The sequence below is a fragment of the Hydra vulgaris genome, chromosome 01, assembly GCF_038396675.1.
Source record: "Hydra vulgaris chromosome 01, alternate assembly HydraT2T_AEP".
NCBI lineage: Eukaryota > Metazoa > Cnidaria > Hydrozoa > Anthoathecata > Hydridae > Hydra > Hydra vulgaris.
Window position 1 is genome coordinate 60,854,733 of NC_088920.1, and position 72,089 is coordinate 60,926,821.

Genomic DNA, 72,089 nt, shown 5'->3' on the forward strand with positions numbered 1-72,089 from the left:
TAGTTTTCTTGCTTGTGGATTTTTACGATTTCTTGGTGCGAATTCCAAGATGGCGGCTGGTGAGCCGGTTGGCGTGAAAAAGCTTTTAGAAGTTTCAACACAACCTTCTAATTCAAGTATTGAGGTGGCAATGACGGTTAAAGAGACAGAAAACCTGTTGAAAAAGATGAAAGTGGTTGCGAACGGAGATATAATTGAAGACGTGTCAATTGAATACAGCGATGATGAATTGTTAAGTGACGAAGATCAATATCACAATATTCCAAAACTAAAAAGTTTCGCATTAGTGTTAATCATTGTTAAAAAAACTGATCGTCTACCACTTCTAAGAACTCTTGTTTCAAGAGTCCAAACCAATTTTTCTATTTTGGACGTAATAGTTGAAATTGAAGTTGTCGCGATGTCGATTGTAAACGAACAACCGAAAGTCGTTGGAGATATTTCATCCTTGACTGTAGTTGAAGGAATGGCATCCCCAGTTGGAGAGGTAAGAGAAGAAAATGTAAACATTGTTGTAAACCAAGCTGATTTGACGGAAGAAGATTTTAAAGAGGTGGGAAAGTCGAGGAAAAAACGAAAGAAGCGAAGCGAGGAAAGAAGATTAACGATCGGCGATAGTTGCGAAAGCAAAAAGGGAAAAGATGACGAAAATAATGAGGTCGTAGAAAAAGCGGACGTAAAAAACTTGTATGAGAATATGGTTGATTCGGGAGATATTGAGATAGAGGAGGGAAAGATTACGTAAGAATTTTTTTTTTTACTTTCTTTAAATAATAGTTTGGTTCACGATATTTAATTTTCTAATATTTTTAGAAAAATGTTGTTTGCGTATATTTGTGTTTGGAGCTTACGCAAGAACTTCTGCGTCTTTTAATAAGTATAAACTGTCTTTAATTTTGGTTTCCTTAATTTGAAATGCGTCATTTTTTTTAATGTTTTAATAATGTCTGCTTCCATAACCTAATTAGTTTCCTTTTTTTTTTTTGCATAATTAATTTTAATGGCTATGAAAATTCTTTCTAATAACGTCAATGGCCTTAATAATGTGGCCAAGAGAAAAAATATTTTTAACTTTTTCAAAAATCTTTCCTGCGACATTTATTGTTTTCAAGAGACCCATAGCACCGATTCTTCGGCTGTAGAATGGGCTAAAGAATGGCGAAACATATCTAACGGCTGTTCCATCTGGAACAGCGGTTCAAGCCGAGAATGCGATGTGGCCATTCTTTTTACAAAAGACACTGAAATAGTAGAAATTATTAAAGATAAAAGCGGAAGAATTCTTGCCGTAACAGCAAAAATTGACAATTTGAATGTTAGATTATTTACTGTTTATGCTCCAAACACGCACAGCGTCAAAGAACGTTTTTTTAAAAAACTAAGCAAACACGCGGGAATATACGATTTTTTAATTTTGTTAGGAGATTTCAACATTAAAACCCAAGTCTTGACCGACAAGGTGGGGATTTATTAAATAAAAACCACCAAATCGGTCTCAAACAGTTAAATGCTTTTAAGAAAGTTCATAAAGTGAATGACGTATTCAGAACGTTTTTTCCCCAAAAACTATTTTTTACTTACGAAGAAGAAGACAAAAGTTTCAAAAGCAGAATTGATAGAATTTATGTTTCAGATACAAATTTGTATAAATGTGAATTCAAGTTTATTACAAATAAACTTAGCGACCATGTTGCCGTTTTTTACAAAATTACTTTAAAAGAACATTGCGTGAGGGGGCCTGGTTACTGGTATCTCAATACGAGTTTGCTAGGTGACGAAACTTTTGAAAATAAACTAAAATATGAGTTTGAAAAAAATAAAAACAAAAAATTTAAATATGCAAACAACAACCAATGGTGGGACGTTATTAAAACTAGGATTAGAGACATAGCGATTGAGATCTCGAAAGTTAAAAGGAGAGAATGCAAAATTCGCGAAGCGTTTATAGAAAATCAAATAAACCTAGAAAAAAGCAAAGTCAATAGAGACGATGAGAAAATTAAGCAAATGCAAAAAGAACAAAAAGAGCTTTTTAACAACGGCGGATTATTTGTGCGAACGAAACAAATTATTGTCGAGGAAGGAGAAACGTCTTCTAAATCGCTTTTTCAATTAGAAAAAAGTAACCAAACCAAAAAAACAATCAAAAAAATTAAAAGCGGCGAAAAAATTTACAGCGACACGGAAAACATTTAAAAACCATTAGGAGTTTTTACAAATCGCCTTATAAAAGGCAAAAATTAAATCAAGAAATGCAAGAAGTTTTTTTAAACAACATTCAAAATTAATTAACAAATGATCAAAACGCTTTTCTTAATGTAAAGTTTAGTAGCGAAGAACTTTTAAACGCTGCGAAGTCGCTCAGCAAAGGTAAGACTCCGGGAAATGATGGAATTCCCGTTGAGTTCTACATCGTATATTGGCATATATACGGTGAAGAACTCACGGCTTTATTTAACGAAAACGTTTTCAATCCGAAAAATGAATTGTCCTGGTCGCAAAGTACGACGCTTTGCTGACAATTGATCATGAAAAAGCGTTCGACACACTAGATAGACATTTTTTGATCAAAATTTTAGAAAAATATAATTTAGGTCAAAATTTTATCAATGAAATTAAACAAACAATGAAACAAAATCAATTCATAGTAATAAGCAACGGTTACATGAGGAAACCGCTAAAAGTTCGCAGAGGTGTTCGTCAAGGCGACCCCATTTTCCTTATGTTGAATTGCCTTACGGTGGAAGTACTAGCCCTCGAGTTTAAAAAGAACAGACTCGTGGACGGTATTCCCTTGCCAGGATCAAATTCGAATTTGAAAGTTTTGCAATATGCTGTCGACACCACACTTTGTGTGAGAAGTCGCGAGTCAATCGAGGAATTTTTTAAAATTTTAGAAAAATTTTAGAAAGCCTTTGGCTCAAACATTAGCAAAAACAATACCAAAGCGATGGCTCTGGGCGGATTCAACTTATTTGATTACGAGAACATCTTGTGCGTAAATAAACAAAATATTATTTGGTCGAACGCGACAGGAATCAAAATTTTTGGAATGGCTTTCCATTCTGACCGAGCATATGTGGCGAGGTTAAATTGGAAGAAACCATTAAAAAGTTTAATAAAAATTATTGAGTTTTAAATGCAGGAGCGTCTCTTTGAAATGCAAGGGTATTTTCTTCAATACTCTTGCGTTGTCAAAGGTGTGGTTTGTCGCTAACGTTTTTCCCGCAACAAAATTAGATAAAAAAAAACAAAAACAAACAAATTTTAATGTACCTTTGTCAGAGTTTAAATGCCAAACCTGTCAAAAAAGAAATTCTCAAAATCTCGGTGACATGGGAGGTTTGGGAATACTAGATGTTCAAAACCAGTGTCTATCACTGAGGTTGAAACATCTTCTGCAATTGAACGAAAAGGACAACTCGCACGAGAGTTTTTATTTGCAAATGTATTACTTATCTTACCCCTGAATAATCTTGCTAAAACGAAATACCCTCAATGGGTATACATGACGGGAAACAACAGTCCCAAATCGATTAACGACCTACCTTTTTATTATAAAGATGCAATTGAGACTTTTAAAAATGATTTAAAAATTTTGCAAATAGGTCAAAAAACAACAAAAAACATTTATGCTCACGTTTTAGGCAAATCAGAAAACAGAGCCATTAAATTAATTGAGCTTTCGTGAAACGCCAAATTTCAAAAAACTCTCCCATGTAAAAAATCTGGCAGAGGAATTTTAACTCGCATGCCCTGAGCACGAGCAAAAACACCTTATAGAAAATTTCAACTAATTCGCTGCCAACCCTAGAAAAACTAAACGGATGGCGCTCAAAAAGAGGACAAAACTTGTAACCGTGTGGAAGACACTCTATACCCTTTTCTTTTTTGCATTAAAGCGCGAGCAGTTTGGAGGAAAATAAGATTTGTATACGAAAGGTTGATTCCAGAAAAACCTTTTAATTCTGTGCACGCTCTCTTTTTAATTAACATTAAAGAGTTACAAAAAAAGATAAAAAAGCAAAAATTATAACAACTTTAACTAATATAATAACATCAGAGTTGTGGAAAAGTAGAAACTTAAAACTAAAAGAAAATGAAAACAATAACTCTGCGAGAATTGTAGAAAACATAATGAGACAAATGAAATATATATGGAAAACAAAATACAATAAATACCTTCGAGAAAACAATGTGGAAAAGTTTCAGAAGATGTTCTCTTTAAACAATGCAATTTGCGACATAAACAATCGAGACTTAACATTCACCATCTAGCCGATGGTGAATTGTAGGTCTCGAAAAACTTTAGAAAATTACGGGTGTTCAACCATAATCTCTTACAAATTACATGATCCTAGTCGTGGGTTAATTGCCACAACATATTTATTTTAAGCACGATTTCTTTTTATGTGAATTTTTTATTAGTTGTTTGCATGACCTTGTCGTCCGGTGATGACTACGGTCGTGGGTTAATCGCGACGACGTTTTTATTATAAGCCTGTATTATTATTATTATAATTTTTTTTTGACGTTTTTATTATAAGCCAGTATTTTAGTATAAGCCCGAATTAGCTAGGCAAATTTTCTTTTATAAACCCACAATTATGATTTTTATCGAATAATCATACATAGAAAAAATTTATTTTACCAACGTTTTGAAAATTTTATTGCTAACACTTTAACAATGAATAGCCCTTTCCTAAACTTACTAACGGTTTGATTGTATAGACAAACAATAACTTTTAACCCCTTTCTCTGTAATAGCTCCTTTGTTTTCAAATATGTAAAAATTATATCTTGCACAACTTTTGATATGTGAGTTTTGTATAAATTTCTGAGACATGTTGTAAAAAAGTAAAAATGATATATATAGTATGTTTCTTACGAAAAGCCATTAAAATGTAAAACGGACTAATTTGTAAATTATTTTTATGAAATAAATGTTAATATGTTGTTAATAAAAAAATAAAAAAAATTAAGGTAAGCATCTCGGCCTAATGGCTAAGATCAAGTGTAGTATCTGTTCTTGATTCTTAGTCATTTGGTGTACAATCGAGCTAGAGATCAATTTTGGTGACGACTACGTGCCTCTTAGAGTGTACTGTGGAAGATTACCCTTCCCCTCTAACGGGTTGCCTGTAAGGCGACTTTAGTTTGTTGAGGTTTTAGGTGAGTGTTTGAATGTTATACTGTGAGTTTGGAGTGTTTATGAGTGATAACCGAGCGACCGAGAGTTTAAATAATACACGTAGTGTATTTAATATTTTATAAGTTTTTTTTAAACCAATAATTAGATGAATACTATAAATGCATTTGCTGTTGAACCACCTAAAAGTTATGCACAAGCCACTAAATCTAATAATAACTCTAACTCAATTAACGAATACTCAACTTTAAAAAATACCCTTTTAAGTCCAATTAAAGATAATATTAATGAAATCGATGTTCTTTCGTCATTAGAGGATGCTGGTCTAAACAATTATCTAGATGGATTCCAGATCATCCGGAATAGAACAATTATCGAAATAGTAATGAAAACTGATAAAGCTAAATCTGTCCTTCAAGAAAATAGCCTTAATATTAAAGGTTATATTTATCATTTCTATAATTCAACCCCGTCCAGAATTATCTGCACACGGATTGCGGTTTCCGTGCTGAGCCTTTCTCTAGAAAAGAAGAGTTTTCAAGTTGGCAAAGCTCTAGAGGAACTTGGATACGGGAAACACATTCATACTCGACCCGTATTTAAAACAACTCCCAAATCAAATACATCATATTACTCAGGCATCCTGGTAGCTATGATGGATAAATTAGAAAATCCAATACCAAGAACATTGAAAATTGGAGGGTATAATGTCCGAATTAAACACAATGGACAGAATAATTCTGAATCAGAAACCCAAATCAAAAGTCAAACGAAAACTTCACAAATAATCACAAAGGAAAATCTTACTGAACAACAAACAAACCAACTCAATTTAAATGAAGCACAATTAGTAACCCCAATAGATTTAATCATAGATAATCCGGCTAAAGAACACAATAATATAACTCCAAACAAACATGTAAACGAGCAAACACAAATACCATCAGAAGCGCAAATTACTATTAATAATCCTCAATCCAATCAATACATAGAAGCAATTAATCAAATAGAACCAGATAACTATGTAATCAAAAATGAAAATAATGACTTTATAAACTATGACACATATATAAGAAACAAACATAAATACAAACCCATTGATGTAAGTGGAGTCTAACTTCCACCAGAATTCGAAACAATGTCCCACCATGACGTATATACTTACAACTTTAACTATTTTAGAAATTTTGATAAAAAGAATTGCACGGAAGAGGAGCTCAAAGTATATGTACGATATAAAAGGGCTGAATATGAAAAAAGTAGGCTGCTTGATTTGGAAACACAAACAAAAATAAAGCAAATGGAAGATATGGAATAAGAAAAACGTAAATTAAAACGAAACCAAAATAAAGCTAAAAAACGGAATTAAACAACAACAATAAAGCTAAAAGTCTGAATTAAACAACAACGATAGTGAATGGTAATAAGTTAACATACTCAACATGCTCTTAAAGCCTGAAAACGCAAAATAAACTAAACAAAAGATAAAGTATCCGTTATAATCTTTGTAAAAACTAAAGCATATAAAACAAAAAACAAAAACAAAAAAAAACAGTGCTAAGGAGTCACATCCAAGAGAGACTTTCTAAACTCTTGATAACTCAGTAAAAATAATTAAATATAAAACAAAACAAAAACAAAAAATAACATAACAAAAAAAAAAAAAAAACCATAAAACAAAAATAAAAAATTTAAAAAAAAACCTTGTCTCCTAGGGCCTTGGCCTAGGTGCAAGAGTTATAAAATAAAAAAAACAGGTAGGCATCGGACTTGTTTCACAAGCGGTTTTGAAAAAGAAAAAAAAAATGGCGTACGAAGAGAAATTAAAAACAGTTATTTTTAAAACTACATATCAAAATAACTTAAAAGATATCAAATCGAACGACGATAAAGTCCTTGAAGATGAATCTTTATTACTTTTAATAAAAATGAAAGCAGTAGCAATTGGTACAATGATTACCATGATAAACTTTGATGCAAGTGACGACGAAGATTTAGACAGCGATGTAGAAAAGAAAATAAATACAAAAATAATTACACCATCAAAGAAAAGCTATGCAAATGCTGCACAGCAAAATATTATCAGCTATAAAAAACCTCTAAACAGAACCCTTCTGAGTGCTGTTCAAACAAGAATGAATATAAACAGCGTTCTCAATGCACTTAAGAAAGAAAACATTGATGAGCATTTGAAAGGGTTACAGTTAATCCATCGAAATTCTGTACTAGAGATTGTCATTAGGACCGAGGAAACGAAACTTATACTCCTCGAAAGGGGCCCTGATATTTTGGGTTTTCAGCACGTTTTCATCAAGTCAAGTCCCTACCGTAAACCACTGGTAAACAGGCCAACTCAGACACATGTGTCGATGTTTGGCCTCCCACTAGAGGCGAAATACGAGCAAGTAGGCAGAATATTTGAGGAACGTGGGTACGAAAGGCTTGTGTTAACACGACCTGTAATGAGGAGAACTGCTAAAGGTAGGGAATTCTACAGTGGCATCCTTGTTGCAGTTCTGGAGGACATGCTGGCTCCGATTCCCAAAATGTTAAACGTCCTCGGATACTCTGTACGAACAATGTATACGGGACGAGCTGTCGAAAACGCAGGAGAGAGTACAGCAATTAAACCTGTTGCAACAACAACAACTCCTGAAGATGTTTTAGCAGTTGAACCTCCAGCAGTTGTTGAAACACCCAAGCCAAGCATAGAGGAAAAACCACCTCTCAAAAAAATAGTTAAAATAACAATAAATAAAGAAATAAAAATACAATCGATCAAGGAAGAGAAGAACCAATGAAACGACGGGCAGAAAACGACAGAAATAAAAATGGAGGAAGACGATACAACAAAAGAAATACAGAACGAAAACTACAAAAATAAGAAAAAGACACGAAAAGCAACACCGTAAGCAATAGTCTTTCGATGCACCAAGCAAAAAGAAAGCGGCGGAAAAACACGACATCGATTTTAACAGGAACAACGAGAAGCACGATGTCGAGGATATGGTGATTTTCTGGAGGCAAGTAAGTTGGTCTTTTAATTCTGAATTGGTTTTTTTTTACTCAGATTTTTGTTTAACCTTAAGCGAGTATTTTTAACCTTTTTGAATGTCCAAGTTTTAAAATGCAAAAATTTGAAGTTTGCGCCTCAGCGAACAGAAAAAAACTGAAAAGTTTTTATTAAAAAAGAATTTCTTTTGTTCTACAGCGTGCGTTTTAAAAGTTCTATTGTTCTTTTAAAATAGCAGTAAAAATTTTTACAAACAACGTAAATGGCCATGATAACGCGGCCAAACGAAAAGATACTATGAACTTTTTAAAAAATCAAAATTATGATAGTTACTGTGTCCAAGAAACCCACACTACCGACACGACGGCTATTGAATGGGCTAAAGAATGGAAAACTAAAACAAATATAACATCAATATGGAATAGCGCTAATAGCCACAAATGTGGTGTTGCTATTCTTATTTAAAAAGATATTAAAATTGAAAATATTACACAAGATGCATGGAAGAATTCTTGCTGTCAAAATAACATTGAAAAAAAATAATCTAAGAATAATAAATATCTACGCGCCCAACACACACAGTCATAAGGAGCGTTTTTTTGAGAAATTAAGTAAGCATGTAAATGTGTGTGCTTTTTTACTGCTAACAGAAGACTTTAACATGGTTGAAAACCCAAGTATAGACCGACAAGGTGGAGATATGTTGAATATAAACCACATTGTTGGCTTCAAAAATTTAAATCTGTTTAAGCAACTATATAAAGTGAATGACGCCTTCAGAACGCAATTCACGCAAAAACATGTCTTTACTTATGAAAAAAAAGGTAAGACATTCCGAAGTCGTTTAGACCGCATTTATGCCTCTAATTATAATTTTAACAACTGCAAGTGCACGTTTGTGAAAAATCTTTTAAGTGATCACGACGCAGCACTTTGCGAAATTATATTTAAAGAAACAAGCAAAAGGGGCCGGGATACTGGCACCTTAATACCAGTATTTTAAATGATGAAAAGTTTAAAAATAAACTAAAAACGGACTTTGAAAAGCAAAGAAATAAAAAGTTTAAATACGAAAATAACAATCAATGGTGGGACATTGATTGTTATTTTTATAAAATCTCAAATAAAAAATATTGCCATGGAAACAGCTAAACTTAAAAAACGTAAACTTAAAAAACAAGAAACAGTGTTAGTTTAAAAAATTGCTTTTGAAAAACAAAAAATAAACATCGATATTGCAAAAATTAAACAGCTCAAAAAAGAGCAAAAAACTCTTAAGCAACACGGGAGTTTTTGTGAGAACAAAGCAACTCAGTGATAAAGAGGCCGAAAAACCATCCAAAGCCTTGTTTTAAATAGAAATAAGTAATCAAAAAAAGAAAACTATTAAAACAATAACTGATGGAAAAAATGTGTATAAAGACACCAAAAATATACTCAAAACAATTAGAACTTTTTACAAAAAGTTATACAAAATTGAAACATTAAATATTGAAAAGCAAGAACCTATTTTTGCTAATATTAAAAACACATTATATAAAAATCAGAACAGTTTTTTAACTATAAAATTTAGTAGCCAAGAATTATTTAATGCAGCTAAAACTTTAAATATAGGGAAAACTCCGGGTTTAGATGGCTTGCCTGTCGAATTTTACCAAGAAAATTGGGATATATACGGTGAGGAACTTACCGCTCTTCTTAACTATATATTTTTCAACACAAAAAATGAATTGACATGGTCTCAAAAACAGCTTTAATCAGCCTACTGCTAAAAGATGGAGATTTAACGCTGCTACAAAACTGGCGACCAATTCTCTTTTATGCGCTGACTACAAAACTGCAACAAAAGCGCTTGCATTAAGACTTTCAAAAGTACCACAAATCTTACTCGGGCCGTCACAAACGTGTTTGGTGCCTGAGAGAAATATATTTTCGAATATCTTTGTCGTAAGAGATATAATTCATTATACAAATGAAAAAAATATAGAAAGTTGCTTAATAAAAATTGATCAGGAAAAAGATTTTGACAAAATTGAGACATCTTTTTTAATCAAAGTCCTTGAAAAATTTAACTTAGGCACTAACTTTATCAATGCAATAAAACAAAGTATGAAAAATACTTAATCCATTGTCACTAACAATTGATACATAAGTAAACCTTTTAAAATAGAGAGGGGCGTTCGTCAAGACGACCTGATATCTCTAATGCTGTACTGCATTCCAATGGAAAAGTTCGCACTTGAGTTTAAAAACAACGAGCTTGTTGAAAGCATTCCATTACCAGGTTCAAAAATACAAAATTGTTTGTTAAAAGCTCGCGAACAATAACTAAGGCGTTTAAAATATTCAATAACTTTAAATACGCGTCGGGCTCTAACATAAATGAAAACAAAACCAAAGCTCTAGGTCTTGGTGGCTTTACTTATTTAGGTAACAATAGCACAATTAAAATACTTAAACAAAAAAAATTTAAAATTAAATGGTGTAACCTAACAGGAATAAAAGTACTAGGAATAACTTTCCACACAGATTTAGCCTTTACAGGCAGAATAAATCTGCAGAAAGCTTTTAAAAACTTTCAAAAAAAAAATACAAAATTTTAAATACAGAAATTTTAAATACAAAAACATTTCTTTAAAATGCAAAGGGATTTTTGTAATCACCCTAGCTCTGTCAAAGGTTTGGTTTGTGGCAAACGGATTTCCTCTATCGAAATTAGATTTAAAAAAATCGACAAGGAAATTTCGAACTACCTATGGCAGAGCGCAAACGCAGAACCTATAAATAGAGATATTTTAAAACTTCTAATTAGTTAAGGCGGCCTAGCCATATTAGATGCGCAAAATCAGTGCCTTGCTATGAGGTTGAAATACATATTCCGTTTGAGCGAATTTGATCAACCTCATAACGTTTTCTACCTTGAAAAATATTATCTAGCGCACTCTTTGACAATTTCAGCGAAAACAAAATACCCGCAATGGCTATTTCTAACTGCAAATAATACTCCATAATCATTAAACAGCTTACTTTTCTATTACAAAGACGTAATAGAAAAAATTAGAGTCTATGCTGATATTTTCAACATTATCTAAAAAACACTAAAGAGCATTTATACCTATATGATGCATCAAAAATAAAATTTAGGCTCAAAATTAATACAATTGAGATGGGAGGCGAAATTTTAAAAGACCTTACCCTGGATCAAAATCTGGGAATAGAATTTTGACTGCTACGCTCAGGGAACCAGTCAAAATACGCACTGGCGTATTCTTACAAACATTCTTCTAACTTTAGAAAAAACAAACTCTTTGAGAACTAAACGTGGACAATTCCACGGCAACTCCAATTGCAAATCTTGTAATCGAGTGGAAGACACTCTACACCCATTTATTTTTTGCAGCAAAGCCAGAGCTGTCCGGAAACAAATTAGATTATTTTATGTAAAACTTCTCCCTGAAAAGCCGTTTAATTCGGCGCATGCAATTTTTTCTCTAAACATTGAGGACCTTCCAAAAAATGACATTGAAGCAAAAATAATTAACACTCTAACACATCTCACTACAACAGAGTTGTGGAAATGCAGAAACTATAAACTAATAGAAAACAAAAATATACATTTCAAAAGAATTGTAGAAACTATTTTATAAGAAATTAAATATATCTGGAAAATACAGTATAATAAATACTCAGGGGAAAACAACATAAGCATAAGCAATAGGCATAAGTAACAATCAGGACTTAACATACACTATTTAAAAAAATGGTGAACTGTAGGTCCTAATAACATAAAAATTTTTTTTAAAATGTCCTGTGAGGGCGAAGGTTATGTGACTTTTTTTAATTAGTGGATTTATACCCACGACATTATTTTTTTTAAAACACGATTAACGAGCATGTCCTGGGTAACCATTCGATGAGAAGGACATGCGTATATATAAGTATATCTATTAATATTTTATAATGGTTTCTTTTGTCTCTGGAGAAAAAAAGAGACACAAAAATAGTACATAATTGTAATATACTTTTTCCGCGCGTGCGCATTGTAATTGCTTATGTATGTATATATATATATATACATGAATTTATATATATATATATATATATATATATATATATATATATATATAGAACCCTTAGATGTTGTCCAAAAGTTTTTTCCATATTTTGTTGACAAAAAGTAAAAATTAAAATGCAAGACCGGAATTTTTTGTTTTAAATGATAGACTGCCTGCCCCAACCAAACCCTCAGTCGATGTAGCAGCTCTCCCTTGCGGGTCAGGCTATTTGTCAGTCGATGTAGCAGCACTCCCTTGCGAGTCAGGCTATTTGTCAGTCAATGTAGCAGCACTCCCTTGCGAGTCAGGCTATTTGTCAGTCGATGTAGCAGCACTCCCTTGCGAGTCAGGCTATAAGATAGTCGATGTAGCAACACTCCGCGCATGATTTACAGTAAAAAAAATAAAAATAAAAACATTTTATTAAAAAAAATCAAAATAAAAACATTGTTTATATTGTTAAAAACATTTAAAATGTTTTAAAAACATTCAGAATGTTTTTAAAAACATTCTGGTCAATTAAATTTGCGTTTTTGTGGGTTTTTTAAAAAACCATTAATTTGTAATTAAATTAATGGTTTTTACTTTCGTCCAACACGGAAATGTTGGACGAAAGTTAAAAGTAATTAAAAGTGACGTATATGTTGGCGTAAGAATCACTTTTTTCCTTATGCTCTTCCCAAAGCCAACAAACTATATATATATATATATATATATATATATATATATATATATATATATATATATATATATATATATATATATATATATATATATATATATATATATATATTATCTTTCTCCCTAACAACTTGGGTTTTTAAATTTGAAATAGGGAACTATAAGTATCCCTGCAAAAAGTTTATTTTTTTATTTTCTTCAACTCATTCTATGTTTTGAAAAACAAAAAGTATTATTTATATGATTTTCTTTTAACAAGACTCGTAAATTTATTAGATATTTATACTTTGTGTTTATATATATTACGAAAAAGCCCACCCAAACCATGTAAATTTATCCCTTATTGTAAAGTGAGTTTTATTGAAATAAAAAAAAAAAATTATAATAATAATAATAATGTAGGCATCGAAAAATTTTAACGAAAAATTTCGATTTTCCGGGGTTTCGGGAGAGGGTAAACTAAAGCAAACAAAAGAAACTTTCCAGTGAACTTGTACGTCTTATTGACGCGCCAGTGCAAACGACTTTTCTTTTGCATTTTCATGTAATCATAGACTAATTTTTGAGTTTTTTAACAGAGATTTACAGATTATTTTTATGGATTAGTTTTTTAAATTTACACGTTATTTTAATGTTGCAATTTGCATGCAAATGGTACCTGTATAATTGATATTTGACAAACAGTGAAATTAAAGGCTCTATCTAATAAATTACATTTACTTGCTTGTTGAATTCTTTTTAAACGAGGCTTTACTGCTGCTGCTGCTACTGGTACAAACGAAGCAATGAGAACTTGTCATTTTCTTGCATAAACACAACACTAAAATAAGGAATTTTTTCTTTTTTCAAGTCAAAAGAACCTGTTACAGTTACAGTTTACAGTTCTTACTTATAAAATATACTGTTCACTTGAATGACAATCTACTTGGGCATAAAAGAATATTTCAGCGTTTTTTCACATATGTTAACAATGGTGTTGGAGTTTTTAAACATATTCATAACTTTAAAGACTATGTAGACTTAAATGTTTAGAAAGTGGTGAGAGTTGGCTCGAGGGTTTTGCGATTGTAGAGTTGGGGATTGAGGGTTGTAGCATATAGGTGAGTTATGTTATCGAATATTGGTTGATTTGCAAGCACTTTTTCGACGGTGAGATTTGTGTAGTTATCGAATTTTCGAGTAGCATCTTTTGCTCTGTTTTGTACTTTAGAGATTTTGTTGAATAACGTGGAGGTTCACTTGATTGCCGATATATGAAATATATAGAGCAGAATATTTGCACAATGAAAAATATTGAAGCTTGAAACGATAAATAAAAATACCTCAATTCTTATGTCTTTTACGCCGAGACAATGTTTAGGGCTGTCTAATCGACAAGGAGCAAAGATGTATTTTAGTATTGAAGGTGAGTAAAGTAAGAAAAAGCCTACGGTACCAGGAGTTCCCAGGCGGTCCCCTATCCAAGTACTACCCTGGCCGGACGGTGCATAATTTCCGTGATCGGACGGGAAAGGGTGTGTTCACGGTGGCATGGTCGTTAACAAAAGCACTAGCGTTTGCAACGCTTATAAACACTCAAATGAGCTGTTCACCCGCTTTCACCAAGTCACAAAGTCACTAACAATGTAGGAGGGACCTATCAACTTCAACAAAGAGTTTGAAATTGTTGTGTGGCATCTGTAATGAAAAACGTAAAGGATTTCGTGCTGGATAAGTTGCGTTTAAAATTTTAGAGCCAAAATCACAAAAGTGGGCAGTTGAAAAACCCCCTTATTTAAAGAACGAGGACACTACGGAAAAAAACACACACTGAAACTTTTTTGTCGAATGCAGACGTGTTTTTATATTGCGATTTTTTGGTGAGCTGGTAATTAGCGAAACAGTTTTTTTCAAAACTAACCAAAATTCTTTAACTTTATCAAATGATGAAGACATACTAAAACAATGTGCTAATGTTTGTTACAAAAAATGCAAGCTGTTGCTATTGGCGATTTTTTAGACGATGTTGAAATGAATTATAGTGACAACTCGAGCGATGATTTGAGTAGAGATGAATAAGATAATGTAGCTGTTACTACCAAAAGAAGTTATGCTTTTACAATTACCAAAAATGTGAAGAAAAAAGTATAAAAAAAGACCGCTTTATCGAACATTACTTTCTAAAGTCATAACAAAATTACGAATCGTCGACGTAATAATTGAAATTGAAAATGTAAACTTGGCGGACGAAATTGAAGGTGTGTAACTAATAAACCGAAACACGATAATAGAAGTTGTAATGAAATTAGATAACACAAAAATTTATTTACTTGAAAAGTTACTGAATTTTAATGGATTACACACCATATTTACAAAATCAAATCCAAATCGAAAACCCAGCCGGAGGACTCATGTGTCTGTCTTTGGGTTACCACTGGAAGCAAAAAGCACACAAATTAGTAAGTGCTTCGAGCAAATGGGTAATGTTAGACATATCATAACCAGATCAATAATGAAGAAAACCACAACTAAGGGAAAAGAATACTATAGCGGTATTCTTGTGACGAAAGTGGAAGACTAGGTGGCCCCGATACCAATATTTACAGAAGTACTTGGTTATAGAGTGCGAACTAAACATAATGGTCAACAACCACTAAATGTATGCGGTAGTGGTGTAGTGGTAGAGCGCTCGCTTCATGAGCGAGAGGTTTCCGAGTTCGATTCCCGCCACGTCCCTGATAGTACCGCGCTCAACTCGTTTCTCCGCGCAGCGGCCTTGTTCGTCAATGTTCGTGTTTCGGAGTTAAAGAGTTGAGAGAGGGTTATAACCACAAGTAGCCTCTTCATCTGTAGTGGCCTTCTCGGCCTTGGGGAGGTGAATTATAAAATAAAAATAAAAAAAATGAAAAACTTATTAATAACAAAAATAAAAAAGATAAAATACCAAATAATGTCTTGCCTCATATACAAGAAACAAGTGAAAGTGAAATTATAGCACCAATTCTAGTTATTGAAAAAACCTATAAAATTGTCAAAACCTCGATAGAAGTTGTTGACAAAAATTTAAACGAAACAGAAAAGGATGGTAACAAACATAACGAAAGTGAATAGACACTTTTAAATCAATTTGTTGTGTCAACTGAGGGCGAAGAAGATTTTAAAGAAGCGGAAAGACCACGCAAAAAAAGAACTAAAAGACGTGACGATAAAAACATAAAAAAAAATGACATTTTGGAAAATAAACGACGGATCGAATTTGAAAAACACTGGATCAAAAGAAGAAACCCGTAATTGGTACGACGATATAGTAAAATCGGGAGATATTGTAGGTGATAGTGGAATAGTAACGTAAAAAAAATATTTTTTTCTTATTTTTTACTTTATTTTTTGTTTAAGTTATAGTTTTCCTAATATAAAAAATAACAAAAGTAAAAAAAATAATAAAGAATGAAAATTTTTATTTTTATTTCACAAGTGTTTTGAGCATAAACCAAAGCATCCGTAATTAGGTATTTTTAAAAGGATATGTTCTTAATATAATTGTTTTTTAGAGCTTTAATGTCTTCACAATTTGTCTGTGAAATATTATATGTTTCCTCTTTTTTATAGTAATTAATTTTAATTAGAAACGGCAGTGAAAATTATTTCAATTAATCTAAATGGCTTTAATAATGCGGCCAAAACTAACTATATTTTTAACGTTTTTCAAATTTAAATTGCAAAATTTATTGCATTCAAGAAACTCATAGCACTGATGAAACGGCCTGTTGAATAGGCCAAAGAATGGCAAAACAAAAATAACGGTTGTTCCGTTTATAACAGCGGTTCAAGCCGTGAATGTGACGTTACCATTCTTTTTTCAAAAAATACAAAACTTGAGGAAATTACTCAAGACAAAAGCGGAAGAATTCTTGCAGTAATTGTAACCATCAAAAAAGCAAAAATTAAAATAACTAACGTTTATGCTCCAAACACTCACAGTAAAAAAGAACATTTTTTTTAAAAAAGTTAATTAAGCATGTGAGAGATAATGTTTTTTTAATATTAATGGGTGACTTTAATTTGGTTGAAAACTCAAGCCTTGACCAACAAGGTGGTGATTTATTTAATAAAAACCACTAAGTCGGTCTTAAGAATTTAAGGGCTTTTAAAGAATTATACAAAGTGAATGACGTATTCAGAACACGGTTTCCGCAAAAACTTTTATTTTAGGATTTAAGCGTCAGAAACAAAATTAAATAACTGCGATTGCAAATTTATAAAAAATCTTTTTAGCAATCATTTTTGCGTTTTTTGCGAATTTAAACATAAAAAAAAAAAAAGAGCGAGGGCCTGGTTACTGGTTGATTTAACACTACTTTGCTTGGAGATGAATCTTTTAAAAATAAACTTCATAAAGATTTTGATAAAAATAAAAACAAAAAATTTAAATATGCAAATAACAACCAATGGTGGGATGTGATGAAAACGAGATTTAAAGATATTGCCATTGATACTTTGAATTTTATTTAAAAAGAGAGGACAAAATGGAAATTCTTGTTAGTAAAGGAAAAAGAATAAGAAAAAAACAATTCAATTAGAGATAATGAAAAAATAAAACAATTGCAAAAGAATCAAAAAACGCATTTTAACAATAGCTTTTTAACAAATTTTGTTAGAACCAAGCAAATTATTATTGAAGAAGGAGAAAAACTTTCGAAAGCTTTATTCCAAATACATAAAAGCATCCAATAAAAAAAACTATTAAAAAAATTAAAATTGGTGACAAGACCTTTATTGACACAAAAAACATGGAAAACGTTATAAAATTCTACAAATCTTTTTATAAAAAACAAAATTTAAATCTTGATAAACAAAATGATTTTTTCTTAAAAAACGTTCAAAATGTTTTAACAAATTACCAAAAAGAATTTATGAATATAAAATTTAGCAGCGAAGAACTTTCTAATGCTGCAAAGTCGCTCAATAAAGGAAAAACTCCAAAAGTAGACGGGATTCCTGTAGAGTTTTACATCAAATATTGGGATATATATGGTGAAGGACTCACTAACATTTTTAACAAAAATATTGTTAATCCAAAAAATGAACTCTCTGGGACGCAGAGGACAGCGCTTATTAGTCTTCTACCCAAGGAAGGCGATATAACTCTTATTCAAAATTGGCGACCGATATCTTCATTGTACGCAGACTACAAAATTATTACAATAGCACTCGCGTTAAGGCTTTCGAAAGTTCTGAACTTCGTACTAGGTTCTTCTCAAACGTGTTCAGTCCCGGAGAGAAACATCTTTTCGAACTTGCTTCTTGTAAGGGACGTCATTCATTATACTTACGAAAAAAACATTGAAAGCGTTTTGCTGACCATAGATCAGGAAAAGGCTTTCGACAAAATTGATAAAGATTTTTTATTTAAAACATTAGAAAAGTATAATTTAGGTGAAAATTTTATTAATGCAATAGAACAAAAAAAAAAAGAAAACCAATTTATTTTAATTAACAACGGTTACATGAGTAAACCGCTAAAAGTTAGGAGAGGGGTTCGTCAAGACGATACCATCTCACTCATGTTGTATTGCCTGGCGGTGGAAGTACTGGCCCTCGAATTAAAAAACAACCGATTCGTGGACGGTATTTCTCTGCCAGGGAAAAAATCCAACGTAAAAGTATTGCAGTATGCTGATGAAACCACTTTTTTATTATAAATCCTCCTTTTTTTTTTTTTGTTATATTATATGATTATATATGTATAAGAAAATCCCCCTAAATTGTAATATACCTAAGTTCTAAATTATTTTTCATGAAATATATGTGTATATGTTGTTGAAAAAAAAAAAAATAATAATAATAATAATAATGTAGGCAGATTTTCAAGATTTACGTGGCGAATTTCGAGATGGAGTCTGGAAAGACGAAAGCTGAAACAGATTTTTTCAACACTACAAAAGATACTACGAAACAACCAACCGTTGCTGCTACATCGGATGAAGAATCGAAAAGAATTTTGAGTAAAATGCGAGATGTAGCTAGTGGCGAAACGTTAGAAGACTTCGTAATAAATTATAGTGACGATGAACCTTCTGATAATGAAGAGGAAAACACAGAAAATAAAAACAGCACACAACTAAAAACAAAAACTTATGCTTCAGCAATATGTTCTAACTTAAATGAAAAAGTTGAGAAAAGAATTCTAAACCGAACACTTTTGTCGAAGCTACAAACCAAACCATCGATTGCCGATGTTGTTATCGAATTTGAAAACGCTAACCTAGCAAACGAATTAGAAGGAGTACACCTGATTCACTGAAATACAGTCGTAGAAATCGTAATGAAGTCCGACAATACAAAGAATTATCTCCTTAAAAAAGGACTATGTATTAATGGTTTTCACCATATATTTACAAAGTCAAGTCCCAGTAGGCAACCGAGTCAAAGGACTCACATATCGGTTTTTGGCATGCCCCTTGAGGCCAAATATACTCAAATCGGTAAGTGCTTCGAGAATTTGGGTTATGGTCGACTTATTCTTACAAAACCAGTAATGAGGCGAACATCTAATGAAGGAAAAGATTATATAGCGAAATAATAGTTGCCGTTATTAAAGATCTTGTCTCCCCTATTCCGCGTTCTATGGAAATTCTTGGGTACCATGTAAGAACGAAACACAATAGCAAGGTACCCCCCGTCAGGAACAACAATTTAATGAGGAAAATGGTAAAGAAATGCCAAACAAAGCAAATGAGAATGAAAGTAAAACAAATAAAAAGAGACCCAACCAGCACCCTTAACAGCGACAAATTCAAACGAAACAAATGAAAACACACTTTAACCTATGGTTGAGGAAAATATGGAAATAACCGACCAAAATAAATGTATACTAACGTCCCTTGAACAATTCACACCATCTGAAGCTGAAGATAAAGAAAATTGTAAAACGTGAAAGAAAGGTGTAAAAAGACGAGAAGAAACAAAGTCAAAGAAATGCGACAGCGGAGATTGTAAGCGAAGAACTGAAGACGAAAAGGAGAACACAAAAAACAGAAAGACTGAAAAAAACTGGTATGACGATATAACCGAATGGGAAGATATCGTTGGCGATGTTGGAAAGGTGACGTAAGGAATTTCTTTCTTTTTAGTATTTTGTTTTTATCTTAATCTTTATTTTATTACTGCGCCTAAGTTTCTTACAAAACTACCATAAAAACACGTTTTTTCAAAACAAATAAGAGCGCCAAAATTTTTGAATGGGAACCAATGAATTTTTTCGAATTCTTTTGTTTTTTTCTTAATTGAGCTTTCGAAACCACGTTTTGATTTTATAATCTTTTAAACAATGGCAGTAAAAATTCTAACGAATAACGTTAATGGCCATAACGACAAGACGAAAAGAAACAATATAATGATTTTTTTCCTAAGTTTAAATTATGACATTTACTGCATTCAAGAAGCCCACAGCACTGATAAAACAGCTGTTGAATGGGCAAAATAATGGCAAAATAAAACTAACGGTTGCTCTATCGGAACAACGGTTCTAGTTACGAGAGTGGCGTTGCCATCCTTTTTACAAAGCAAACAAAATGTGAAGATATTACACAAGATAAAAGCGGAAGAATTATTGCTGCCACGGTAACTATTAAGAAAACAAAAACTAGAATAATTAACATCTATGCTCCAAACATTCATAACAAAAAAGAACATTTTTTTTAAAAATTAAATAAACACGCGCGAAAATATGATTTTTTAATGTTAATGGGTGATTTTAACAATGACAACCCAAGCATTGACCGACAAGGTGGTGATCTACTAAACAAAAACCATCAGGTTGGTTCTAAAAACTTAGGCGAATTTAAAAAACTGCACAAGGTGAATGACGTCTTCCGCACCCTTTATCCTCAAAAACTTTTATTTAGCTATGAAAAAGAGGATAAAAGTTTTAGGAGTAGAATAGATAGAATCTACGCGTCGGAGAAAATTTTAAAAGGATGCACGTGCGAATTTATTAAAAATGCCCTTAGCGACCATTATGCAATTCTAAGCGAAATAAAACTTTAAATAACTAACGAGAGAGGGCCTGGATACTGGCATTTTAACACGAGTTTACTCGGTAACCAACTGCTCAGAGATAAACTAAGAGATAAAATAATCAGAGATAAAAAAAATAAATTAAAAAAACATAAATACGCAAACCATAACCAATGGTGGGACGTTATGAAAACCAGAATTAGAGATATTGCAATGGACACCGCAAAATTTAATAATAGGGAAATTAAAAAGCAAGAATTTTATTTAAAAAAAAACGAATAGAACGTGAAAACAAAAGCAAATAAAGATAATAACAAAATAAAAAAACTGCGAAAAGACCAAAAAGAACATTATAACGACAAAGGCGTTTTCATTAGATCCAAGCAAATAATAATTGAAGAGGGAGAAAAGCCGTCTAAGGCTTTGTTCCAACTAGAAAAAAACAATCAAACGAAAAAAACAATTAAAAAAATTAGAAGCGGAGAAAACACCTACGATGAGACAAAAAATATAATTAGGACTATAAAAAATTTTTATGAAATCTCTACAAAAACCAAAAGGTAAATGAAAAAGAAGCAAGATCCCTTTTTAAATAACATCAAAAATGCTTTAACACACGACCAGAACTCCTTTCTTAATATTAGGTTCAGTAATGAGGAATTAAAAAATTCGGCAAAATCCTTGAATAAAGGAAAACCCCAGGAATTGATGAAATCCCTGTCGAATTCTACCAAGAATACTGACCGAAAAGAATATTGAAAGCGTTTTGCTGATTATAGACCAAGAAAAGCTTTTGATAAAATAGATAGACAATTCTTATTTAAAATTCTGGAAAAATTTAACTTGGATGATAAATTTATTAAAGCAATCAGACAAACCATGAAAAATAACCAGTCGATAATAATAAACAACGGGTTTATGAGTAAACCTTTCGAAATTTAAAGAGGAGTTCGCCAGGGCGACCTTATATCTCTTATGTTGTACTGGTTGGCAGTGGAAGCTCTCGCTCTCGAATTTAAAAATAACGAATTTGTTGACGGTATTCCGCTGCCAGGAACAAAATTTTGTTTAAAAGTACTGCAGTACGCCGATGACACGTCTCTGTGCGTGAGAAGCCATAAGTTAATAGCAGAAGTCTTTAAAATACTTGATAAATTTGAGGAGGCTTCGGGCTCAAACATCAACAAAACAAAAGCGTTGGCATTGGGTGGTTTTAATTTTATTTCGTACGAAAACCCTGTAACTGATCCCGAGGTTAAAAAACAGAAAATAATATGGTCAAACTTAACGGGTATAAAAATACTAGGATCAACGTTCCATATTGACCTTGCTTATACAGCAAGACTAAACTAGCCAAAAAGCGATAGCTAATTTTAAGAAAAAACTTTCGAATTTAAATTAAAGAAGCGTGTCGTTGAAATGTAGGGGAGTTTTCGTGAACACTCTTGCGTTATCAAAGGCATGGTTCATAGCTAATGTTTTTCCGACCTCAAAGCATGACGAAAAATAATAAACAAGGAAATATCTGTTTATCTCTGGCAAAGCTTAAATGCTGAACCAGTTAAAAGAGAAAACCTTAAACTTCCAATAGATAAGGGAGGTTTGGGAATTTTAGACATGCAAAAACAATCACTCGCAATTCGACTAAAATACCTTTTTCAAAAGAAGGAACTTAACAATCCTCACGAGAGCTATTATTTACAAGAATATTTTTTGTCTTACCCGTTAACAAATCTTGCAAGAACAGAACATCCACAATGGCTTTATTTAACCGATAACAACAGTCCCAAATCTTTAAATACCTTCCCTTTTTTCTATAAAGACTTGGTAGGAAACAATAAAAATGATTTGAAATTATTCCAAATTGTACATAAAAATACATAATACATTTACGTACATTTACTAAATCAAGATGGAAATAGAGCCATAAAACTAGTGCAACTGTACTGGAACGCAAAGTTCCAAAAAGATCTCCCTCGGAAAGAGATCTGGTACAGAAACTTTAACTCGTATGCAAAGGGTACCAGTAAAAATACTCAATGGCGAATTTTCACTAATTCATTGCCAACCTTACAAAAAACAAACAGTTGGCGAGTGAAAAGGGGCCAATATCACGGAAACTCTAACTGTAAAACCTGCAATCGTGAGGAGGATACCCTGCATCCCTTTATTTTCTGTACAAAAGCTAGAACTGTGTGGAAAAAATTGAGACACATATATGAAAAACTAATCCCTTGCAAACCTTTTAACTCTGTCCACGCCCTATTTTTATTGAACATCGAAGACCTACCCAAAAACGATAAAAAAGCAAAACTTGTAACAACTTTAACTAACATAATTACAACACAATTGTGGAAAAGTAGAAACTTAAAACTTTAAGAAAACCAAAACATATTCGCAACAAGAATTGTAGAAAATTTATTTAGAGAGATAAAGTATATTTGGAAAATAAAATATAACAAATACCTTAGAGAAAACAATGTTGTAAAGTTTCACCTATTATTTTCTATAAACAATGCAATATGCGACAGTAAAAATCGTGACTTAACATTCACGATCTAGACGGTAGTGAAATGTAGGTCTCAATCAAGTTAAGAGTAAATGGGTCTTCAACCACATTTGATACAACGACTACATGACCCGAGCTATCCGGTGATGGCAAAGGTTGTGTGTATTTTATTTAAGGTAAAATAAAATACACGTGGGGTAATAGCCACGATGTAATATTATAAGCTCAGAACAGTTTTTGCAATATATATATATTAGGGTGGAGTGAATTTTAGTTTTTTTTACAATTCGTTTAGCCTGGGGGTGCAAAAGTTGTCTATTCATTTCAGAAATACTCTGGAAAAATATCATTGCTCTAGGAAATTATCTTGAGTTTCCTCAAATGCAACGAAAGCAAAGATAACGCTGCTCAAAAAAGCCATAACAATTTTGATCTGGACATTACATCACTCAAGCTTTTCTTATCGATTCTCCTAATAAGCGGCTATGCTCCTCTGCCTCGTCGCCCTATGTATTGGGAAACTGCGGTGATGTACACAATTCCATGGTGTCGGCCGCTATGTCACGCAATAAATTCAGTTCCATAATGAGTAATATACATTTTGCCAATAACAACGAACTTGATATGACTGACAGGTTTGCCAAAGTCCGCCCTCTTATCCAGTCCATCAATGCTGCTTGCCTGGCAAACTTTCAGCCTGAACAAATCATCAGCATCGACGAAAGTATGATCCCTTATTACGGAAAACACGGTGCAAAGCAATACATCCATGGCAAACCCATCAAGTTCGGGTATTAGATGTGGGTGGCAGCAACTCGTTTGGTATATGTAATCAATTTCTACCCATAACAAGGTGCCGGCACGACAGATAAAGATCTGGGCCTCGGTGGATCGGTGGTGGTCAATCTCACAAAAAATTTACCAAAACGTCACGGTAATTTCTTTCACATTGTGTTTGACAACCTCTTTACCAGCCCACGACTGTTGCGCTTACTAGCGGATAGAGGAATGGCCGCCACGGGCACTCTCCGTTCTAACCGAACTGAAGGTGCGCCATTGAAAAACATTAAAGCAATGGACAAGCTGCCTCGTGGCTCGCATGACGTTGCCCTGGATCAAAAGACTAATGTATGCTTGGTACGCTGGCATGACAGTAAGGTTGTGACAGTCGCATCAACTTACGCTGGTGTCGCACCACTTCGCAAAGCTAAGAGATATTCATCAGCACAAAAGAAGCGCATAGACGTTGATCAGCCTTCAGTAATACAACTGTACAATTATGGGATGGGCGGTGTGGACCACCTAGACCACAATCTAGCTTGCTATATGATTCAGCACCGATCAAAGAAATGGTATTGGCCATTATTTTGTGTTGATTTGGCCATTCAAAACGCCTTCCAGCTGTACCGTATGCAGGAGAAAATACCTGGCGCCCCGGAGCATGATCTGCTGTCATTTCGACGTCAGATTGCACAAACCTATGTGCAGACACTATCAATGAAGAAGAATTCAGTGCCGTATCTGCCACCTCGTGTAGCAGTTGATCAGCGAGTACTTACTGAAGTACGCACAGATGCTACAGATCACTGGATTGCTAAGGGTACACAGCGTCGATGTGTGGCACTCGGCTGCAAAGGCACATCAGTCTTCTACTGTGAGAAGTGCAATGTGGGACTGCATCCTGGTTGCTTTAAGGCATTCCATTGCAAATAACTGATGCCTGTTTTTGTCAATGCAATATAGTCTTTGCAACTTAACATTAATGTGACACTACAGTTATTATGTGCTATTTAAAAGTTCATGATATTTTTTGCATCCATTTCGTTGTTTCTGAACGGGCAGTTTTCACTCGCTAGGTGGCCTTGTGAAATAATTAATAACAGTTATAAAACGTCACTGTGAGTTATGCTGCATCAGTAAACATTGCCATGTGATTCCTGGTTTCAGAGTTTGACTATTCTTCTTGTCATAACCAAATATGACACGTGAGAATTACCTTTACCCTCCTGCAGCTAGCGTCAGTTTAAACTGACACCTATATTTTCACCTATATTCACTTATGTATATAAAAAATTATGAAACAGTTGATGAGTATTGTTCATTTGGACCTAAATCACACCAAATAAAGACAAGAAACACATCTTAAAAATCATAGGTTTATATGGGTTAAAAAAGATTTTAAAATCAAAAAAACTACACAAGATAAACAAGGAAAAATTCTTGCTGCCACTATAACTTTGGAAAAAAATAAACTAAGAGTAATAAACATTTACGCGCCAAACACGCATAGCTATAAGGAGCATTTTTTTAAGAAGTTAATTAAACATGCAAATAAGAATGATTTTTATTTTTAACTGGAGACTTTAATATGGTTGAAAATCCAAGTATCAATCGACAAGGTGAAGGACAAAGGTAAACCTAAACCACCTAGTCGGCTCAAAAAATCTTAATCAATTTAAACAACTATATAAAGTGAATAACGTCTTCAGAATGAAATTCACGCGTAAACAAGTTTTTACTTATAAAAAAAAAGATTAGACCGCATTTATGCCTCTAATTATAATCTCAATAATTGTAAATGCGCGTTTTTAAAAAACTTTTTAAGCGATCACAATGCGGCACTTTGCGAAGTGAGCTTTGAACATACAAACAAAAGAGGGCCAAGATATTGGCATCTTAATACCAACATTTTAGATGATGAAACTTTTAAAAATAAACTAAAATTAGACTTTGAAAAGCAAAAAAACAAAATGTTTTCAATACAAAAATAACAACCAATGGTGGGATATTGTGAAATCCCGAATAAAAAGTATTACCATGGAAACGGCTAAACTAAATAAACTCGAACTAAAAAAACAAGAGGCAATATTTTCCAAAAAAATTGATCTTGAAAAACGGAAAACAAACATTGACAATATAAAAATTACGCAGCTTAAAAAAGAACTAAATAATCTTTTTCTTTAAAAAAATAAACGATGGAAATATAATACATAGAGATACCAAAAATATACTTACAACAATTAGAGGTTTTTACAAAAAATTATATAAAATAGAAATGCTGAATAACGAAAAGCAAGAAGATTTTCTAGCAAATATAAAAAATGCTTTAAATGATAACCATAACGGCTTTCTAAACATAAAATTTAGTAGACAGGAACTCCTTAATGCAGCAAATTCATTAAATAAGGGTAAAACGCCTGGCATAAATGGCTTGCCAGTAGAACTATACCAGAAATACTGGGATGTCTATGGCGAGGAGCTCACTGCCCTGCTAAACGATATTTTCTTTAATACCGAAAATGAAATAACCTGGTCACAAAAGACGGCCTTAATTAGTCTTTTGCCAAAAGATGGAGACTTGAACTCAATGTTAAATTGGCGACAAATTTCACTTTTATGCGCTGATTACAAAATTGCAACAAAAGCGCTTGCGTTAAGACTCTCTAAAGTACTGCAACTCTTACTGGAACCCTCGCAAACGTGCTCGGTGCCAGAGAGAAACATATTTTTGAATATTTCTCTTGTAAGAGACATAATTCAATATACAAATGAAGAAAACATCGAAAGCTGCCTGATCACAATTGATCAAGAAAAAGCTTTCGACAAAATTGATAGAGATTTCTTGTTTAAAGTTCTAGAAAAATTTAATCTAGGAAAACATTTAAAAACCCATTAAAAGGGACATACCTAAGTTACCCGTAAATAAGGGGGTTTAGGCATTATAGACGCGTATAACCAATGTATAGCCATCAGAATAAAATATTTATTACAAATAAAAGAAGCCGACCCATGTCACCATGGGTGTTTCTTAAAAAATTATTACTTAGCATACTCCCTAACTATCCTAGCCAAAACCAAATACCCACAATGGTTATTTCTTACTGGAAACAGTAACCCAAAATCATTGTATGATCTCCCTCTTTACTATAAAGACGTTTTCGGTAAAATTTTGAAACCATGTTAAGATCTTCAACATCACCCACAAAACAACAATAAATATCTACACACATTCTACAAAACAAAAAGAAAATTTAAATTTAAAACTAATACAACTGAGATGGGAAGCGAAACTTCAAAAGAGAGTTCCCTGGGAGAAGATCTGGGATAGGAATTTCGATTCACATATGCTAGGGACCAATAAGAATACGTTTTGGCGGATTCTTACAAACTCCCCACCCACGTTAGAAAAAACAAATTCCTGGAAAACTAAACGTGGACAATTCCACGGAAACCCAAACTGCAAAACATGTCACCGTGTGGAAGACACACTCCAACCCTTTATCTTTTGCACCAAAGCGAGGGCGGTATGGAAATCCCTAAGTATAATCTATGAAAAAATAATTCCTCAAAAACCCTTTAATTCGGTACATGCCCTCTTTTTAATAAACGTAGAGGATCTGCCGAAAAAAGACCATAAAGCTAAAATAATAAACACCTTAACGCATCTCATAACAACGGAATTATGGAGATGTAGAAAAACTACACCGGCAAAAATAGTTGTAGAAAATATACTAAAGGAAATTAAATATATATGGACAATACAATATAATAAGTACTCCAGAGAAAACATTATTAAAAAAATTCAAGAAATATTTTCAGGTAATAATGCAATAAGCATGAACAATCATCAGGACTTAACATTCACTATACGATAATGTAGTGAATTGTAGGTCCCGACCACACAAAAAAAAATTTCGAATAAAATATGGATCTTCAACCATTATTAAATACGAGCCGTCCAGTAACAGCGAAGGTTGTGTGTATTTATTTTAAGGTCGTGGGTTAATCGCCACGATTTTATTATTTAACCCACGAATATGTGTGAATGAGTGCATGACCCTAGCCATCCAGATATGGCGAAGGTTGAGTGTTTATTTTTTAAGGTCGTGGGTTAATCGCCACGATTTTATTATTTAAACCACGATCATCTTTTCTTATATTTTTTATTTACATATATATAAATATACAACTGTATAGATTGATTTAATCCTATATTGGTAGTCCAATCAAATTTATTATTTAAAAACATTACCGTTTCTTTATTAAAAAAATAATAAAAACAAGTTAAAAATATTACCAGGGTTTTAAAATTTTAAAAAATATTTTTAAAAATATTTTAACTTTTTTATATCAAAACTGATAACTATACTCATACTTTAAAAGAACTCTTCTCCCAAACATTTTTAACTCTGTAAAATAACTTTGATAATACTGTAAATCCTATGGCGAAGGATTTAAAATGGCGCCAAATTGTTATTTTTGAGAATATATATTACGAAACCCTACTCCCTCATACTGTAAACCCAACCCTTCAACAACCTTGTAAAATTTTATTATACCCAAACTCTTTGTAAAACTAACGTTACATTTTTGACTAAATATTTTGATTTTTGTAAACATATATTACGGAGAAAACCCCCTCACTTGTAAATAACTGAAAGTTGTATATTATTTTATTGAAATATATAAAAAAAAAATTTAAAAAAAAATAAGGTAGTCGATCGGACGTGTTTTTACCAGCGGTTTTAAAGTTAAAAAAAGATGGCGTCCGAAAAAAAGCATAAACAGTTTTTTTCAAAACTAAAACTCAAAACATTTTCGATGAAATTAAATCGAATGAAGATAAAGTTCTAGAAGACGAGACATCGATTCTATTAAGGAAAATAAATGCTGTCGCAAGTGGTGCGATGATTGTTAGGATAGACTTAGATTCAAGAGATGACGTTGAGGTAGACAGCGATGACGAAATGAAAAAAATTCAGAAAGTTAATACATTACCGAAGAAAAGCTATGCTAATACTGCACAGCAGCAATCAAATAACAATAAGAAACCTTCTAACAGAACCCTTCTGAGTCCTGTTCAAACACGTATGAACATTAACGGTGTTTTAAATGCACTTGAAAAAAGAAACATCGACGAAGATTTGAAAGCAAAACTGATACTCCTCGAAAGAGGACTGGATATTTTGGGTTTCCACCATATTTTCCAAAAATTGAGTCACTACCGTAAACCTCTGGTGAATAGACTAACTCAGACACATGTGTCTGTATTTGGTCTTCCTCTAGAGGCAAAAAATGAAAAATTGGCAGAATATTCGAGGAACGTGGATATGGAAAGCATGTCCTTACGCGACCTGTAATGAGAAGAGCTCCTAAAGGTAGAGAGTTCTACAGTGGCATTCTTGTTACAGTGCTGGAGGACATGCCAACTCCGATCCCAAAATTATTAAACATCCTCGGTTATTCTGTGCGAACAATGCACACAGGGCAGGATGCTGAAAACAAAAGAGAGGAGGCAACAGTAAAACCTGTTGCGACAACATTAAATTTGGACGTTGAGAATATGGCAAAAAATGAATTGCCCACAACCAACGTAGAAATTGAAAACACCTCTTCAAAAAATACTTAAAATTTCTACCGACAAAATAAAAACGGAAATGCAGGAAGACAAAACCACTAAAGATACACAAAAGGAAAATCATAAAAACCAAAAAGACGAAATGTAACAAAAGAAAACAATACTACTTCGATACTCGTGGAAAAAAAAAAGCAGAAGAGAAAATCGATATCGATTTTAGGAGGAACGACGACGAGCTTAAGGTAGAAGAAATGGTTATTTCTGGAGGCACGTAAGTGAATTATTTAAAATTTCTTATTTAATTGTTTTATTTTATTTTTTTAACGAGTATTTTTAACTTAACCAAAAGTTCACGTTTAAAAATGCAAAATTTTAAAATTGACGCCTCAGTGAACCCGAAATAATTAAAAATTCAATTCAACAAGAATTTCTTTTATTTAAAAGCGCGTGCGTTTTTAAATAATTCTTTTGTTCAATTAGTATGACAGTAAAAATTCTTACAAACAACGTAAATGGCCTTAATAACACGGCCAAACGAAAAAATACTATAAATTTTTTTTTAAATCTAAATTATGAAATTTATTGCGTCCAAGAAACCCACAGTACCGATAAAACGGCTATTGAATGGGCTAAAGAATGAAAAAACAAAACAAATGGAACATCAATATGTAATAGAGATAACAGTCACCAATGTGGTGTAGCTATTCTTTTTAAAAAAAATATTATAATTGAAAATATTATCCAAGATAAACAAGGAAGAAATATTGCTGTCACTATAACATTGAATAAAAATAAATTAAGAAAAATATACATTTACGCGCCAAATATCCACAGTCATAAAGAGCGCTTTTTTAAGAAATTAAATAAACATGTAAATATGTGTGATTTTTAAATTTTAAGTGGAGACTTTAATATGGTTGAAAACCCAAGTATAGACCGGCAAGGTGGAGATATGTTAAACTTAAACCACCTAATTGGTTCAAAAAACTTAAGTCAATTTAAACAACTACATAAAGTGGATGACGTCTTCAGGACGCAATGCACGCATGAACAAGTCTTTACATATGAAAAAGAGGATAAAACAATCCGAAGTCGGCTAGACCGCATTTACGCCTCTAATTCTAATCATAATGATTGCAAGTGCGCGTTTGTTAAAAATCTTCTAAGTGATCACGGCGCCGCACTCTGCGAAATGAGTTTTGAACATACAAAGAAAAGACGGCCAGGATACTGGCACCTTAACACTAATATTTTAGGTGATGAAATGTTTGAAAATAAACTAAAAAACAGATTTTGAAAAGCAAAAAAAACAGAAATTTTAAATACAAAAATAACAACCAATGGTGGGATATTGTGAAATCCCGAATAAAAAGTATAGCTATGGAAACTAGTGTTCGGCAAAATCAAATATACGTCAAACCTTTAAAGATTTGAATTTGAACTGTTCTTTGAGGGGATAGATTTGAATTTGATTTGACAAATATCTGGAGGATTTGGATTTGATTTTCAAATATTCACTTTGTTCTCAATTTTTGCGTTTGAAAAAAAAACGCCAAATTTTACAGGCCCTCAAACATATATATCACTTTATTCCGGGGTCTTTGCAGTGGTTTCCGGAATGGCGGTCGCCTTTCAATAACGGAAAAAAAAAAAAAAAAAAAAAGAGTTTTTAATTAAAGTTTGTTAATATTAAAGAGAAAGTAAAGAGCATAGAGAAAGAAAAAAAGAAAAGAAATGTAAACAAAGTACAAGATTAAAAGAAAAAACGTAGAAAAAAATATATGTAAAAATCAAAAGAAAAAATTGCAAATACAATTTAACCACAATAAAAATGGAAAAAGTAAAACAATAACGAATCGAAAAACATTCATTGGAAGAAACAATCATTCGAAAAAAGAAAATAATAAAAAAATATAATAATGGCTTGCTTGAAAGCAAAGAATTTTTTTTTTTTAATTTTATTAATTTTCTGTGCGTTTTTGTATATTGTCTTGTATGTTTGTCTATTGTTTGTATTTTCCGTCGTGTATTCAAATTCAAATTTATTTTAATATTCGTTATTCTTATTTTCATTAATTATTTTTCATTATAATAGTTGCTATATGTCATTGTTTACTTTTACGTTTTATCAGTTTTAACTGTTTGTAACTGTCTAACTTTGTTTATGTAACTATTGTATTTATAAAGACAAGTGACTTATATATAATTATTATTATTGTTATCATTATTATTAATATTATTTTTATTATTTAAACCATTATTATTTTAATCATTTTCATTAGGTGTTTACTTAATATTAGTATATTTACTATTTGTAAACAACCTTGAAATGTATCTATTTCAGAAATATATATTACATTCCTAATTATGTCGGATAATCCAGAACCCGAATCTTTTTCTGTTACAAAAACCACCAAACGTTCACAATCAATTGTATGGGATCGTTTCACAGTTGATGAGCATGATAAAACCAAGGCCATATGCCAGCATTGTCCAAAGCACAAGAACAAGTATGCTTACAATAAAGGTGGGACAACAAATCTAATGAACCATTTAAATTCTCAACACAAAAGCAAATTACTTGGGGACAGAGAACCAAAGCAACGACGTTTAGATGACATGATAATGACACCAATCGTTTATTCTGATCTATTCAATGAATACTTAGTTAGCTGGATTGTCAAGAATGATCAATCATTTAATGAGGTAGAGTCCAGCCACTTTCGTAAACTACTCACTCTACTGAAACCAAATTTGTCAATCATTAGTGCGCGCCAATTAAAACGCCAGATAATGGACACTTACAACACCAAAAAACAATTGCTAAAGACCCTTTTTTTGAATCTTGACTCAAAGGTTTCATTCACCACTGACTGCAGGACATCACCCAACAACATTGCTTTTATGGGCATAACGGCTCATTACATTGACAAAGACTGGAACCTACATGCCAAAACTCTTGATTTCAAATCCTTGCCTGATTCCCATTCAGGTTCAAATTTATCTAATGCATTCTTGTCAGTTTTGATTGAATTCGGTCTTACAAGCAAAGGAATGGGCATTACCTTAGATAATGCTTCCAATAATAATTCATTTATGGATATTTTAAATTCCAAGTACGAAATTAAAACCACCTTTGAGCATATCCGGTGTTTTGCTCATGTGCTGAATTTGGGCGCGCAAGCAGGTTTGGATGTTTTGAAAGATGATCTTGTAAAACTTAGAACAGGAATTAAAAAAATCCGATCCAGTCCTCAATCATATTCTAGGTTCAAAGGTTTCCAGCAATCAAATTGCACCTTAAAACCAATACTTGATGTCCCTACAGGATGGAACTCAACAGCTAATATGCTTAAACGAGCAATGGAATTAAAAGTTGGTTTCATTGCGTATTTTTGCGATTTTGACTCAACTGCAAACAATCCAGACTGTTGTCTATCAATTTCAGCAGATGTTTGGAACAGGTTTGAAACAATTGTTTTGTATCTTGAACCATTCAAGGAATTTACCCAGCTCATTAGTGGTGATTCATATTCCACATTGTCTTTGGTGGTTCCTCTCTTTAATATTCTTTTGGATCACATTACTGAATGGATGACCACAAAAACCAGCCCTGAAGATAATCTACACCGCTCTACAGTTGCAGCGCTCGCAAAAATTTCAAAATATTATAATTTGACTAGTGACTGCTTTACTATCTGCACTGTCCTGGACCCAAGATTTGGTATTGAATATTACAAAAATGATAAGGGCGCAAACAGCGAGTCGTATACAAAGATTATGGACACAGTCAATTGTGAATATCAAATCAATTATGCCCCAAGCAATGGTACAACTGCTACAAGCATTCAAAACGTTTCAAAATATACCCCGTTCAAATCGCGTGTTTCATCAAACCCATGTAATGAGTTTGAAAACTATTGTAATGATACAAGTAAGATAGATGGCGGCAATAATAGCAACATATTACTTTGGTGGAAATCTCGATCTGACAAATATCCAAACCTATCCAGAATGGCCAGAGATTACCTGGCCATTCCTGCTACATCTGTATCATCAGAAAGGCTCTTCTCATTAGGAAAGAATCTTATTACTGACAAAAGAAATCTTCTCTCTGCAGATACCATTCAAGCTTGCCAGTGCTTGAAGTCTTGGTTGGATTAAAAAGAATAAAAGAAGCTGTAATGTGTGAGAAATAGTAACAAATGCTGCAATATGAATAAAATTTATAGATTCAGATAACTAAAATTAATAAATGAAATAAGTTAAATAACGTTCAAATATACATCAAATCTTGGAAAGATTTGAATTTGATCTAAATTCAAAATAGGAAGATTTGAATTGGGCCATTTCAAACATTTGACGCATATTTGATCAAACTATTTGAATTTGTGCCGAACACTAATGGAAACATTTAAATTAAAGAAACTCGAACAAAAAAAATAAAAGCTATTTTTAATCCAAAAATTTAAATTGAAAAGCAGAAAAAAAACAAAGACAATGAAAAAATTAATCAGCTCAAAAAAGAGCCAAACACTTTCTTTAACAACACACGAGTTTTTGTTATAACAAATCAACTCGTTGTTGAAGAGAGCGAAAAACCTATAGAAGATCTGCTTTAAATAGGAATAAGTAATCAAAAAAAGAAAACTGTTAAACAAATAAATAATAGTAATAAAATGCATAAAGACACTCAAAACATACTAAAAGCAATTAGAAACTATTACAAAAGTCTATATAAAAAAGATGTTTTAAATACGGAAATGCAAGAACCGTTTTTGGCCAACATTAAAAATGTTTTAAGCGATGACCAGAACGGCTTCCTTAACATTGAGTTTAGCAGCCAAGAATTGTATATCGCAGCAAAATCTTTAAGTAAGGAAAAGCTCCGGGCATTGATGGCTTACCTGTAGAAATTTACCAACAAAAGCGGGATATCTACGGTGAGGAGCTCACTGCCCTCCTGAATGCACAAAGATAGATACAAAAAAAGATAAGGAACTAACTTGGTCGCAAAATACGGCCCTTTTAAGCCTTCTACCAAAAGATGGGGATTTAACCCTGATGCAAAACTGGCGACCAATCTCACTTTTAAGCGCCGACTACAAAATAGCAACAAAAGCGCTCGCACCAAGATTATCAAAAGTACTACCAATCTTGCTCGGGCAGTTACAAACGTGCTCAGTACCCGATTGAAATATATTTTCGAATATATTTCTTATAAGAGATTTAATCCACTATACAAAAACTATTAAAAATATAGAAAGCTGCCCGATAAAAAAAATAGAAAGCTGCACTATGAAAAATATAGAAAACTGCCCGATAACAATCGTCCAGGAAAAAGCTTACGACAAAATTGATAGATCCTTTTTATTTAAAGTCCTTAAAAAACATAATTTAGGCAAAAAATTTATTACAGCAATTAAACAATCAATAAAACAAACTCAATCTATTGTAACAAATAACGGATACATGAGCGAACCCTTTAAAATAGAGAGAGGCGTCCGTCAGGGCGACCCTATTTCACTCATGTTATACTGTCCGGTTGTGGAAACACTGGCGCTTGAGTTTAAGAACAGCAAACTCATTGACGGCATTCCTCTGTCAGGTAAAAAATTAAACTCGAAAGTCTCGCAGTATGCAGACGACACAAGTTTCTTCGTTAGAAGTCCCCATTCGATAGCTGAAGCGTTCAATATACTAGAAAAATTCAAATACGCTTTGGCTCGAGCATTAATATAAACAAAACAAAAGCTCTAGCTTTAAGGGGAATCAACTACTGAAACTATGAAAACACGCTAAAAGTACTAAAACAAAAAAAATTTAATCTGAAATGGTCTAACGGAACAGGTGTAAAAATTCTTGGAATCACTTTCAACACAGATTTAGCCTATACTTGCAGGCTAAACCTGCAAAATGCATTTAAAAACTTCCAAAAAAAAATCCAAACCTTTAAGTACAGAAACATTTTTTTTAAATGCAAAGGAATATTTATTAAAACCCTTGCTCTGTCCAAGCTATGGTTCGTGGCAAACGCCTTTCCAATATAAAAATTCGGATGCTTCCTAAAAAACTAATTCTTATCATACTCGCTAACCAACTTAGCAAAAAGGTAATATCCACAGTGGTTATTTCTTACTGGGAACAGCACCCCGAAATCCTTAAGCGTGCTTTCCTTTTACTATAAAGATGCGATAGAAAAAGTAAGGAGTGATGTTGAAATCTTTAGCATCACTCACAAAACCTAAAACTAAAACAATTGAGATGGGAAGCAAAGTTCTAAAAGACACTTCCTGGAAACAAATCTGGGAAAAGAGCTTTGACTCCTAAGCTCAGGGAACTAGTAAGAATACACATTGACATATTTTTACAAACTCCCTCCCCTCTTTAGAAAAGACAAACTTCTGTAGAGTAAAGCATGGACAATTCCATGGAAACTCAAACTGCAAAACATGTAACCGGGTGCAAGATACTCTTCACCCCTTTATCTTCTGCAGCACGGCAAGAGCTGTGTGGAGATGAATGAGAATTATATATGAAAAGCTAATGCCTAAAACATCTTTCAACTCGGTTTAAGCCCCCTCTTTAATAAACACAGAGGAGCTGCGAAGAAAAGACCACAGCGCAAAAATAATAAATACTTTAACTTATATTATAACATTAGAAATATGAAGATGTAGGAACTCCAAACTAAAAGAAAATAAAACTATACCTGCAACAAGAGTTGTAGAAAATATACTAAAAGAAATTAAATGTATCTTGTCAATACAATATAATAAATACTCCAGAGAAAATAACATTTCATAAAATAAAATTTCATAAAATGTTTTCAATAAATAACGCTATAAGCGAAAATAAAAATCAAGACTTAACATTCACCATTTAAAAAATGGTGAATTTTAGGTCTCGATTACTTAGTTAACATCAAAAAATTTAGGTCTTCAACCATTATTAATCACGAAAAACGGCAGACCCTAGCCATTTGGTGACCCTAGCCATTTGGTGTAATTATATTATGCGGTCGTGGGTTAATTGCAACGATATTTTATTATTTAAACCACGAGTCTGAGCATGTCTAGTGTAACCACTTGGTGCGAAGGACATGCGTATGTTTTTTTCTTTTATAATTATTTATTAGGCATAAATATATATCTTTTATTTTTTATTTATGCAACTGTATAGCTTGATATATTTACATATTAGTAGTCGCGCGAGCACAATATAAGATTTGTTTTAATGTCCTTATTATTAAACCTTATGTGGAAGATTTATATATATTAGTATACTTTTTTTTTTAAAGGGGGAGGTTTTTTTTAAAGGGGAGATTTTTTTAATTTGATACTGCTTAAAAAAACATTGGTTTAAAGACCCTTTTTTTAAACTTGAATAAATCAAATATAAATGAAAAACTAATAAATAAAGAATTTATGCTAACGCAACATATATATATATATATATTTTTGTTTATTAATAACTCTACGGCATTATATTTATAAAGATGCTAAATTTTTTTTTTTTTTTTTTTTTAATATATATTTGCCGTATATTAAAATTTACAATGAAATAAATCGTGTTAGCAAATAAGAGAGCTGGAGAAAGCAGAAGACATAAACTGTCTTATCATCGAGCCCCATTTACATTGAAAAAAAATCGTCAGCTTATATATAAAAAAAGAAAAGTAGCAAAGTACATAATAAGCATTTTACACGTTAGTCACAATATAAATATAAGTGTTGAAATATAATGCAATATATCAAAAATTAACAAAAGTTAAATATAAATAAAACAGTAACAAAAGAGAAGTAGTGTCAATACCTATTTTTTAGATAATTTATATTATTTATTTTAAAAGAGATATTTTAAATCAAGGTCATTTTGCAATAAGAGACTCTTAGATTCTTTCCTGAATTGTTCCAAAGAGATGTTTTGAATATTATTTTTTTTTGTAATAAATTTTAAAAAATGTTTCCACAGAAACGGTCCACGATATTGAATTTGGTAAGAACCTAGTTTTAAATTAGTTTTTGGTACAATGAATTTGTTAATTGAAAATTTAGTAGGATACTTGTGCGAGATTTCACAAAAGTAAGACTTAAACACAATAGGAGAAAGCCCACGTTTTATTTTAAACATGAATTGTAGAACCTGGTGTATATTAAGTTTATAGATACTTAGGGCACCAAGCTTCCTTTAAAAAGGTTCGCAATGAAATGTTTTGTGTGCACCAAATACAATCCTGCATGCGTGTTTTTGCTTACTATAAAGTTTTTTTAATTTACTATAATTAGTACTACCCCATACAATATTACAGTACGAGATAAAACTATGAATAAATGAAAAGTATATTTTTTTTAAGGAAGCAGTGTTAAGATATGGTTTAGTTTTATATAATATGGAAATATTTATTGAGATTTTGTTTTCTATGTATTTTATATGTGGTTTATTTAATTTTATGTAATTAACGATTGGTTCCCTTTTAATAAATGTTTTATTGATTATAAGATTAGGTAATTTTAGAGGAACATCATCACCTTTACTAGGTTTGGAGAATAAGATAAATTTAGTTTTTTCTACATTTAACGAAAGCCTATCACCTGTAAACCACTCGTTTATTTTTAATAGTTCTTTATTAAATATATTAAAGAGAACTTTTATGTTTTTGTCGGAATTGCAGTCGTCTGCAAACAATATAACATTTAAAATATTTGATGCTAAGTACAAATCATTCATATACAATAAAAATAATAATGGTCCTAAGATTGAACCTTGGGGCACACCACAAGCTATGTGTTTTTCTTTATCAGTTTTTTTATAAATAATACATTGTGACCTGTTTGCTAGATAATCTTTAAACCAAAGTAAATTTTTATTTCTTACTCCATAGAGTTCCAGTTTTTTTATAAGTATCTTATGGTTAACAGTGTCAAAGGCTTTTGACAGATCAATAAAAACTCCTAAGGTAAAATAGTCATTATTGAATGCATTTGTTACATGATTAATCAGTTCAATTACCGCTTGGTTAGTTGAATTATCTTTTTTAAACCCAAATTGTTTACTGTACACCAAACTGTTTGACATCAAATAGTTATAAAGTCTGTTATACATAATTCTTTCCAATAATTTTGAGAAGCAAGGTAAGACGGAAATTGGTCTGTAGTTGGAAATATTAGTTTCGTCACCAGATTTAAAAATTGGAGTGATTACGGCAACTTTAAGTTTTTTTGGCACAACACCTAGTTTTAATGAAAGGTTAAAAATATGAAATAATGACGGTTCAATGATATCGTAAACTGATTTAACAACATTTACACTAATTTTGTCAATGCCGGCACTTTTATTACTTTTAAGACTATTAAAAGCATTTCTTGACTCGCTTAGATTTAAATTAGATTCTTCCATAATAGTATTCACAGTTTGATATAAGATTCAAACTCTATGGTACTTGGCGGAATTTTACTCGCCAAGTTTGGCCCTACTTCAAGAAAAAATGAGTTAAGTTTTTCAGCTATTTATTTTTATCGTAAGTCATTACCCCGTCAGTTAAAAGCTTTTGGGGGAGATTATTTTTTACACATTTATTTTTACCAATTATTTGTTTAATTATATTCCACGTTTTTTTAGTGTCGCCGTTGGTTTTTTCTAGCAACTTTGCATAATAAATTTTTTTAGAATGTTTTTTTGTTTTTTCAAATAAGTTTTTATATTTTTTGTAGTTTATTTCATTTTTATATGTTTTATGCCTTAAATATTTAACATATAGTTTTTGTTTTGTTTTTTAGACGATTTTATTAGACCCTTGGTCATCCAGGGATTTAGAAGAGACTTGCATTTTATAACTAATTTTTTAACAGGAAATGCTATGTCATACTGTTTACAGAATTGTGTTAAAAATAGTTCATATGCATTATTGACTTCATGGGATTGTAAAATAAGATTCAAATCGAGATTTTCTGATAAAAGAGTTCGAAAATACAAAAAGGAGTTTTCATTGATCTGTCGCATTAAAATTGTAGAGTTCGAGGGAGGATTAGTTTGGGTAATGTTATCAGTAATTAAGAATATTGGAAAGTGATCTGTTAAATCAGTTTTGATTATGCCCGAACCTAAACGACAATTATGAAAATTGTTAGTAACTATATTATCAAGTAATGAAGATGTAGTCTTAGTTATTCTCGTTGACTTATTTATTGTTGGTAATAGATTATATTGGGTTAAAGTATCTAAAAAATATTGAACATTTTTATTTGAAGCATAATTAAGCAAGTTTAAGTTAAAATCACAAGCCAAGTAAACATGTTTCCGTGTTAAGCTAATTTTGGTTAAAAAACTGCTTAAATAAGTTTTAAATTTTTTTAAACTACCAGATGGTTGTCTGTAAATAGAATTGATTACAATGTTTTTGGTGGTTTCGTTTATGATTTCTATGCACAGCGACTCATTAACATTAAGATCATTACGTAAAATAAAGTTTATTGATTTGTGAACAAAAATACCAACACCACCACCAGCGTAGTTAAAACGCGGTTGGTGAACTGATACGTAATTACTTAATTCAAGATTTGAATTTTTTCCATTGGTTTTAAGCCAAGTTTCCGTAATACAAATTATTTGAAATTCGTGGTGTATTTGATGCAATAAGAGTCTAAGATTTTCAAAATTTTTGTTAATACTTCGAATGTTTACATGTAATATAGAAAAGTTTTTTTTGTTCTGACAGAGATATTTAGTAGATTCAAAAATTGAATAATACTCGCTTTCTAAATTTTTTCCATTAAAATAGTTATTATCACTACCATTCTCATCACTAAAATTAAATGAAAGATTGACCTCCATTTTTATAAGTAAAATTTAAAATAATTAATAAAGCAAAGTAACATATAGAAAGTAAAACAAAATATAAATAAATAAGTAAATATAAATGTTACGAAAATAATATTTTACTTTTTGTTCGCAGCCCAATCCCGAATGATCAACTTATCGTAAGAGATGAATGCATATTTTCCGGCTGCTCGTTCAACTTTCATTTGTTCCCGTAGCGCTTTCCTAATTGTGACAGTTTCGGCACAAAAATCTTCGTTAATATAAATATTTTTACCTTTTAATTGAGATGTTTTTTTTTAAATTTCAACTTTATCTTTATAATCTAACAGTTTTAATACAATTGTTCTGGGTTTGTTTAAATCTCTCTGACCAGTTCTATGAGCTCTTTCAATCCTAATATTTGTTAACCCCAAATGTTCTTCAAAAACTTTACTGACTTTTAATTCGCTTTCAATCCACGTTTCACCTTCGTTTTCTTTTATCCCGTCTACCCTTAAATTGTTTCTGCGAGATCTATCCTCCATCTCTCTTAGTTTACTTTTTATTTTATGATAGTCGGAATTATGATTTTGCTTTTCAATGTGAGATGTTTGTTTTTTTTCCTGAGAAGTAATAGCTGTCTTAATTTTTTCTTCAAAAAGGTGTTCGTGAAAATTTAAGCTTCTTTTGATTTCTTCTACGTCTTTTTCCATTATCTTTATTTGTTTTGCATGCTGATTAACCTTCAAATCTACTTTATCTAATCTATCGTATATGATTTTCGTGTTTGCGCTTAATATGTTTAACACGTTTTTTTCATGTTGCTTCATCATTTCGTCTATTTCGTTCTTAAATTCTTTAAACATTTTTTGTATCGTTTTTTTTACTTGATCCATTGTAATAGCCATTATTAATCAATATATATAATATATATTCAACGTTTTCTTAAAAAAGGTTTTTTCTTTTTTTTTTATTTTTTTTTATTTTTTTTATTTTACACTGAAAAAACACGTCTGCTCATGAAGAAAGCATGCACAAAAAAAAAAAAAAAAAAACCTTATGTATAAATATCACGAAAAAACCCACCCAAACATGTAAATTTGTCCCCAATTGTAAATTCAGTTTTATTGAAATATATTTATTATCTTAAAAAAAAAAAATAAGGTAGGCAAGAAGAGCTTAAATTGACGAAACTTAAGATGGCGTCCGAAGAAAAATTAAAAACAGTTTTTTTCAAAACTACAAATAAAAACATTGAAAATCCCATACCTGATTAAAATGATGATGAATTAATTAAAGAAGAAACATCAATCTTAGTAAAGAAAATTGAAAAAGTTGCGAATGGGGAAGCGATTCCTGAGATATCATTAGATTATAGTGACGACGAGGATTTTGTCGAAGTTACTAGTAAAACCAAAAGTAAACCTAACAACTATGCTCAAGTAGCTAAAACCAACATTACTTACAAAAAAAGACCTTTAACTAAAACACTATTATGCAGCATTCAGTGCAACTTGGATGCTGGAGAAGTGATTGTTGTCTTTGAAAAATTAAACCTTGATGAACACTTGGAGGGTCTCTAATTTATCAATAAAATCAACACCTTGGAAATCGTGATGAAAACTGACAGAGCAAAATTAGTTCTCCTCGAAAATGGATTGGATATTTTAGGATTCCATCATATTTTTAACAAATCTAACTTCTACAGAAAACCGTTAGTTGATCAACCAGAAAGAAAACAACAAACCCACGTATCTGTATTTGGCTTTCCCATAAAAGCCAAAATGCTCAATGTCGGTCAAATCCTTCAAAACATGGGGTATGGAAAACACATCATTTCACGACTTGTAATGCAGACAACTGCCAAAGGCGTCCAATATTATAGTGGCATTCTAGTCGCCATAATGGAGGAACTACATACTCCAATACCAAAATTTCTAAATTTACTTGGATACTCTGTCCGAACCAAACTTAACGGACAGGAGGAAATCAAACTGAAGAATGACGACGAGAAAAAAAAATTGAAACGCATGAAACGATTGCTAATATAACAATGAGAATTGCTGAAGAAAAAAATTCCGCTGATGAGTTTACTGTAGATGAGACAGTACCATCATTAACAATAATAAGTAGTACACAAGTTCCACCATCACCTCCTACTGAAAATGAAAGATTCATAAACAATCTATCTAACGAAAACAAATCGAAATGCGATGAAAAAACAAAAATTTATCAGAAAGTATTCTGTGAGGAAAATGATATCGAACTCGACGATGCTAATGAGAAACAGCAGTTATCAAACAAAAGGAAACAGTTTTATTTCGAGACGACTGGCAAAAAGATGGCCGAGGAAAACGTAGATATAAAATTCATGGTAAGCAAAATGTTGGAATCGGAAGAATTGGCGATTTCAAACGACATTTAAGTTATTTCATTTTACTATCTACTTTTAATACTTTTATTTAATTTCAACGAGTATTTTTAACTTTTTTGAATATTCAAGTTTTAAAAATGCAAAAACTTTAGGCCTCAGTGAACAGAAAAAAATTGAAAAGTTTTGTTTACGCCTCAGTGAACAGAAAATAATTGAAAAGTTTTGATTAAAAAAGAATTTCTTTTGTTCTACAGCGTGCGTATTCAAAATTCTATTGTATTTTTATGACAGTAAAAATTCTTACAAACAACGTAAATGGCCTTAATAACGCGGCCATACGAAAAAATACTATGAACTTTTTACAAAATCATGATGTTTACTGTGTCCAAGAAACCCACTGTACCGACGAGACGGCTATTAAATGGGCTAAAGAATGGAAAACTAAAACAAATGGAACACCAATATGGAATAGCGCTAACAGCCACAAATGTGGTGTTGCTATTCTTTTTAAAAAAGATATTAAAATTGAAAATATTACACAAGATAAACATGAAAGAATTCTTGCTGTCAATATAACTTTATTTGTGTCTTTTGCGCATTGCTTGAGTAAGACGTGAATTTTTTTTTAAAAAAAAAAAAAATTATTAAACTCTTATATTTATTATAATGAAGATTATTGTTAAAGTGGAACTAATCATTGAATAACACTTAAATACGACATGGCACCACGCACCCTTTGTGAGATATTTGTATATCTGAACTCAGACTTAAACACATTCGAATGCAATTTTTTGAAGAATTTAGAAGAGATATGTTCACACCCGAAAGATATTATAATACAAAATTTAAACATGGTGAAAGAAAGCATAATAAGAAGTCTCCGTGAACGTTTGGTTTTTGTAGTACTGGATAGCTTTAGGAGTGAACAATTCAAAGAGATTAACATTACGTTAGACTCAGAAAACCCATTGGATAAAAATCTTCGCAAACGGTACAAAACAACCAAGTGTTTAGAAGATATAATTATTTTTTCGATAACTTCATGCGAAAATCAGTTGCACAAAGAGATTTTAAAGACCATAATCTCTTGTAAGAATATAGAACTTGCGCATGTGGACAATAAGTTTCTTACTTCATCATTAAAAGATTTATTACGAATTTCAAAATCAATCCAGATCGAAAATATAGAAATAAAAGTGGAATTAGGTTTGTTAAAAGAAAAGATAATTATGCAAAATGAACTTATTCAAGATCTAAAAGTATCAAACAATAAACTTTTTTTTCTTAAAAATCAACCAAGTCAAAACATAAATAGTAGTTCAAATCCACATCATAAAAACACGTGTTCAAAATCTATCACTGAAGCTACACAAAACGTCAATAAGTCTTGCGGTAAATTGCTTGAAAATATTCCTAAAGTATCAAATACTGAAAACGTAAAATCTGATTTTAATGCCTAATATGAAAATAAGCTTTTTAATTACCATACGCTAAATAAAAATAAAAATTCCAAATTCACCGCAAATGTTGCAAAAGATATTTTTCAACAACCTTTTGGAAAACCGATGGCAAATAAGTATACAGAAAGTCAATTACATCATGTCAAAACATATGCAAAGGTTGCGGCTCAAAAACAACAGGCTATAGATAAAACTAAACAATCAATATTTGGATTTAAAGAAAAACTTTCAAATATTGATAATAATTCAATTAGTTTTATTTTAGTTGGCAAAAATAATAAACCTACCCGCCAAACAATTATTCTACCCTTCGAAAAAAAACATAAATTATTGGAGCCTATATTTGGAAAAAAAACTCCGGGAAATGAAACTATTGCTGGTAATCGAATAATTCGTAATTTTGAAGTTTTTATAGGTGGTGTAAGCAACCAAATCAACGAAGGACAGCTTCAACGGTATATGGAAACTGAATTAGGTATCACACCTATATCAATTACATTAAACAGAGAAAATGAATTTAATAGATTATATAGAGTTTCTATAGGTATTTCAGAAAAATATAAAATTTTCAACCCTTCATTATGGGATAATAATATCATTATTAAACCGTTTCGAAAAAGACGCATATTTTGTGATGTGGAACAGCATTTTGTATCTAACTTGAACCAGAAAAAAGATTCCTAATTAAAATGGCTTTAAATAACATATTAAAGGAAGAAAATCTTCTAAAAACGTTTAGCTTGTGTACCTTTAATTGTCAGGGACTTAAAACAAATATTAAATTTACTGAGACCCTAATAATTTCTCATGACTTTACATTTTTGTGCGAACACTGGGTATCAAAACTCGAATATCCTATAATCAAAAACATCTGTAAAAACTCCCACTCATTATATTTCAGCCAGGCAAATAAACATGAACAGGGTCGACCTTTTGGTGGAAATGCCTCTTTCATACGAAAACATCAATTTCAAAACATTATATCTATTTACGAAGATGACAATATATTTGCAATAAAATTACAACATGGTTATACCGACATTATTGTAGTTGGCATTTATCTAACCTCTTCACGAAACAATCAAACATCATTATAAAAATACAAAAGTCAATTAGACATACTTAAAGGAATTATAAATAGTCATAAGGGTAATGACAAAGTAATTATACTTGGAGATTTTCAGTCATTTCCGAATGGAATATACGATCTATTAGAAAGAACTAGCTCTAAGAGAAATAATTATTCTTTGATTTTATCTGAATTTATTGAATCAAACGAATTAGAATTAGTCGATGTAACTAAAGGGTCTGGTCCTGTAATTACTTATCGACATCTTACATTACCAAACTCATCGTATATTGATCATATAGGTATTTCAAAGCATACATCTCTTCTAGTATATATATCTTATAGTATATAATATCTTCTAGTATATGTATCGTTAATCCTCCTTCTTTTCAAAATGCAAGTGATCACTTGCCGCTATCAATTTTAATTGGACTGAAAGGTCAATATTATCAAGAAAATATAAATAAAATAACAGAGGATATTAGCATTCCAAGATATCTCTGGAATAATCTAGACTTTATAAACTTATATAAGGATCACTTAAATACAAGTTATAATAATCTTAACCTTATTGGTAATTTCGAAAATGAACTTGACCAAATCTATACTACTATTACTAACAGTGGAGCATGGGCTCTAAGAGAACACTTAAAGTCGAAAAAACGATCTGATTATTCAAAATCCTGGTGGACTCCTGAGTTAACTCGAAGTAAAAAAATTCTTTCACATTATTTTCAAAAATGGAGGGAAACGGGATTCGTAAAAGACTCCACCTCTTCTATCTTTAATCGATACCTCTTTGCTCGAAAGAATTTCCGCAAAGCCGTCAAAGCAGCCCAAAACAATAAACTATATTACCAATACATAAAAATTGAAAAACTAAAAAACAATAACCCAAAAAACTTTTGGAATGATTTTAAGAGTATAACAAAGAATTCCAATCCAAAACTTTTTGCTATAAACAATAAAAAAGATAAAGAATCGATTACCGCAGAATTTGCTACTATATTTGAAAAACGATTAAACACTGAAAGGTTAAATCATAGTTCTATTTATCGTCAAGTTCCACCTTGTGAAAATCCTAATGAAATAGCTATTACTGATGAAAATATAAAAGTCGCTATTTCTTGCCTAAAATTGAATAAATGCCACGATCATTTCAATATATCTGCAGAACATTTAAAATATGCCCAGTGTGATACACTAACGCAATGGATAAGAAAATTTTTTCACTTTTCAATTAATCATGGATGGACCCCTACGTCTATGTCAACTTCAACTATTATACCGCTTGTCAAATCGTATAAAAAATCACTTACCGATCCAAATAACTACCGAGGTATCAGTATTATTCCAATATTCACGAAACTTTTAGAATACCTAATTTTACTCATCAGTCCTGAGATAAAAGAAACACATCCCCTTCAATTTGGTTTCAATAGTAAGAGTTTGACCTTGCATGCTGAATTTGTTATAAGCGAAACAATTAAGCATTACAACAACAATAATTCGCCTATTTATTTATGTTCTTTAGATGCTGAAAAAGCTTTTGACAGCTGCAACTGGGACATTCTCTTTGATAAACTTTACTTTGATAAAAACTTACCTCTCCAAATAGTTAACACTATATCTTCTTTATACAACAAAAGTAGTGCAACTGTCTCTTACCTAGGTTTCAAATCAGTTTTATTTGCTCTTAAGCAAGGAGTGAGACAAGGATCCATTCTGTCTCCCTACCTATATAACATATACACCGAAAAGTTACTCGAAACTATAAAAAATGATAACTTTGTGGGTACTACTATACATGGAAACTTTACAGGTGTTGTTGCTTATGCTGACGACATCATTCTTCTTAGCTCTACTCTATCTGGTCTGGAAAGGCTGATTACAATGTGTAATATTTACAATAACTTAAACGGCATAAAGCTCAATGCTGTCAAAACGGAACTGTTGCTTTCGAGAAAAAGACAATTAACTAATTGCAAGATAACACTAGACGACCATCAAATAATACCAAATAAAAAACTTAATCATGTAGGCTTTATTTGGGATACACAAAAATCTATTTTTGCCTCACTCAATAGAACAAATATTAACAATAGAGTATCAAATTTCCAAACAATAGTGCAAACTCTGATTCAATCTGGTATTCGGTTTGTACATCCATCTTCAATTATTCAGTTATATGCATTGTTAGCAGTTCCGAACCTAACGCATGGTCTGGAACTCTGTGAAAATAGAGAGTCAACAACTCAAAGACTTAATAAACTTGGAAGAAATGCAGTTAAGTCTTTTTTTAATATCTCAAAGTATAGCAAAAACTATATAAACTCTCTATTTAAAGTTCAGGAGATATCGACTTACATACAGCAAAACAAAATAAACCTATTTATCCGTCTATTAAATAATAAAATAACTTTTAAAATCATCAATTCTCAGCTTAACTATTGTTCATTAAAATATTCATTTTTAGTTGATATAAAGGAATTATGTAAGATCCATAAAATAAATATGAAAAACTTAATCCAGGATAGAAAGAAAGTGAAAATTATTATTTCAGAAAATATAATTCCTGAAGATACTTATCAAATTTTAGTCCAGGCAATTCAATGTAGGAATGCAAAGCAACAGCGAACAATTTTTAAAAATACTCTTGAAGAAAACATTCCCAAGTGATATACTTTGTTCTCTCTTTATATATCTTAAACTATTTTTATGTATTTTTACCTTGTAAACACATTTACAGAGGGTGTTTAATAAAATAATAATAAATACATATTAAAAAAAAATCTTAGAATAAATAATATCTACGCGCCCAACACACAGAGTCATAAAGAGCGTTTTTTTAAGAAATTAAGTTAGCATGTAAATGTGTGTTTTTTTTTACTGCTAACAGGAGAATTTACCATGGTTGAAAACCCAAGTATAGACCGACAAGGTGGATATATGTTAAATACAAACCAGCTTGTTGGCTTAAAAAATTTAAATCTGTTTAAACAACAATATAAAGTGAATGACGTCTTCGGGACGCAATTCACGCAAAAACAAGTCTTTACTTATGAAAAAGAAGATAAGACATACCAAAGTCGGTTACACCGCATTTATGCCTGTAATTATAATTTTAACAACTGCAAGTGCACGTTAAGTAATCACGACGCAGCACTTTGCGAAATTATATATGAAGAAAAAGCAAAACGGGGCCGGGATACTGGCACCTTAATACCAGTATTTTAAATGATGAAACTTTAAAAATGAACTAAGAACGGACTTTATAAAGCAAAGAAATAAAAAGTTTAAATACAAACATAACAATCAATGGTGGAACATTGTAAAATCTCGAATAAAAATTATTGCCATGGAAACAGCAGAACTTAAAAACTTGAACTTAAAAAACAAGAAACAGTGTTAGTTCAAAAAATTACTTTTGAAAAACAAAAAATAAACAAAGACACTGAAAAAATAAAACAGCTCAAAAAAGACCAAAAAGCTCTCTTTAACAACACGGGAGTTTTTGTAAGAACAAAACAACTCGTTGTTAAAGAGAGCGAAAAACCATCCAAAGCCTTGTTTTAAATAGAAATAAGTAATCAAAAAAAGAAAACTATTAAAACAATAACTGATGGAAAAAATGTGTATAACACACCAAAAATATACTCAAAACAATTCGAACTTTTTACAAAAAGTTATACATTAAATATTGAAAAGCAAGAACAATTTCTTGCTAATATTAAAAACACATTGAATGAAAATCAGAACGGCCTCTTAAATATAAAATTTAGCAGCCAAGAATTATTTAATGCAGCAAAATCTTATTTCAAATTTTACCAAGAAAATTGGGATATATACGGTGAGGAACTTACCGCTCTTCTTAACAATATATTTCTCAACACAAAAAAATGAACTGACATGGTCTCAAAAAACAGCTTTGTTCGGCCTATTGCCAAAAGATGAAGATTTGGCGCTGTTACATAACTGGCGACCAATTTCTCTTAAATGCGCTGACTACAAAATTGCAATAAAAGTGCTTTGATTATGACTTTCAAAAGTACTACAAATCTTACTCGGGCCGTCACAAACGTGTTTGGTGCCTGAGAAATATATATTATCAAATATATTTCTCGTAAGAGATATAATTCAATATACAAATAAAAAAAATATAGAAAGTTGCTTAATAACAATTGATCAGGAAAAAGCTTTTGACAAAATTGAGAGATCCTTTTTAATCAAAGTCCTTGAAAAATATAACTTAGGCACTAGCTTTATCAAAGTAATAAAATAAAGCATGAAAAATACTCAATCCATTGTCACTAACAATGGATGCATGAGTAAACCTTTTAAAATAGAGGGGGGCGTCCGTCAAGACGACCCGATATCTCTAATGCTCTACTGCCTTCCAATGGAAACGTTCGCACTTGAGTTTAAAAACAACATCCTCGTTGACGGTATTCCACTGCCAGGTTCAAAAACAAACTTAAATGTCTCTTAGAATGCTGACGATACAAAATTGTTTGTTGAAAGCTCGCGAATAATAACTGAAGCGTGTAAAAGATTAAATACGCGTCGGGCTCTAACATAAATGAAAACAAAACCAAAGCTCTAGCTCTTGGTGGCTTTAACTATTTAGGTTACGAAAACACAATTAAAATACTTAAACAAAATAATTATAAAATTATATCGTGCAACCTAACAGGAATAAAAATACTAGGAATAACTTTCCAGACAGATTTTGCCTTTACAGGCAGAATAAATCTGCACAAAGCCTTTAACAACTTAAAAAAAATAAATACAAAATGTTAAATACAAAAACATTTCTTTAAAGTGCAAAGGGATTTTTGTAATCACCCTAGCTCTGCCAAAGGTTTGGTTTGTGGCTAACGGATTTCCTTCGTCCAAATTAGACCAAAAAAAAAATCGACGAAGATATCTCGAACTACCTATGGCAGAGCGCAAACTAGCATATTAGAGCATAAAGAATATTTCAGCGTTTTTTCACATGCTAACAATAGTTTTGGTGTTTTTAAACATATTCAAGACTTAAAAAACTAAATTTGAATGTTTAAAAGTGTTCAGGTGTTGGCTCGAGAGTTTTGCGTTTGTAGCGTATAGGTGAGTTATGTTATCGAATATTGGTTGATTTGCAAGCACTTCTTCGATGGTGAGAATTGTGTAGTTATTAAATTTTCGAGTAGCACTGTTTTTTACTTTAGAGATTATGTTGAATAACGTGGAGGTTCACTTCATTGACTATATGGGAAATATATGGAGCTGAGTATTTGAACAATGAAAAATATTTAAGCTTTAACTAATAAATAAAAATACTTTAATTCTTACTTCTTTTACGCCGAGACAACGTTTAGAGCTGTCTAATCGACAAAGAGCAAAGATATATTTTTGTATTGAAGGTGAGAAAAGTAAGAAAAAGCCTACAGCACCAGGAGTTCCAAGGCGGTTTTTTATCCAAGTATTACCCTGGCCCGACGGTGCTTAACTTCCGTGATCTGACGAGAACGGGTGTGTTAACCGTTGTATGGTCGTAGGCAAAAGCACTAGCGTTTGCAACGCCTATAAACACTTAACTGAGATGTTCACCCGCGTTTTCCAAGTCACTAAGGTAGTAATAAAGTAGGAGAGACCTACAACTGGATCAAAGAGTTTCGATTCGTTGTGTGGCATCTGTAATGAAAAACGTTAAGGATTTCGTGCTGGATAAGTTGCGTTTAAAATTTTAAAGCGACAATTACAAAAATGGGCAGTATAACAACCCTTTCATTTAAAGAACGAGGACATTACTGAAAAAGTTTAAAGCGGTCAAATCGACAAAGAGCGAAAAATGTATTTTAGTATTGAAGGTGGGAAAAGTAAGAAAAAGCCTACGGCACCATGAGTTCCCAGGCGGTTCCCTATCCAAGTATTACCCTGGCCAGACGGTGCTTAACTTCTGTGATCTGACGAGAACGGGTGTGTTAACCGTGGTATGGTCGTAGGCAAAAGCACTAGCGTTTGCAACGCTTATAAACACTCAAATGAGCTGTTCACCCGCGTTTATTAAGTCACTATGTCAGTAATAATGTAGGAGAGACCAATCAACTTTATTAAAGAGTTTCGATTCGTTGTGTAACATCTGTTATGAAAAACGTAAAGGATTTTTTTTTTTTTTTTTTTTTTTTTATTGTATTTGCCGATTGAAAATAATTTACACTCGTAATTTATAAAAACAAATATTTACATGACTGGGGCTTGAAGAAGACAAAATTCATCTTATCATTAAGCCCCCCCTAAAAAAATGCATATTCATCAAATAAAATGTTTTAACAAAATGCAAAAAATAAAATATATAACGTTTAAAATATTTAGTAATTCAAAGAGTATTTATATTTAAGAACTGATTAGTAAAATAAGATGATATATAAGTATTAATATTACAAAAAGAATTTACAATAACTCTTTTTAATAAAAATTGAAATTATAAAATTTTACAATATTTTCAGTAATTAGTATTTCAAATAATAAAACTTAAAAAAATCGTTTGTAAATTCAAAACTTATAAGATAAGAAATACATTTACAATAGCAGACTATTGTTTAGAATATTAAATTAATATTAAAGAGTAATTAGTAGGTTAATTTTTGTTTTTGTTTGCTAGTTTAAAAAGCTTTTTAGAAGAACTTTAATTCATTTTCATGTATCATCAGTAATTGCTTAAGTTTTCTTTTAAACTGGTTTAAAGAATAATTAGATTTCAGCTCATTATTTAATATTGTATTCCACAGCTTAGGACCTCGGTTAGCAATTGAGAATTTGGTTGCTGAATAATGTGTTTTGGATTGAATGTAATTGTCTTTTGAAAATCTGGTAGGGTATATGTGGTTTATTTTTTCAAAAAGTGAATTAAATAACATTGGTGATATTTTTTTATCAAGTTTAAACATGAAGATAAGAATATGGTAAAGGTTTAGTTTATATACATTTAGAATATTAAGTTTATTAAATAATGTTTGAGTGTGAGAGAAACGGTCTACGTTTGTAATTATCCTTATAGCCTGTTTTTGTTTACTAAACAGTTTTTTTACTTTTGTTGCGTTTGTGCTGCACCAAGCAACGTTTGCATAATTTAAGTAGCAATGAATTAAAGAAAAATATAAGTTTTTTAAACAAGATAGATTTAAAAACTGCTTGGCTTTATACAAAACACCTATATTTTTTGATATTTTATTTTCAATTTAGACCTATGTGGTCCCTCCAGGTTAAATTTTCATCCAGAACCACACCTAAAAATTTTATTGATTGCTCTCTTTTTAATAATGCGTTATCAATAAAAAGATCAGGAAGTTTTAATGATTTCGTGCTGCATAAGTTGCGTTTAAAACTTTAGAGCCACAATTAAAAAAATGGGCAGTTGAAAGACCCTCTCATTTAAAGAACGAGTACACTGCAGTAAAAAACGCATACCGAAACTTTTTAGTCGAGACCGGACGTGTATTTTATTAGTACGATTTTTTCAAAAGTAAGCTGGTGAGCAGGCTTTTGGCGAACAAGTTTTTTTCAAAACTAATCAAACTTTTTCAACTTAATCAAATGATGAAGACTTACCGAAACAATGTGCTAAGTTTTTGTTACAAAAAATGCAAGCTGTTGCTAATGGTGACTTTATCGGGGATGTTGAAATGAATTATACTGACAACTCGAGCGATGATTTGAGTAGCGATGAGGAAGATAATGTTGCTGCTTTAACCAAAAAAAGGTATGCTTCTGCAATTATTTTAAATATCAATAAAAAGTGTGAAAAAAGGTCACTTTATAGAACTTTACTGTCGAAAGTCCAAACAAAGTTACGAATCGTTGGTATCATAATTGAAATTAAAAATGTCAACTTGGGTGACGAACTCGAAGGTATGCAACTCATAAATCGATTCAATTATAGAAATTGTAATGAAATCCAAAAACGCAAAAAACTACTTACTTGAAAAAGGTTTAAATATGAATGGATTTCAGCAAATATTTACAAAATCAAATCCAAATCGAAAACCCAGCCGGAGGACTCATGTGTCTTTCTTCGGGTTGCCACTGGCAGCAAAAAGTACACAATTGGTAAGTGCTTTGAGGAATTGGATTATGGCAGACATATCATAACCAGACCAATAATGACGAAAACTCCAAATGAGGGAAAAGAATTTTATAGTGGTATTCTAGTGGCCATAATGGAAGACTTGGTGGCTTCAATACCAATATTTACAGAAGTTCTTGGTTATAGAGTACGAACTAAGCACAATGGTCAACAACCACTAAATGAAAAGCATATTAATAATGGAAAAAATGAAGGATGAAATACCAAACAATGTTCTGCCTGATATTCAAGAAACATGCGAAAGTGAAATTATAGCACCAATTCAAGTTATCGAAAAAGCTGAAAATATTGTCGAAACCTCGATAGAAGTTGTTGATAAAGATATAAACAAAACAGAAAAGGATGGTAACAAACATACCGAAAGCGAACAGACACTTTTAAATCAATCTGTTGTGTCTTCTGAGGGCGAAGAAGATTTTAAAGAAGCGAAAAGACCACGCAAAACGAGAACTAAAAGACTTGACGATAAAAAAAAAAGAAATTTCATTTTGGAAAATAAACGACGGATTGAATCTGAAAAAACTGGATCAAAAGAAGAAACCCGTAATTTGTATGACGATATGGTAAAATCGGGAGATTTTGTAGGTGATGGTGGAGTAGTAACGTAAGAAAAATACTTATTCTTATTTCTTATTTTATTTTTTGTTAAACTTTTTTAGTTCTTTAAGAAAAATGAGAAAAAAAATAAAATTTTTTTTTTTTTTTAACAAGTGTTTTGAGCATAAACTAAAGCATCCGTAATTAGGTATTTTAAAAGGATATGAGCTTAGTATAATTGTTTTAAAAACTTTATTTTATTGTCTTCACAATTTGTTTGGGAAATTTTTAATTTGTTTCTTCTTTTTTAATGTAATTAGTTTTAATTAGAATTGGTAGTGAAATTTATTTCAAATAATCTAAATGGCTTTAATAATGTTACCTAAAGAAACAATATTTTTAATTTTTTTCAAAATTTAAATTGCGTAATTTATTGTATCCAAGAGACTCATAGCACTGATGAAAAGGCTGTTAAATGGGCCAAAGAATGGCAAAACAAAAGTAACGGTTGTTCTATTTGGAACAGCGGTTCAAGCCGAGAATGAGGCGTTGCCATTGTTTTTTCAAAAAATACAAAACTTTAGGAAATTACTCAAGACAAAAGCGGAAGAATTCTTGCAGTAACTGTAACCATTAAAAAGACAAAAAACAGAATAATTAACGTTTATGCTCCTTCAGAACACGTTTGCCGCAAAAACTTTTACTTACTTACGAAAAGGAAGATAAAAGATTTAAAAGCAGAATTGATAGAATTCATGCGTCAGAAAAAAATTTAAATAACTGCGATTGCAAATTTATAAAAAATATTTTTAGCGATCATCTTGGCGTTTTTTGCGAATTTAAACTTGAAAAAAAGAATAAGCAAGGGTCTGGTTCCGGCATTTTAACACCACTTTGCTTAGAGATGAATTATTTAAAAAGAACTTCATAACAATTTTAATAAAAAATATATATATATAAATACGCAAATAACAACCAATGGTGAGATGTGATGAAAACAAGAATTAAAGATATTCCCATCGATACTTTGAAATTTAATAAAAAAGAGAGGGAAAAGCAGGAACTGTTGTTAGAAAAGGAAATAGAATTAGAAAAAAACAAACCAATGAGAGATAATGAAAAAATAAAACAATTGCAAAAGAATCAAAAAGCGCTTTTAAACAACAGCGGAATTTTTGTTAGAAACAAGCAAATTATTATTGAAGAAAGAAAAGAACCTTTAAAAGCTTTATTCCAAACAGAAAGAAGCAACCAAATAAAAAAACTATTTAAAAAAATGAAAATTGGAGACAAGACCTTTGTCGACACAAAAAACATAATGGAAAACGTTATGAAATTCTACAAATCTCTTTATAAAAATCAAAAATTAAATCTTGATTAACGATATGAATTTTTAAAAAACGTTAAAAGTGTGTTAACAAATGACCAAAACGCATTTATGAATATAAAATTTAGCAGCGAAGAACTTTGTAATGCTGCAAAGTCGCTCAATAAAGGAAAAACTCCGGGAATAGACGGGATTCCAGAAGAGTTTTACACCGAATATATATGGTAAAGAACTCGCCAACATTTTTAACGAAAATGTTTTTAATCCAAAAATTGAACTCTCTTGGACGCAGAGGACAGCGCTAATTAGTCTTCTGCCCAAGGAAGGTGATATAACACTTATTCAAAATTAGTGACCGATATTTTTATTGTGCGCAGACTACAAAATCATTACAAAAGCACTCGCGTTAAGGTTTTCGAAAGTTCTGAACTTCTTACTACGATCTTCTAACACGTGATCTGTCCCGGAGAGAAACATCTTTTCGAACTTGTTTCTTGTAAGGGGCGTCATTCATTATACTAACGAAAAAAACATCGGAAGCGTTTTGCTGACAATAGATCAGGAAAAGGCTTTCGACAATATTGATAGAGATTTTTATTCAAAATATTAGAAAAGTATAATTTAGGTGAAAATCTTATTAATGCAATAAAACAAACAAAGAAAGAAAATTAACCCATTATAATTAGCAACGGTTACATGAGTAAACCATTAAAAGTTAGGAGAGTGGTTCGTCAAGGCAATCCTATCTCACTCACGTTGTATTGCCTGGTGGTAAAAGTACTGGCTCTCGAAGATAAAAACAACCTATTTGTGGACGGTATTCTTCTGCCAGGGACAAAATCCAACGTAAAAGTTTTGCAGTATGCTGATGACACCTCACTGTGTGTGTGGAGTCAGTCATCATTAGAAGAAATTTTTAAAATTCTAGATGAATTTGAAGAAGCTTCAGGCTTCAACATTAACAAAAACAAAACCAAAGCTTTGGCCCTGGGAAGTTTTAATTATATCGTCTATGAAAACACACTTGTCAAAAACAAGCAAAATATTATTTGGTCCCATGCGACAGGCATTAAAACATTAGGAATTACTTTCCATTCTGACCTTACGTACGCGGCGAGATTAAACTGGAAGAAAGCGATTTAAAATTTAAAAACAAAATTAAAAAGTCTCAAATACAGAAACGTGTCTTTGAAATACAAGGGATTTTTCGTAAATACTCTTGCATTATCAAAGGTGTGGATTGTAGCTAATGTTTTTCCCATAACAAAATTAGATAAAAAAAAATTAACAAAGAAACTTCAGTTCATCTGTGGCTGTAAAGAGAGAAATTTTTATAAGGTCAAAGGTTCATCGTTATGATTTTTTTATTATAAGCATGAAGTTTTTTGTTGTTTTAATGGCATTACCCTAGTTAACCGGTGATGACAAAGGTTGTGTTTTTATATTATAAGGTCGTGGAATAATCGCCACGACGTTTTTATTATAACCACGGATTTTTGTTTATTTAATAATGAGGAGATTGCATGACCGTCGTCGTCCGGTGATGACGGAAGTTGTGTTTTAATATTTTAAGGTCGTGGGTTAATTGCCGCGACGTATTTATTTTAGGCACGAAGAATTTAAAAACAAAAAAGCTTTCTGTAAACCACCCTTTTGATGTAAAATCCTCATATTTTATCTTTTTCACGTTATATTGTATGATTATATATGTTCGGAAAAATCCCCCCTAAATTGTAAAATTCCCAAGTTGTAAATTATTATTCAAGAAATATATGTATATATGTTGTTTGAAAAAAAATAAATAAATAAAAATAAGGTAGACATCAAAAACTTTTGACGCAAATTATTGATTTTTCAGGGTTTCGGAAATAAGTAAACTAAAGCATAGAAATTAACTTTCCAGTGTTCTTGCACGTCCTATTGACGTGCCAGTGCAAACAACATTTCTTTTGCAATTTCATGTTTTCATAAAATGATTTTTGAGTGTTTTAACAGAGTTTCAAGATTATTTTTACGGATTAATTTTTCAAGTTTACACTTTTTTTTTTAATGTTGCAATTTGTATTTAATGTTGCAATTTGTATGCAAATAATACCGGTATATTTGATATTTGACAAACAATGTAATAAAGGCTCTATTTAATAAATTATATCTACTTGCTTGTTTTTGATTTCTTTTTAAAAGAGGCTTCACTGCTGCTGTTGCTGCTGATACAAACGAAGCAATGAGAACATGTCATTTTCTCGCATAAACGCAACACTAAAATAAGGAATTTTTTCTTTTTTTAAGTCAAAAGAACCTGTTACAGTTACAGTTTATAGGTCTTACTTATAAAACATATTGTACACTGGAATGACAATCTACTTGGCATAAAAGAATATTTCAGCGTTTTTTCATAAATGTTAACAATGGTGTTTTTAAACATATCCAAGACTTTAAAGACTACCTAAACTTGAATGTTTAGAAAGTTTTCAGATGTTGGCTCGAGAGTTTTGCGTTTGTAGCGTATAGGTGAGCTATGTTATCGAATATTGGTTGATTTGCAAGCACTTCTTCAATGGTGAAATTTGTGTAGTTATTGAATTTTCGAGTAGCACTGTTTTTGTAGGTTAGAGATTTTGTTAAATAACGTGGAGGTTCACTTGATTGCCGATATATGAAATATATAGAGCTGGATATTTGCACAATGAAAAATATTGAAGCTTGAAACGATAAATAAAAATACTTTAATTCTTTCGTCTTTTACGCCGAGACAGTGTTTAGAGCTGTCTAATCGACAAGGAGCAAAGATGTATTTTAGTATTGAAGGTGAGATAAGTAAGAAAAAGCCTACGGCACCAGGAGTTCCGAGGCTGTTCCCCATCCAAGTACTACCCTGGCCCGACGGTGCTTAACTTCCGTGATCGGACGAGAACGGGTCTGTTCACCGTGATATGGTCGTAGGCGAAAGCACTAGCTTTTGCAACGCTTCTAAACACTCAAATGAGCTGTTCACCTGCGTTCACCAAGTCACTTAGTCACTAATAATGTAGGAGAAATCTATCAACTTGATCAAAGAGTTTGGATTCGTTGTGTGGCATCTTAAATGAAAAACGTAAAGGATTTCGTGCTAGATAAGTTGCATTCAAATTTTAGAGCCACAATCACAAAAATGGGCAGTTGAACAACCCCCTCATTTGAAGAACAAGGACCCTACGGAAAAAAATACATACTAAAACATTTTGGTCTTCTTTGTGGTTTTTTTAATAATTAGTGTAAGTTGTATGATGGCGGCTGGTGAGTCAGTAGTAGGTCAAGCGCTGATTGAACCAAAGCAGACTTCCTCCACACAAAGTAGTGATATGGTTTTGACTGTTCTTGAATTTGAAGTTCTACTAAACAAAAAACCGAAAAGTTATGCTTCGGTTCTAAACACAATAAAAAAGGTAAACAGAAGACCACTTCTTAGAACACTGGTATCTAGAATTCAAACAAGGATATCAATTCTTGATGTTATTATTGAAATTGAAAACGCAATTTTAGCTAACGATATCGAAGGAGTACAACTCATAAATCGTAACACAGTTATTGAAATTGTTATGAAAACCGACGGAGCTAGAAATTTTCTACTTGAAAAAGGTCTGAACATAAATGGTTTTCACCATATTTTCAAAAATTCTAATCCAAACAGGCAAACGAGTAGACGTACTCATGTCTCTGTCTTCGGGCTACCTTTAGAAGCTAAAAACACACAAATCGGAAAATGTTTTGAGCAACTTGGATACGGTAAACATATATTGACAAAACCTGTCATGCGGAAAACGCCTAACGAAGGCTAAGAATACTACAGTGGTTACCTCGCTGCCATAATGGAGGATATCTTTAACCCGATTGCTGTTTCAATGGAGCTGTTAGGCTATCGCGTTAGAACGAAGCATAACGGACAAGACTATTCTCACAAAAGAAAAAAAAATATCGAGAAAGAAAAAGTTGCTCCGACAACTAATGTAAGTAATGAAATTAAAAATAATGAAGACGATTTTATACCAATATCTATAATCTATTGTAAATGATCGGCCTAATTAAAAAAATAAAACTCCAATGCAAACTGTTGTCAATGGCATAACTTCTCAAATTGTGGTTGCATGCAACGAAATTGGATGTGATCAGACAGGTGAGGATCAAGCGATTGTGTCAGATGACGATTCTAAAGAAATGAGTGGTTCGCGAAAGAAAGGAAGAAAGAGACGCGAGGAAAGAAAGCAAGCGAAGATTGATGGTGGTGAAATTAAAAGACGAATTGAGGACGAAAAGAGGAAAACGGTAGATGGTACTTGCGTTAAAAACTGGTACAAGGAAATAGTTGCATCATGGGATATTGCAAGTGAAGACGGGAAGATTACGTAAGAATCATTTTTTACTTTTAGTTTTTAAGTTTTTTATTTTGTTTCATGTTACTTTTTTAAGTTTTAATTTTCTAACATATAGTAATACGTAATTTGTGTTTGGAGCATGTGCAATAACACTCGAGTTTAGGTAATTAAACTGAAGTTAATTGTGGTTTCCTTAATTTAAATTGTGTTATTTTATTAATGTTTTAGCAATGTCTAGTTTATAACTTAGCTATCTTCCTAGTTGGTGTAATTAAATTTAATAAATATGGCAATAAAAATTCTTTTTAATCACGTCAATAGCCTTAATAATGCGGCCAAAAGAAAAAAAATTTTTAACACTTTTAAAAAATTTATCTTGTGACATTAATTGTAATCAGGAAACCCATAGCACCGATAAATCGGCTGTAGAATGGGCCGAAGATTGGCGAAACTTAACTAACGGCTGTTCCTATTGGAACAGTGGTTTAAGTCGTGAATGCAGTGTAGTCATTCTATTTCCAAAAAAAACTAAAATTGCAGAAACTACTAAGGATAAAAACGGAAGAATTATTGCTGTCACAGCAACAATTAAAAAATTAAATATTAGATTAATTACTGCTTGTGCTCCAAACACGCATAATTTTAAAGAACATTTTTTAAAAAACATAATAAACAAGCATGAGTATATGATTTTTTAATATTGTCTGGTGATTTCGACATGGTTGAAAACCCAAGTCTTGACCGACAAGGTAGGGATTTATTAAACAAAAACCACCAAATCGGTCTCAAACAAAAATGCTTGTAAGAAAATACATAAAGTGAATGACGTGTTCAAAAAGCGTTTTCCGCAAAAAAATTGTAATTACTTATGAAAAAAAAGACAAAAGTTTCAAAAGTAGAATAGATAGAATTAATGTTTCGCATACAAATTTAAATAAATGTGAATGCAAGTTTATTAAAAATAAACTTAGCGACAATGTTGCAGTTTTTTACGATTTAATTTTAAAAGAACATAACGAGAGAGGGCCTGGATATTAACATCTTAAAACGAGTTTGTTAGGTGAGGTAATGTTTGAAAGTAAACTAAAAAATGATTTTGAAAAAAAGAAAAACAAAAAATTCAAATTTGCAAACAACAACCAATGGTGGGACGTAATAAAAACTAGGATTGGGGACATTGCTATAGAGGCCTCGAAAGTTAAAAAGAGAGAAAACAAAACTGACGAAGCGATCTTAGAAAAACAAATACAGTTAGAAAAAATGAAATCAAATAAAGATGATGCAAAACTTAAGCAACTGCAAAAAGAACAACAGGCGCTTTTTAACAAAAGCAAAATTTTCGTGAGAACAAAATAAATTGTTGTAGAAGAAGGAGAAAAACCTTCTAAAGCTCTGTTTTAAATAGAAAAAAGTAATCAAACTAAAATAACAATTAAAAAAATTAAAAGCGGCGAAAAAACTTACAGCGACACAAAAAACATTTAAAAAATTATTAGGAGATTTTATAAATCGCTTTATAAAAAGGAAAAAATAAATCAAGAAATGCAAAAAGATTTTTTAAACAACAATCAAAATTGTTTAACAAACGTGCAAAACGCTTTTATAAATGTTAAATTTAGCTGCGAGGAACTTTTTAACGCTGCGAAATAACTACGCAAAGGTAAAATACCGGAAGTTGACGGAATTCCCGTTGAGTTTTGCACCGAATATTGGCACATATACGCTGAAGAACTCACAGCTTTGTTCAATAAAAATATTTTTAATCCGAAAAACGAACTGTCCTGGTCGCAGAGGACTGCGCCAATTAGTCTCCTGCCCAAGGACGACGACTTAACACTTTTACAAATTTGGCGTTCAATCTCTCTTTTGTGCGTTGATTACAAAATCATTACAACAGCGCTTGCGCTAAGACTTTCGATAGTTCTATTTTGCATACTAAGAACAAAGAAACGTCTTTTTAAACTTGTTTTTTTTGAGAGACGTCATTCACTATGCCACCGAAAAAAACTTTAATAGCGTTTTGCTGACAATAGACCAGGAAAAAGCTTTTAACAAAACCGATTGACCTTGTTTGTTCAAAAATTCAGAAAAGTATAATTTGGGAAAAAATTTTATCAACGCAATTAAACAAACAATAAAAAAAATCAATCTATAGTAATAAACAACGGTTACATCAGCAAACCGCTAAAGGTTCGGAGGGGTGTTCGTCAAAGCGACCCCATTTCACTCATGTTGTACTGCCTGGCGGTGGAAGTACTAGCCCGGGAGCAAAATCAAATTTAAAAGTTTTACAATATGCTGACGACACCACACTTTGTGTGAGAAGTCACGAGTCAGTTGAAGAAATTTTTAAAATCCTAGGCAAGTTTGAGAATGCCTCCGGTTCAAACGTAAACAAAAATAAAACTAAGGCGCTGGCTCTGGGCAGGTTTAACTATTTTGCCTACGAAAACAGCCTGCGCGAAAAGAAACACAATATTATTTGGTCGAACGCGACGGGAAGTTTTATTTTAGGAGTAACTTTCCATTCTGACCTTGCGTACACGGCGAGATTAAAATGGAACAAGGCGTTTAAAAAATTTAAAAAAAAATTGTTAAGTTTTAAATACAGGAGCGTATCTTTGAGATGCAACGGAAATTTCGCCAATACTCTTGCATTGTCAAAGGTATGGTTTGTAGCGAACGTGTTTTCCGCGACAAAATTAGATCAAAAAAAATTTACAAAGAAATTTCAATTTACCTTTGACAAAGTTTGAACGCTGAACCTGTTAAAAGAGAAATTCTCAAACTCTCAGTTGACAAGGGAGGTTTAGGAATACTAGATGTTCAAAATTAGTGCCTTGCGCTGAGGTTGATACATCTTTTGCAAATGAGAAAAAAGGCAAACCCGCACGAAAGTTATTATTTGCAAAAGTATTTTCTATCTTATCCCCTAAACCAGCTCGCTAAAACAAAATATCCTCAATGGTTATATATGACTGCGAGCAACAGTCCTAAATCCATTAGCAACCTACCTATTTACTACAAAGATTCAATTGAGACAAATAAAAACGATATCAAAATTTTCGATTTAGGTAAAATAACTACGAAAAATATTTACGCTCTTTTTTCTGGCAAAAGGGAAAACAGTACAATAAAACTAATTGAGCTTTTGTGGAACGCCAAGTTTCAAAAAACTCTCCCATGAAAAAAAATTGGGAGAGGAATTTTAACTCGTACGCCTTCGGGACGAGCAAAGACATCCTTTGGCGCATTTTAACTAATTCTCTGCTAACTTTAGAAAAACTAAATGGATGGCGCATAAAACGAGGACAGTTTCACGAAAACTCAAATTGCAAAAGCTGCAACCGTGTAGAAGAGACTTTACATCCTTTTATTTTTTGCAGTAAAGCGCGAGCGGTCTGGAAAAAAATGAGATTTGTATACGAAAGGTTGCTCCCACGAAAACCTTTAAACTCTGTGCATGCTCTCTATTTAATTAACATTGAGTAATTACCGAAAAAAGATGAAAAAGCAAAAATTATAACATCTTTAACAAATATAACAACATTGGAATTGTGGAAAAGTAGAAACTTAAAACTAAAAGAAAATCAAAACATTAACTCTACGAGAATCGTAGAAAACATATTGAGTCAAAGAAAATATATATGGAAAACAAAAATACAATAAATACCTTAGGGAAAACAATGTAGAAAAATTTCATAAGTTATTCTCTTAAAATAACGCGATTAGTGATATGAACAATCCAGACTTAACATTCACCATCTAGACGATGGTGAATTGTAGGTCGCGATCAACTTTAAAAAGTAAAGGGTGTTCAACCATAAATCTTATATAGAGTATAGAGAATGCACGACCCTAGTCGTCCGGTGACGGCGAAGGTTGTGGTAATATTTTTTAAGGTCATGGGTTAATTGCCATGATGAATTTATTATAAGCACGATAATACTAATCATTAACAATTTTTTTTTCTATAAACCCACAAGTATTTTTTCACCTGTCAAAAAATTTTTACACTGAGTATAACTATTCATGTGCAAATTTTTAATTTTAACACCTTTAAATTGAAAAGCCCCATCATCAAGTAATAGCTGTTTCTTTATCAATCTTCTCCTTTTTGTTTAAATTATCCTTCTTTTTTACAAACATAAAAACGTTTTAAACTATAAATATTCCTTAATGTGATTTTTGAATTCTTGAAACTTCAAAAAAACGTCTTCTATGTAATTGTATAACTAGAAAACCTGTATATATATTACGGAACGTCTGTTGTTGTAAAACTGCCCAAATTGTAAATTATTTTTCATAAAATATATGTATATATGTTGTTTAAAAAAATAAAATAAGGCAGCAACGGAAAAAAACACAGACTGAAACGTTTTAGTCTTCCTTGTGGTTTTCTTTTCTGTTTTTAAAGTGCGAGTTTTTTCAATGGAGGCTGGTGAACCGAATGGCAAAAATGGTTTTTTCAAAACAACATAACCAGTCTCTGATCCAATAACGTTAAAACGATATCGTTAACGGAATCTGAAACTCTCTTGGAGAAAATGAATGCAGTGGCAAGTGGAGCTGCAGTAAATGACTTCGTAATTAATTACAGCGACGATGAAATGTCTGACGTCAAAGAAAGATAAATCAAACCTCAACAAATAACAAAAACGTATGCATCCGCAAATAATACCACCCTTTATAAAAGATCCGATAAAAACCACTCAACCGAACCCTTCTATCAAAATTGCAAACTAAATCTTCCACAGTCGAAGTTATAGCTGAAATCGAAAATGCCAACCCTTCTAATCAACTAGAAGGTATACAACTAATCAGTCGCAATACTGCAATTGAAATCGTCATGAAATTTGATGAGGCGAAGAATTTCCTACTTGAAAAGGGGCTTAATATTAATGGCTTTCATCATATATTTAGCAAATCTAACCCTAACCGACAACCGAGTTGAAGGACTCACGTATCTATATTCAGTATGCCCTCGGAAGCGAAAAGCACTCAAATTGGCAAATGCTTCGAACAAATGGGCTACGAAAAGCACATCCTAACAAAACCGGTGATGAGGACAACACCAAATGAGGGCAAGGAGTACTTCAAGGGAATTCTCATTGCCATCTTAGAAGACATGGTTACCCCGATTAAGTTCGATTGAAGTTCTCGGGTACAACGTAAGAACTAAACACAACGGGCGAGCCCCACGTCAAGAACGACGTTATGCGACGTTATATGACGTTATAAAGGATAACGAACTGTTGATCAAAGATAAAGATAATGATAGTGAAATTCAAAAAAATAACATTAACGCATTACTCCAATCTAGTAAAACTACGAAATCGGATGAAAATTTTGAAAACATAATGCAAATTATGATGGAGAAATAAATTTCCACGAGGGAAGAAGAAAATGACCAGACTAAACAAACAGTTGTAGATCAAACTACCGTATCTGATGACGAAGGAACGCAACGAATTAAATCACGAAAGAAAGGCACGAAGAGGAGAAAAGAAATCAAATCAAGTATCGAAGAAAGCGTTGAAAGCAAACGAAAAAGTGAAAACGAAAAGGCAAACGTAGAGGACGCAATAACGAGTAAAAACTGGTACGAGGAGATGATCGAGTCGGACGACATTGAAAGCGAAGTTGGGAAAGTGACGTAAGAATTCAATTATTAATTTGTTTTTTCATTTTTAATTTGTTTCCTATTTTACTATTACACTTTAAACCACATTTAAACTTTATGATCTTTTAACAATGGCAGTAAAAATTCTAACAAACAATATTAACAGCCTTAACAATAAAGCAAAAAAAAAAACGTGATGAATTTTTTTCATAAATTAAATTACGATATTTTTTGCCTTCAAGAAACTCATAGCACTGATAAAACTGCGAATGATTAATCTATTGAGTGGAAAAAAACAACAAAAAGCACTTCTATATGGAATAGTGGAACAAGCCGCGAATGCGGCGTTGCTATTCTGTTAAAAAGAGAAACAAAAATTAGGTACATTACACAGGATAAAAAAGGTAGAATTCTTGCTGCCACCGCAATTTTTAAAAAAATAAAAAGAAGGATAATAAACATTTATGCACCCAATATACACCAATATAAGACACATTTTTTTTTGAAAAATTAAACAAACACGCGCGACTTTATGACCTTTTTTTTATTGTTGGACGACTTTAACATTGGTTGAAAATCCAAATTTAGATAGAGGAGGTCGAGATTTATACAACCTTAACCACCAAATAGGTTTAAAAAATCTAAATCTTTTTAAAATACAACATAAAGTGAACGGCGTTTTTAGAACGCTATTCACGCATGAACGAGTTTTCACCTACGAAAAAGAGGACAAATCCTTTAAAAGTAGCATAGACCGTCTATACGCCTCTAACGAACTAATAAAACACTGCAAATGCTCCTTTTTAAAAAACGATTTAAGTGACCATAATGCAGTTCTATGCGACATCAAATACGAAAAATTTAGCGAACGAGGACCAGGATACTGGCATCTCAACAAAAACTTATTTAGTGATGCAAGCTTTAAAAAAAATGAAAAACTTAAATACAAAAGTAATAATCAATGGTGGGATATAATAAAAACCCGCATTAGAGATGTCGCCATAGAAACAGCAAAAAAACGCAAAAAAAACAATAAGCACCGTTGTTAGAAAAACAAATTGAATTTGAAGGAAAACTAACGTAGGTTATGAAAAAATTAGGCAACTCCAATAGGAGAAAAAAGAACTCTGCATCGACAGAGGAATATTTGTGAGAACTAAGCAAATTATATGCGAGGAATGCGAAAAAACCAACAAAATCTCTTTCAAATAAAAAGAGACAATCAAAAGAAAAAAACTATTAAAAGTATTTAAGATGGGGATTGTCTTCATAAATACACGAAAAACATTTTAAAAACAAAAAGAAATTTTTATAAACATTTATACAAAAAAACAAAATTTAAACCAAATAAAACAAAAACAATTTGTAGATAAAACTGAAAACACTTATGATGACCAAAACGCGTTTTTAAACATTCCATTCAGCAGCGAGAAACTCCTCAATGCCGCAAAATCATTAGGCAAAGGAAAAATTTCAGGCATTGACGGCATTTCAATTGAATTTTACCAAGAATACTGGGAAATATACGGTGAGGAGCTGACAGACCTTTTTAACAAAAACATGTTTAACTTAAGTAATAAGTTATCTTGGTCACAAATAACGGCCCTCACTTCCCTCCTACCCAATGAAGGTAACCCAACGCTAATTCAAAACTGGCGACCAATCTCACTGCTATGCGCAGACTAGCGTTGAGACGCTCAAAACTCCTGAATGTACTACTCGAACCAACGCAAACGTGCTCAGTACCCGGAAGAAACATCTTCTCAAATGTAACTCTTGTTATATTTAAGAAGATGTTTCTACTGGGTACTGATTTTGCGGCATTGAGGAGTTTCTCGCTGCTGAATGGAATGTTTAAAAACGCGTTTTGGTCATCATTTAGAGTGTTTTCAATTTTATCAACAAATTGTTTTTGTTTTATTTGGTTTAAATTTTTTTTTTTGTATAAATGTTTATAAAAGTTTACTAATATTTTTAAAATGTTTTTCGTGTCTTTATGAAGACAATTCCCATCTTGAAAACTTTTAATAGTTTTTTTCTTTTGATTGTCTCTTTCCATTTGAAAAAGAGATTTTGTTAGTTTTTCGCCTTCCTCGCATATAATTTGCTTAGTTCTCACAAATATTCCTCTGTCGATGCAGAGGTCTTTTTTCTCCTTTTGGAGTTGCCTAATTTTTTTATAATCTACGTTAGTTTTATTTCTTTCAAATTCTATTTGTTTTTCTAACAACGCCTCTTGTTGTTATCTTTGCGTTTTTTAAGTTTTTGCTGTTTCTATGGCAACATCTCTAATGCAAATTTTTGATAAATAAAAACACTCAATCCATTGTCATAAACAACGGGTATATGAGCAAACCCTTTAAAATTGAGAGAGGTGTATGTCAGGGAGACCCAATATCTCTCATGCTGTACTGCCTGGCAGTAGAAACGCTTGCACGCATATTTCAAACTAACGGGTTTGTAGACGGCATCCCGCTGACTGGAAATAAAACTAGCCTTAAAGTAATGCAGTACGCAGACGACACTTCACTATTTGCGCGATGCGAAAACTCAATTAAAGGAATTTTTAATATCCTCGAGGACTTTGAACGAGCCTAAGGATCAAACATAAAAAAAAGCAAAACAAAATCGCTTGCCCTAGGCGACTTTAACTACCTAGGCTACGAGAACAATGTAAAAACGCTCAATAAAAAAAACTTCAATATAAACTGGTCGAACCAGGCGGGTTTAAAAATTCTAGGAATTAAATTCCACACAAACCTTGCCTATACGGGCAGAATTAACTGGCACACTGCCGCAGAAAAATTCCGAATAAATATACAAAATTTTAAATACCAAAGTCTTTCGTTGAAATGCATAGGAATCTTTGTCAACACCCTTGCCCTGTCAATGGTGTGATATGTGGCAAACGTATTCCCGATCTCTAAACAAGACCTCAAAAAAATAGGTAAAACAAACTCAACCTACCTTTGGCAGAGAATATACGCTGAAACCGTTAAAAGAGACATTCTGAAATTACTCGTTAACAAGGGGGGTTTGGGCGATTTTGATGGGCAAAACCAGTGCTTTGCAATCAGAATGAAATATATATTCGAATTGAAAGAAGTAGACAAGTGCCACCAAGGATTTTTCTTACAAAAATAATTTCTGGCATACGCTTTAACCAATATAGCCAAAACTAAATATCCTCAATGGTTATTTCTTACTGGAAACAGTAATCCAAAATTCCTAAATCCACTTCCTTTTTACTATAAAGATGTAATTGGAAAAATTTAAGACAATGATGAGATCTTCAACATTGCCCAAAAAACAACAAAAAACATTTAGACCCATATCTCTTAACAAAAAGAAAACGCAAGCATTAGACTAATCCAACTTAAATATGAATCAAAATTCCAAAAACCAATCCCATGGAAACAAATATGGGAAAAGAATTTTGACTTTAATGCGCAGGGAACAAGCAAGATTACACACTGGCGCATTCTTACGAATTCCCTGCCAACTTTAGAAAAAATAAACTCTTGGATAATTAAACGTGGACAATTCCCTGGATACTCCAAATGCAAAAATTGTAACCGAGTGGACGACACCCCTTTATCTTCTGCAACAAGGCGAGAGCTGTGTAAAAAGTAATAAGAAACATTTATGAAAACATCTTACCATCAAAACCATTTAACTCGGTACACGCCCTCTTCCTGATAAACATAGAGGAACTTCCAAAACAAAATTATACTGCAAAAATTATTACAACCCTAACACACATTACCACTAATGAATTGTGGAGATGTAGAAACTCGAAACGAAAAGAAAATCGTGATATTCCTGCCAAAACAATTGCTGAAAATATACTAAAAGAAATTAAATTCACCTAGAAAATTCAGTATAATAAATACTCTAGAGAAAAAAATATTGAAAAATTTCACAAAATGTACTCAATAAACAGTGTAATAGGCAGCTACAATCAAGAACTAACATTCACTATATAGATATAGTGAATTATAGGTCACGATTAAAAACACGATATTATAAAACATAAAACGGATTTTCAACCATAGTTGAATACGAAAACGAGCATGACCCTAGCCGTCCAGTGACAGCGATTGTTGTGTGTATATATTTAAGGTCGTGGGTTAATCGCCATGATATATATATTATAAGCACGACTACGCGCATGTCCCTAGTGACCCTGAGGTGCGACAGACATCCTTATATTTTTTAAATGCAAGATTTAATAGCCAGCATTTATAAACACGATTTAAAATTTACTTTAATTCTGCTTATTTTTAATGACAGGTATAAATATAAATTGTTTTAAGTATAAATAAAATATTATTTTAAATCTACAGTATCTTATAAACGAACAACTTCTATAAAAAATGATAAGTTCAAATAACCCATTAAGAAGCTAAAGCTATAACTATTTTACACCAAAAATTTGAGTTTGGTACGACAGCACTATAAACTTTTACTTGGTTTTAAATTTGAATAATAAAAATTACAAAAACTTATAAAAAAATTTAAACCATTAACAATCTATCTTAAGTTAAGTGTTTAAGAAACATATCAAGAGATGATCCTCTCACATGTAAACTACCAAAAATGTAAACTCGTTATAAACCCCTCATTTATAAATATATCCAATCACTATATTATATACAGTATTTCTAAAAGAAAAACCTTGTGAATATATTACGGGACCCCCCCCCCCCCTGTTACTACACTTAACTAACCCCCCTGTTACTACTCTAAACTACTCTTCATGGAAATTCTTATTACGAAATAAATGTATAAATGTTAAAAATAATTAAAAAATAAAAAAAAAGGTAGGCATCAAAAAATTTTGACCCAAAATTTCGATTTTTCGGGGTTTCGGGAGTGGGTAAACTAAAGCAAACAAAAGCAACTTTCCAGTGTACTTGCACGTCTTATTGACGTGCCAGTGCAAACGACCTTTCTTTTGCAGTTTCATATTTTCAAAGAATGATTTTTGAGTTTTTTTAACAGAGTTCTACAGATTATTTTCACGGACTAATTTTTCAAATTTACACATTTTTTTTAATGTTACAATTTGTTTTTAATGTTGCAATTTGTATGCAAATGATAACTGTATATTTGATATTTGACAAACAGTGTAATTAAAGGCCCTATTTAATAAATTATATTTACTTGCTTGTTGTTGATTTCTTTTTAAACGAGGCTTTACTGCTGCTGCTGCTGCTGCTGCTGCTGGTACAAACAAAGCAATGAGAACATGTCATTTTCTCGCATAAACACAACATTAAAAAAAGGAAGTTTTTTTTTTTTCAAGTCAATAAGAACCTGTTACAGTTGCAGTTTACAGTTCTTACTTATAAAATATATTGTACACTTGAATGATAATCTAAATAGCATAAAAGAATATTTCAGCATTTTTTCACATCCCAACGGGCATTTGCTGATTTAAAATTGGTTTAGATTACGTTTATATGACATTTACGCCGTTCTAAACGTTTAGGAATCTATTCTAAACGAGTACTGAATGTTTAGTTAGCGTTTAAAAGCCTAATCACACGTTCAGTTCCGTAGGAATCTATTCTAAACAAGTTCTGAATGTTTAGTTAGAGTTTAAAAGCTAAATCACACAGTTTCCGTACGGAACTAATTAAGTTATATAACTTAATTAAGTTCGCACAGAAGGAGTCGGACATTTTGAATCTTTTATTATGTATTAAAACTATTAATTTATATGAATCTTAAATTATGTAGTTTGTGGTTTAAAAAAAATAAAATAACTTTTTATTTGGTAGTAACTAAATTGAGTTAACGGATGTTTTAGGGATATAATCCTTTTGATAATATTATCAATTATTTCATCAATGTTTCATAATAATAATATATATTATAAAAGGAGGATACAAATTGATAATTAGGTAATTTATAACTATGAATGGCAATTGATTTGGTTAATAATTTTGCTTTCTTTTTAATTCTATTTTATTACCTATTATTTTACATCATCTGATATTTTGTTTTATTGATTCTTTAGATTCATTCGTATGAGTTATGAGTGCAAACGCAGAGTATATGCGAAAATATAAAAAGGTTGTTAAAGATGCAAATAGTTGCTGTGAATGTGAACCTCCTGGGTTATCAAATTCTTTAACAGATGCAGAAAATGTGTGTGGTTTATCTTCTATTTCAGATAATAGCACTAACTATATACTTAATAATGATTCCTATGAACTTGACAATGACATAGTACAACCTCATAGTAGTTCTGATGATGAAAATTATTGTGATATTGATGATATTGATATTGACATAATACCGCCCAATAGCAGCTCAGACGATGAACATTATTGTGATATGGAGCTTGTTGACAATGGATCTTTTCAATACAATCTAGCTCAATGGGTTGTAAATGCAAAACTCACACGTTTATCATGTAATGGATTACTAGCCTTGTTGAGAAGATATGGGTGCGAGCTGCCTAAAGATAGTCGAACTCTTTTGCAAACACCTCTAGCTATACAAGTTCAGGAAAAGTGTGGTGGCCAATACATTTATTTTGGCCTTACCAAATGTTTACAGAATGCAATAAATCACGACATTTGCAGCGATGTACTCAATCTGCAAATAAATGTTGACGGTATACCATTGTTTAGATCGTCTAAAAG

The 72,089-nt window shown here is 31.8% G+C and overlaps 3 protein-coding genes and 5 pseudogenes across 3 annotated transcripts in view; 4 read left to right on the forward strand and 4 right to left on the reverse strand.

Moving 5' to 3' along the window:
• Window positions 1-4,984: 4,984 nt before the first annotated feature.
• On the forward strand, window positions 4,985-5,123 carry LOC136075638 (U2 spliceosomal RNA; annotated as a pseudogene).
• A 9,198-nt stretch (window positions 5,124-14,321) lies between these two features.
• LOC136075631 (5S ribosomal RNA) lies at window positions 14,322-14,440 on the reverse strand (annotated as a pseudogene).
• A 9,973-nt stretch (window positions 14,441-24,413) lies between these two features.
• On the forward strand, window positions 24,414-25,118 carry LOC136074596 (piggyBac transposable element-derived protein 2-like). Its single transcript, XM_065786931.1, has one exon. The coding sequence runs from the start codon at window positions 24,414-24,416 to the stop codon at window positions 25,116-25,118; it is 705 nt and encodes a 234-aa protein (XP_065643003.1).
• A 19,968-nt stretch (window positions 25,119-45,086) lies between these two features.
• Window positions 45,087-48,145, forward strand: LOC136074597 (uncharacterized). Its single transcript, XM_065786932.1, has 3 exons — window positions 45,087-45,426; window positions 45,526-45,768; window positions 45,942-48,145. The coding sequence occupies exons 1-3, from the start codon at window positions 45,087-45,089 to the stop codon at window positions 48,143-48,145; spliced, it is 2,787 nt and encodes a 928-aa protein (XP_065643004.1).
• A 2,744-nt stretch (window positions 48,146-50,889) lies between these two features.
• Window positions 50,890-51,008, reverse strand: LOC136075628 (5S ribosomal RNA; annotated as a pseudogene).
• Window positions 51,009-51,336: 328 nt separating this feature from the next.
• LOC136075625 (5S ribosomal RNA) lies at window positions 51,337-51,455 on the reverse strand (annotated as a pseudogene).
• A 6,829-nt stretch (window positions 51,456-58,284) lies between these two features.
• LOC124810641 (5S ribosomal RNA) lies at window positions 58,285-58,403 on the reverse strand (annotated as a pseudogene).
• A 12,805-nt stretch (window positions 58,404-71,208) lies between these two features.
• Window positions 71,209-72,089, forward strand: part of LOC136074598 (uncharacterized) — a 2,247-nt gene continuing 1,366 nt past the window's right edge. The window contains exons 1-2 of the mRNA XM_065786933.1: window positions 71,209-71,342; window positions 71,459-72,089. The exon at window positions 71,459-72,089 is cut by the window's right edge and continues 1,366 nt beyond it. Coding sequence (XP_065643005.1) covers window positions 71,476-72,089 — 614 coding nt within the window. The 5' untranslated portion in view covers window positions 71,209-71,342; window positions 71,459-71,475. The remainder of the gene's footprint in view (window positions 71,343-71,458) is intronic.

Bases quoted from the DNA above. Each gene is read 5' to 3' on its own strand.
- LOC136074596 (XM_065786931.1), top strand. From the start codon at position 24,414: ATGGCCGCCACGGGCACTCTCCGTTCTAACCGAACTGAAGGTGCGCCA.
- LOC136074597 (XM_065786932.1), top strand. From the start codon at position 45,087: ATGGCTTTAAATAACATATTAAAGGAAGAAAATCTTCTAAAAACGTTT. The intron at 45,427-45,525 runs GTTATACCGACA...ACATACTTAAAG, and splicing joins TGCAATAAAATTACAACATG to GAATTATAAATAGTCATAAG. The intron at 45,769-45,941 runs GTATTTCAAAGC...ATAAAATAACAG, and splicing joins ATCGTATATTGATCATATAG to AGGATATTAGCATTCCAAGA.